The sequence below is a fragment of the Numida meleagris genome, chromosome 2 (assembly GCF_002078875.1).
Source record: "Numida meleagris isolate 19003 breed g44 Domestic line chromosome 2, NumMel1.0, whole genome shotgun sequence".
Classification (NCBI taxonomy): domain Eukaryota; kingdom Metazoa; phylum Chordata; class Aves; order Galliformes; family Numididae; genus Numida; species Numida meleagris.
In genome coordinates this window covers 142,059,481-142,131,569 of record NC_034410.1, presented here as the reverse complement: position 1 = coordinate 142,131,569, position 72,089 = coordinate 142,059,481, and the positions used below count along the sequence as shown (strand labels likewise).

General features: G+C 37.7%; 2 long non-coding RNA genes and 2 other non-coding genes across 4 annotated transcripts; 2 read left to right on the top strand and 2 right to left on the bottom strand.

The window, feature by feature from the left end:
- TRNAF-GAA lies at positions 16,120-16,192 on the bottom strand. Its single transcript has one exon. It is a non-coding gene; the product is annotated as a tRNA-Phe (tRNA).
- Positions 30,909-32,903, top strand: LOC110393354. Its single transcript, XR_002434970.1, has 3 exons — positions 30,909-31,029; positions 32,253-32,440; positions 32,820-32,903. It is a non-coding gene; the product is annotated as an uncharacterized LOC110393354 (long non-coding RNA).
- TRNAF-GAA lies at positions 36,727-36,799 on the bottom strand. Its single transcript has one exon. It is a non-coding gene; the product is annotated as a tRNA-Phe (tRNA).
- LOC110394583 lies at positions 52,170-56,978 on the top strand. The gene is made up of 3 exons (XR_002435723.1): positions 52,170-52,210; positions 54,297-54,371; positions 55,685-56,978. It is a non-coding gene; the product is annotated as an uncharacterized LOC110394583 (long non-coding RNA).

Below are 72,089 nucleotides of genomic sequence, written 5' to 3'. Positions count from 1 at the left end.
GCTTCATTATGGAATGTTTTGTTCTTTGGGTACTCCAAGAAATGAACATCTGGTATTAATAACTTCTCAGCATAAAAAGCTCAACAAAATTACTACCTATTGTAGTTGGCAGATGGGTTGCAAAAAAGAAGGAGAAAAATTCCACAAGACACCAGCTAGATTAATCCACTGCAATACAGATCCTGATTTAATTCAAACAATGCATAATGCATTGACTTCTAACAATAGGTGGCTATTGTGAGTAGTCTTTTTGTATTGAGGCATATTCACTAATGATTATTCATGTAAACAGGCATTTTGTTTAAAATTAAGCACTGAATTGTTTTGACTGGCATGTTGGTTCCAGCTCTGATGAGAGATAGTACATACATACTGTAGAACTGAGTCTCATAAAAGTAGAAAAAAACTCCCCATTCCAGAAAGCTCTTGGCACTAAGTGCTACACACCATTTTGGTAGCAGTAAGTAAGAGACTAAATGATACGTGTTTTCTGCCCTCCACCCCTTCACCTGACACTAGCTGTGAAGAATTAGGGAGGGCTTTGTGTGGGATGACATATAGCACCATTTAGAAAAGCATTTGCTACAATACTGGCTTGAGTTGAAAACATCTGAATGAAGGAAAAATTGCCGTTGACTGTACTGCCACATCTTTCATTTGAAAAAGGGAGATCATGTTGAATAGACACATAAGTTGTCAGCTCTGCTTGATCATTAACGTTTGGCTTCCTATATTTTGCAGAGACTTGAGGGCTGTAGTTTCTAGCAATTTCTTTCTTTTACTTTTCTTTTTTTCCTTTCCCTTCTCTTTTTTTTTCCCCCCTTTTCCTGCTTCTTACAGAGAAGTTTAAGATAATCTGTCCAATTTATTTTTCTTGCTTACAAACCCAGAATGACTGGGTCACAACAAACCCAGTGAAGGAAGTGAAATTGCACCTGATGCTGATTCATATTATAGTAAGTGACAAAATTCTAACAGCAACGTTTTCACCCTGAGCTAAACCTAGGACTGTTCTGACTTCATGTAATGGCCTTGGATGAAGTGGAGCAGGTACCTGTCCCAGAAGGACTGAATTATTCATGAAAGAATACTCTTTTCATTCCTAAGGGGAGAAAATATGTGGAGATGCCTTGCATGCTCCTTTCCTTTGTAGTCATCCAAACAGAGAGAGAGAATGTCCTTTACCAAATCAAAAGAAATCCAGTGTAAAAGACATAGACTACTATAAAAACTGAAGGGAATGAAACCTTAATAAAAGGCAAGGGTAAAAAGATGTAAAATTGGGCAGGTTACATTTATTGGAAAGTTCATTTCTAGTATAGTATTTCTCTTAACATGGTTGCTTAAATAGAAGGTTTTGGTAGTCTAGAATACTGTCATCATTTGATCAGATTGTCACAGAACTGTAGGTGTTGGAAGGGACCTCTGGAGATCATCTAGTCCAAACCCCAACACTAGTGAACACATATGGAATAATGCACAAAAGATAGAGCAAATGTGATGCGATACTCTGTACACCTTCCCAGTCATAATCAGATCAGAGAACACTGAGAAGATGCTTATGTCTAAATAATTTTGTTTAATCTATTTAAATTATACTAGTGGACCATCCTCCATGATTTGGCTCATTCTTTTATAACTCATTTCTATGTTTGGCATTGTTAACTTTTCACAGCAGTGAGCTGCCCAATGTAATTATATCCTATGTGAAATGTTATCTTCTCTGTTTTAATCCTGTTATCTAATAATTTCCCTCAGTGGCTCTTAATTCTTTAATTGTGACACTGAGTAATTTTTGCTTTTTTTTAAATCTTATGTATGCTACTTGTCACCTTATGCACATCTATCATATTCTACTCTGTATTACTTACTACTCAAATTAATAGTTCCTAGTTACAATGTGGATGTCAAAGAACTGTGTGTTAATTCACACGGGAAGGATCCTCAGGAAGTCTCTGACCCAATTTCCTGCTCTGAAGAGGGTCAGCCACGGGCTGAGACCAGGATACTCAAGGCTTTGTCCACTTGGTTCTTAAAAACTACCAAGGATGGGCACCGTTTGCCTCCATGATATTACACATTATTTCCCTCCAAAAGAAGGTGGCTGCATTCAGATCACCCACTAAGAAATGTCTACCGCCAGAACTGCCTCCTGAACCATACTTAGTACTGTTTGGGACAGTGTTGCTGGCCCAACAGCCCATTTCAGCAGTATAAATAATTATTCCAGTGCCTGGAACCATTCCCTGATGCTACTGAATACATTAATGTTAACATCGCCTGAGTGTATGCAGTGTCTCCTGGTACAGAAATCCATAATTCTGGCCGTTCAAATTGCTTTTCTGTAAATCTTTCAATCCAGATGCAATGACTCAGATGGAAAGAACGGCTTGAATTTAGACAAAAAAAAATCCCGTAAATGCATCTGAAATGATTGGGATTAAACTAGGGAAATGGAAACAATGCTTTCAGAGAATCTGGGAATGTGATCCCACGTGTTTAATGCAGCTGGTGAATGGCTGCAGCATGTTCAAAAGCAGTGAACTCCACAAGGACAGTGTTCTGCAGTTGCACTGGCTGAAAGGTTCTTGTCAGCGTCAACAGTACAAAAGAAAATTGAAATTCAGTGCAGTTACAATTAAAAGATGAGAGAGTCATTTTAGTATAAAATTTCTTGGGAAAAAGATAGAACAGAACACAGAGGCACTGTGTTGACACTTTTGTATCCTGCTGGAGTGTTTGCTGTCCTCTTTCAGTGTCTTTGTACTATGTGGATCCACAAAGCTAAAGAGTAAAAAGCCAAGGATTAACCTACAGCTTTAAGCTATAATCTCCTGAACTGGTTATTATCTTTGTAGTTACAGGCATGGCTGTGGCTCATACTGGCAAGGAGTCTCCCACGTAGTACTTGGGCATGGTTTAAAGGTAAGGCAGTACCCATCAGGCAGTATGGAGAAGATCATGTTCATCTCCCTCAATACAAACTAGCTCAGCAGGCTTTCAACATCATTTTGGTATATAATCACACCATATTCTGGAGTGTGAAAAATAATTTTTTGTTATAAAAGCACCGCTGTGTTGGGCTTCAATGCAGACATGGCGTTATTTCACATATCTTTATCTGGGCGCAGAAAAGGGCATAGACACAACTAGCAACAATACTTTCTCAAGGCCGGAAGACGTCTCAAAGAAACGAGAGGTAGCCCAAGGCCCACTGTTACGTGGTACAGAAAGAGTTAGTTCATGAAATTTGGGTACGGGGCCTTGTTTTATTTAGCGATAGAGATCATAGAATCATAGAATCACCAAGGCTGGAAAAGACCTCCAAGATCATCCAGTCCCACTGTCTACCTACCACCAATATTTCCTACTAAACAACATTCCTTAGTAAAACATCTAAACTTTTCTTGAACACCTCCAGGGACAGTAACTCAATCACTTCCCTGAGCAGCCCATTCCAGGTCCTGACCACTCTTTTGGAGGAGAAATTTTTCCTAATATCCAACCTGAACCTCCCATGGAGCAGCTTGAGACCATTACCTCTAGTCCAATTGCTATTTACGTGCGACAAGAGACTGACCCCCATCTCGCCACAACAGCCTTTCAGGTAGTTGTAGAGAGCAATAAGGTCTCCCCTGAGCCTCTTCATCAGACTAAACAATCCCAGTTCTCTCAGCAGGTCCTCATAAGACTTGTGTTCCAGACCCCTCATGAGCTTCGTTGCCCTTCCTTGGACATGCTCCCGGGCCTCACTGTCAAACCCAGCCCCAAACTGAACACAGTACTCAAGATGTGGCCTCATCAGAGGTGAGTAAAGGCGAACAATCACTTCTCTGCTCCTGCTGGCAACACTATTTCTGATACAAGCCAGGATGCCATTGGCCTTCTTGGCTTCCTCTTCCCATTGCTGGCTAATGTTTAGCTGAGTGTCAGCCAACGCTCCTGGACCATTTCTTCGACACAGTCTTCTAGTCACTCTGCCCCAAGCCTGTAGTGTTGCCTGGGGTTGCTGTGGCCAAAGTGCAGGACCCAGTTCTTGGTCTTCTTGAAGTTCATCTGATTGGCCTCAATCCAGTGATCCAGCTTGTCCAGATTCCTCTGTAGGGCCTTCTTACTCTCAGGCAGATTGCTACCTCCTCTCAAATTGGTGTCATCTGCTAACTTACTGAGGGAGCATTCAATCCTCTCATCCAGGTCATTATTAAAGATATTAAGCAGACCCCAATACTTGCCCTTGGAGAACACCACTTGTGAATTGTTGCCAGCTGGATTTAACTCCATGCACCAACATTCTCTGGGCCAAGCCCTCCTGCCAGTTCTTTACTCAGAAAAGAGTGTACCTGTCCAGGCCATGGGTTGCCAGCTTCTCCAGAATACTGAGGGAGATACTGTCAAAGGATTTGCTGAAGTATAGGTAGACTACGTCAACAGCCTTTCCCTCATCCACCAGGCAGGGCACTTGATCTCAGAAGGAGATCAGGTTGGACAAACAGGACCTGCCTTTTGTGAACCTGTGCTTGCTAGGCCTGATCCACCATGAGATCTCACTCAAGATGATCTCTTCCATAACCTTCCCTGGCACCAAGGTCAGGCTGATAGGCCTGAAGTTCCCCAGATCCTCCTTACAGCCCTTCTTCTTGTCACAGTGGCAAGTCTCCAATCCTCCTGAACCTCTCCGGTTTACCAGGAACACTGATAGATGGCAGAAAGCGGCTTGGCCATCAACTCCGCCAGCTCCTTCAGCACCCTCGAGTGGATCCCATCTGGTCCCATAGATTTGTGACAGTCCAGGTGGAGTAGTAGTTCTCTGTTTACAGCTGAATCATGGGGTGTTTATTCTGCTCCCCACCCTAGACTTCTAGGTCAGGGTCTACCGTACTCTGAGGATAACTGGTCTGACTTTTAAAGACAGACGTAAAGACAGCATTGAGAACCTCAGCCTTTTCCTTATCCCCAGTGGTCCCCACTGCATCCAGTAAAGAATTGAGATTCTCCTTAGCCCTTCTCTTACTGTGAATATATTTGTAAAAAATATCTTGTTCTCTTTTACCTCAGCGGCGAGGTTGAGTTGAAGCTGGGCTTCTGCCTTTCTAATTTTCTCCTTGCATATCCTAACAATTTGTTTTCATTCTCCCCAAGTTGTCCACCCATTCTTCCACAGGAGGTATAGGCTGTTTTTCTCCTGGAGCCTCGGGAAAAGCTCCCTGTTCACACTGGTCTTCTTCCCCACCGGTTCATCTTGTGGCACAGGGGGATAGTCTGCTCCTGTGCCTTTACGACTTCCTTCTTGAGAAGTGTCCAGTCTTCCTGGACCCCTTTACCCTTTAGGACTGAATCCCAAGGAACCCTCCCTACCAGTGTCCTGAATAGTTCAAAATCTGCCCTCTAGAAGCCCAAGGTAGCAGTTTTGCTCACCCCACTCCTGACCTCATCAAGAGTTGAGAACTCTACCATTTTGTGGTTGCTCTGCCCAGAAAGCTCTCAGCCTCCACATCTCCCACCAGTCCTTTCCTGTTTGTGAGCAGCAGGTCTAGTGGGGCACCCCCCTGGTAGGCTCTCTTACCAGCCGTGTCAGGAAGTTATAGTCCACACACTCTAGAAACCTCCTAGACTGCTCCTTCTGTGCTGTATTGTACTTCTAGCATACGTTAGGAAAGTTGAAGTTGCCCATGAGAACAAAGGCTGGAGACTGAAACTTCTGCCAGCTGCTCATAGAATGGCTTATCCAATACAGCCATAAAGATCACAATTGGGTTCTTGGCAGGCATTAAGTCAGACTGCATCTTTCCTGGTATCTGAGCAGTGAGGAATTGAGATCTATTTATTCCCTGGGACTCAGTTTTCTCAGTTTTGTAGCTAGTTACTTTGAATTATGTTAACAAAGATATCCTGATTTTGGGTTTCTTGAAAAGCAAAGTATGAAAAGCAGGATAGTTCAGTAATCAAGGTCCTTACCTGGGTTTTCAGATTGTCCTGATAAATGTACATCTCTAGTTACCAAGTTACTATTATCCTTTTCCCTGCCAACCATATTATTGTTTTAATATCTCAGCTGCTTGCACTGTAAAATCCTTCAGGAATTAGGCTGTTTCTTACTACATAGCTCTAATGCATTTGGTTATCAGTTCTAGTTAGTGCCCAGGTATTGTTATATTGAAAATAAAAACAGAGTTAGATGACAACCTCCTGAAGGAAATCTTCATAACAGAACACTGATTCAAGGGCAGTAGCTTCAGCTGGAAGGTACAGATTTATAGTATGGAATATCTTGAAATATAGCTCTTACAAGACTTGAAGCATTTCAGGTTGAAAAAATAGGAAGCTAGAGAAAATAAGAAAAAAAATTAAGTTACAATTTATCCAAACAAAAAGGACTCTTTGTAAGAAATGTAGATGTTTTTGTATGTTTGTTTTGCTTCCTTTCTTTTTTTCATTCTTTATTGTTTTCTTTTGAATGGAAAAAAAAATATTTTGTTCAAAAATGAAAAATCTGTCCCCTGCTTGGACTTAATAAAAAGCATGCAGTTCATCATTTTCTTTTATTATTATCGGCAGACAGCTTGTCAGCACCCAATAAATCTGCAATATTTCTGGGAAATCTTTTTAAGAAATATTAAATATTTAAATCAGGAAGCACCATTTTTTTTTTTACTCCAGAAAGGTAGCTTTCCATGTAGCTGTCATACTTAAAAAATAGCACTCTAAACCTAGGCCTATAATCACCTAACACCACATATACCATATGCAAATATGTAATTCACATGAGATTGGCTCCTGAGGGAATTCCTATTAGAAGCATGATCTGTATTGAGGGTGACAGTCTTTTCAGTGCCATTAAGGTAAATGAGGTGGTAATGGGAAGTGCAGATTATACAAACTTCAATAATTTATTTCATGCCTCCCATCAGGATAGCTTTTATAAACAGCTAGTGTTCTTAATTGAAATGTAAATGAATGATAAATTATGAAAAATGTATTATGAAAAGGAAAACAGTGTAAAATAAAGGGAGTAAAAACAAAATTCTTAAAGCAGAGGAAAAAGATGAGTTTGCATGTTAATTAGATAGCACGAAATGACAGGAAAACAAGAAAGAACATGGATGAATGCCTATGTGAACACAATGAAGCCCACATATCCCCAGCATTAATACAGTGCTGCCTGATTGCACTGAGCATACGTGAAGAGCAGTCCGTGCTCCTCAGTCTGTTTGTCTCTCCTTGAACACATACTGTCTGAGGTACATATTACTGAATGGAAGGTTTGTATTTCATGACATTGCTCTACACCAGGTGTACCTTACATCCTGGCCCTTCTGAATGACCCTGTCAAGGATTTTCAAAGGTAGGCGTTGATTTTCATAGAATCATTAAGATTGGAAAAGGCCACTGAGATCACCTAGTCCAAATATCAGCCCATCACCTCCAATATTGCCCACTGACCATGACCCTCAGTGCCACATCTACATGTTTTTTTGAACAGCACCAGGGACAGTGACTCCACCACCTGTCTGAGCAGCCTGTTCCAATGACTCACCACTCATTCTGAGAAGAAATTTTTCCTAATATACAACCTGAACCTCCCTTGGTGCTACTTAAGGCCATCACCTCTTGTCTTATCACTATTTACCTGGAGAAGAGGCCACTGATTGCTTCAGATCTGCTTTTTTCATCATGTTCATGGTGAGGGTCCTACAAGTCAGGATTCAGGGAATTATGTCAGATTAGGCACACAAATGAGGCTTCCAATATAGTTAGCAATTATGAAAAATCTTAACATCTTCTAGTTAAGATGGCCCTAAATAGCCCCATTCATAATCTCATAGACATGCTTTCTTTTCTTAGACACCTGAAAACAAAAACATTTATCAGGCTGAAAAAAAAAATGGAAATATGGATCATGTTGGCTTGTACAGTTGCAGTTAAATTACAGTATGTTATCACTTTTTGAACTATTTATATGTTGCAGCAATAGAGTCCACAGAATATAATTAAAGTGTTGGAAGATTACTGGGCCTGGCAAGTACTGCATGCTAGAATAAAATACATACGACTCTGCAGTTTCTGGAAATGCTTGCACAGGTCTTTGCAAAGTATCTCATATATTTGAAGCAGCAAGGGTCTTATTAAAGATTAAGAAAGTGTCAGGAATTTCAGAAAACATTCGTTTGATTATGTCTTTCTAAGAAATTGGTGTACTGTGCTTTCTACTCTTTCAATAAGAGATAAGTTTACCGAAATCAGTTTTGAAAATTAAAAAAGTTGAAAGTCAGTAAGTCTTAAAATAAATTATAAGTACATTTGTTCAGAAGGTATACAGTGGGCAGAAAATCCTTACTCAGAGTAAGCTCCAAGTGATTAAATAAAAATACATTTTTCCTTATCAATGCCATAAGACATATCCATGATAAAACTTTGGAAGTGCTCTAAAATATCACTTGCTGAGAAGATGTCACACCATCTTCACCGCAAGGATAACTGGACAGTATTCAGCAAATCCACTGCACAGAAGTCGGTCTTCTTAAAAAACCTTCTGTGACGTCAAGAGCAATGTGTACAGATGAGATTTCTCTATCTCACAGATGGCACAAAAACCAAAAAGAAAATGTGTCCCATTATTAACTGAAGTCTTTATGTTTCCTTTAGAGACAAGCAGCTTACTGACCTACTGGCAGAGGAAATCACCAAGATGATTCTCAAGGGAATATTCTTTACTGAAAGTATTCAGTAGAATATTTTGTTAGAGCCATAGAAAATAAAATTAGTTAGTTAGTGCAAAAGATGCAACATTAGATTTTTTTAAAAAAAGATTTTGGCAAGTAGTTCAGTAGTTCAGTTTCATTAGTGATCAAAAGATAATAGAAACATGGTATAGAGATTGGAACTACTGGATGACCTGTTTAGAGCTGTGAATAAATGACAAACATTTCTACTTATTATGCTGAGATAATTAACCTCTAAATCTGTCAGTCCATGTCATTTCTGTCATAATTCCAACATGTAGGGAGGATAGACAGGTGCATTCAAACAACACTCATTTCCCATCCCATGAGCCACAAGTCATAATAGCAGCTGTCTTTATTTCCAATTTATATCCAGATGTAAGGTCTAACAAGTGTCTCTCCTCTGCTTTTAGGAAGACAGATAATCTCTCAGAGAGGCTGTAAGATGCCTTGGGAATCCCTGTCACCAGGCTGCTTGTGACATCTGGAGTCATGGTCCTTGTAAACATCTGCCTTGAATGGTCTTCAAGGTTTTGACAGATGTCATTGTGCCTGCAGGACAGAAGCAAATGAATGAAGAACAGCTGTTCAGAGGAAAATCTGGGAACCTAGAGGCAAAAGCAGACTGTCAGACAAAATTACTTAGGAAAGGCAGTTGGGTATTTTAACCTACCAGCCAGAGAGGCATCCTAGTCCTTCTCCTATGTAATAGTAACATTAATATGAAACAGGCTCTCTTTTGGCTCAGTGCATAAAAGTGATTTTGTGGTACTCTCACATCTTTCACTAGTCAGAAAGCCTTTCCTCTTGGTCCTGCAAACTGGTATGTTGAACTGGGTTTTAAGAAAGAAGAAACATAGCTATTATTGGACCAAAAAATGTATGATGACATGTGTTTCAAGAAAGTCACTTGTTTTTTTAACAGCATCATGGAATTTCAGAATGGTTAAAGTTGGAAGAGACCTCTGGATGTCATCTGGTCCAATCCCCTGCTCAAGTAGGGACATGTAAAGCATGTAGACAGTGATCATATCCAGATGGATTTCAAGTATCTCCAAGGAGGAGACTCCACGACCTCTCTGGGCAACCCAGTGCCAGTGCTCATCTACCTGCACAACACAGAATTTCTTCCTTATATTCAGAGGGAACCTCCTGCATTTCATTTTGTGCCCACTGCCTCTTGTCCCGATACTGGGCACTGGTGATGAGAGCATGTTCTCTCTGCACCTTTGCCTTCAGATATTTATAAAAAATGGTAAGATTTCCTCATGTTCTCCAGGCTGAACGATCTGAACTCTTTCTCAGCTTTTCCTCAAAGGACTCTTTTGCTCCAGTCCATTGCTCCTCTTTTGTGGCCCATCGTTGAACTCTTTCCAGTAAGTTCATTTCTCTCTTGTAGTAGCTGTAGTGGCAAGGCCAAAATGGAATCCCCAAGTCTTCTGGAAAACACTGCTGAAGCCCAGAATTGAACCAGGGGACCTTCAGGTTGTCAGTCTAATGCTCTCTCAGGTGAACTACTTCAGCCATGTTTGGGCACATGTTATTCCTAGTACTTAGTCATCTGTGGAGTACACACATGCTTCATGATGTTCAGACAAAATCTGCTGTGTTTCACTTTGTAACCAATGCTTCTTGCTCTGTTACTGGGCGCCACTGAAAGAGGCTGGCTCTACCTTCTTCACACCACCCCTTTAGGTATTTATATACTTTAATTACCTCCCCTGAGCATTCTCTTTTTACACAAGAAATCCCTGCTTGAACTGGGAGATCTCTACCTCCAGAGATCTCTCCGAACAACAGTTATTCTGAGATTTTGTGAGCCACCTAACACTGGAAATCCATTGCTAAACCACATCCCTTAGTGCCATATCCATGTCTCTTAAATCCCTCCACGGCTGGAGACTTCACCATTTGCCTGGGCAGGCTATTCCAATGCCTAATCACTCTGTCTGTGAAGAAATTCTTCCTGATATCCAATCTAAATCTCCTCTTGAGGCTGTTGCTTCATATCATATTACCTGTCACCTGAGAAAAGAGATTGACCCCTCCTTGCTGCAACATCCTTTCATGTAGCAGTAGAGAGCAATGAGGTCTCTTCACAGTTTTCTTTTCTCTAGCCTCACTTGCCTCAACCACTCCTCGTAAGTCTTGTTTTCTAATCTCTTCACCAGCTTTGTTGCTGTTCTCTGCACACACTTGAGCAACTCCATAACCTTCTTGTAATGAGGGGCCCAAAACTGAACAGAGTATTCAAGGTACAGTCTCACCATATGCAAGGGTCAATCCCTTCTCTTATCCTGCTGCCACACTGTTTCTGATGCAGGCCAAGATATCCTTGGTCTTCTTGGCCACATGGGCACACTGCTGGCTCCTGTTCAGCCAGTTGGCAACCAGCAAACCTAGATCCTTTTCTTCCAGGCAACTTTACAGCCACTCTTCACTAAGGCTGTGCCACTACATTACACTGATATGACACAAGTGCAGTATTAAATACGAACTTACTTGATTTAGGAACTTCAGCCTGGAACAGAGGTTTTGAGAAGCCATAATTAAATACTAAGTTGTTAAGCTGCTTTCTCCTGTCTTTTGCTTTAATAATGGTCTTCATATTCCACCATTTGTTTCACTTATTATTTCTCAGTGAAAAGAGGAAAAAAAGATCATTTTGTAATGGAATCGCATTGGAGCTTAACTTTCAGCAAACTAAATTATTTGGATGTATCCCTACTCCCAAGACAAATAGAAGAATTCCCCAAATTCTCAAACTATTTTCCAAAAACAGTTTATAGTTTTCATTGCTTCTGCCTTAGGTTCTCAGTTTTAGACCTCTGTAAATGCAGTTACAAGAGAAGGAATAACATCTGAAACCAGGTACTTTAAAGATGACCACCTGGTCATTTGCTTAATTGCAATATTCAGTAATTGACTTGATTGTAGGATAAAACAGAAAATGTCAGGATCTCAGGAAACGATCTCATCAAATGTTGATGTTAGATTTCTCACTTGGGTATTTATGTCCAGCTACAAACATGTAATTCTAGTTATTCCACTTAATTTTATATTTTTTAATAATTGTTTTTGAAGTCTAGTTTGGAAATCTGTTTATAAAAATGCACTTTTTATTTCATTTTCCTTTTTTTAACTTGACAATTGCTCAAATTTGGCAATGATACTTCACTGCTGAGTGGAATGATAGTTTGAGATAAGATGTCAGGAGAGAGACAAGCCACTTCTGTGGATGGATTATTCCATTTGTTACAATGTTTTCCATTAGTCTTCAGTTGCTCCCTTTCCTTATTTTTAGATCTCTCTTTCAGGAGGATATAATTTTATGTATTTCATGTTGATTGCCCAGAAATAAATTCTCAATAGGTAATTTATACATAGGCTGCTCTGAATGCCTCCTATTTACTTCCATGAAAACTACAAAAGATATGAAGAGCACAATAATACTATTTGACAGTGCAAATTTACAGCTACAGAACACTATTTTTCAACATGGTCACCACCATTAACTACGTATTTTTGTCAGTGATTAACAAGAGCCTGCATGCCGTGCTTGTAAATACCTGCATGGCTGTCCAGATTGTTGGTTGTCTTTCATGTCATTGTCACCACTGCTGAAATGCACTACCCACTGCTTCACTATGCTCACATCCACTGTTTGGTCTCCATAAAGATTCAGCAAGCACTGATGAACACCAGTGGGTGCCATTTTTTCCGTGTGAAGGAATTCAATATCATACCTTTGTTTAATATTCACTTCCATGTCGGTTGCCATTTTGTCAGACTGCCCCTCTGCTGTCATCTGTCGCATGACAACAAAATGTAATGGAGTGCTGGTGGGAAGATTCATCTTTTACTGACGTAACATCAACATCCAACACTGATGCCATAATCCAACAAAATAAAATAGGAGGCATTACTTTCAGAGCAGCTCTTGTAAATGGCTTAAGCATATGAATAGGTTATATCTTTTAGTTTGTACAGAGCTACCTATTTTCTGAAACTTTTATGAAGTTTACAGATAAATTAAAGCCTGACGTAAGTATCAGTGAATTAAATGCACTGAGTTTGGCTTTTAAAGTTTAATTAATTAGTGTCCATAAAACATCTTGCAATTCTCAGAATTACGTTCGATAAGAACACGGAACAAAACACAGTTATTATTAATCCTGTATCTCCCTGTGTGTAGGAGTATCAGCAGAACCTCTTAGCACAAGCACTATAAATTACAGAGCCCTAAACTTCCAAAGCTACCTCCCACTGCTGTAACTCCATTATTTTTGCTGCTGTTTTCCTGGAATGGATTTTTTTTTGCTTGCTTGCTTGCTTGTTTGATGAAGAATTAAAATGAAGGACCACACAACCTTTTCTTTAAAGCTGTGTGCTTTGACTCACAGGAGATTCTTCAGCTGCTGCAATGACAGTGTGCCATTCTGATGAAATAATGCTGCAGACACTTAATAACATGGAAGGAATAGATACAACCTAAACATGCAAATATGGTAATTACCAACCTCAAACACAATTATCTTATGTGCTAGTACTCGTAATGGGAACAATATTTCAGAATTGTTTTTTTTTCTGAGTCATTTGCAAAGCACACGCTCTGTTTCTTTCCTTGTGGATATTTGTCTCTCCCACAAAATTTCATTTTCCATAGTGACACAAGAAGCACTGGTTCAGTGACCTTGTCAGCTCCTTCATAGGGTGTATAACTTACGCTGTCTTTCCACCTTTACATGAACTGTGCATTTCAGCTTCACAAGTTGATCAGGGAAATGTGCTTTAGCCCAACATGTACATGGCTGAGGATGCAATTACTGGAACTGGCTTTCCTAGCTGTCTGCTGCAGGAGCGAGAGGTCAGGTTCTCTACGGGTGTAAAAACTGCTCCAAATTCACACTGGCACCGGGATGATTTATGCTAGTAGAGAGTTTGTACCAGCTTTTATGCCCATCTCAAATTTGTTTGTATAATAATACTCCTCTGAGATTTTATTCTTTAAAATAAGTAGAGCTGTTTGCTACCTCTTTTTCTTCAGCAATGGTAATGCACTGGTTTACTAGCCAGAGCTACAGAGGTAAGGGGCTACTGTTCTGTGCACATAGGCATCTGTTGAGTAAAAATGAAAGACTTATTTTATGGATTTGAGAGGGGTGACTGTAATCTTTCCTTCACTTTAGATGCAAAAAAAATGTTAACTTTCTTATAACTTTATAGAAGGTCATATTGGGTGATTCTTGTTATCCAGATCATCCTTGGTATTGAAACATCATTAGAAACATTGCTGTAAAAACATTTGGGATTTACTCTGAAACAGGACAGAACCATAAATCTTCATGAAAGGTTTTTTTTTTGTTTTTTTTTTTTTTTTGTTTGTTTTGTTTTTTTGTTTGTTTGTTTGTTTTGGAGGGGGGGGGTATTTTTGTGAGATTTTCAGCCTGTTTTTTGTAGATTACACGTTGATCAGGGTATTTCAGGCAAGAGTTGGAGTCCTGCAACTTCACATGCATCCATCTTGTACAGCCAGCAGCTCTTTATATACAGATAACTCATTTATTTCTGTACCTCTGAGGCCACAGCTCCAGCTCAGTTTTGTTTTTGTGGTAGTCTTACATTAAGACAGAGCAGCTAGACTGAGCCTAAGAAAGGGATTTTGAAAGTAGTCTTCTCCAGGTACATCAGAAAGTACCAAATTCAGGTCTATAATTGCTCCCTCCATTCTATCTTGTACATTACAGGCAAGAAGATTAATTTGAGTTTCTAGAATGTTTTGGTTTTTTTTTCTTCCAAGTGTCAAGACAGAGCCTGGACACTGGAAGAATAATCCGTTATATAGTGCAATGTACCAACAGAGACAGCAAGATTTTGTCCCTTGAAAGGTAGAGATCAGCTACAAGAACAATGCATATTGTTAAAGAGTCATTTGCCATCTCATCCCTGCCGTACGTGTGCAGTGGTTCTGGTAAACTGTTGATGCCCTCTTACTTCCAGGTCAGGAGCACCAAACCTGTATTCATTAAAGCTCTGTCAAGCTCTCTACTCTCTCCCTGTTCCAGTATTTTCCCCGCTGTCAGTATACTTATCTTGCTGATTTTGCAATTTGATCAAATATTAACATACTTTGTAATTACATTCCAAAAATCACATATAATGTTGTGGATCAGCATTATGGATCACATACATATGATGTTATGGATCATTATATACTTTCAGACACAACCAGAATCTGAACTCCATTTGTATTCCATAATCCATTTGTTTGTGGCACCAAGAATCCACACAGTGCATTTGTAAATAATGAAAACTGAAATAATTACAGATCATTAACAATTATATAGACAACAAAACTCATTAATATAATTATCAGTTGAGATTATCTCATTCCCAGGTACCTGTTGAAGCGTAGATATTCAACTTTCAAGTCCATTCATGCATCTGTACTATAAGAAACCCCAGAATTTTCGCAGCATTTACCTTGTTAAATGTCTGTGGCTCCATTCAGTAAACAGGATGATTGAGGGACTTGCACACATGAAAAGAGATCTTTGCCATCATGAGAGCACAATTCGACTCAATTTGTCGAATAATAACTTTAGAGTAATAAGAATCGTAGCAAGGTTGATTAATGACAAAGCTCTCCCTTGCACTGGTACAAGGGGCAGGAGAGACAACTGGGATATGAAAATGCTGCCAGCAAGTACACCATGCTGTTTCAAAACCAGAGGAGTGTGAAATACCAAAAGTCTGGAGTCTCTGAGCTCTTCTATGCAGTGCAAAGACAAGGTCATCATCTGGAGAAGGCGGAAGTCTGCAGATCTGAGCCAGGATAACATATTATTCGACTCCAGTAGTAGCATAAGGATCAGTGTAGGCAAAACACACTGTAGAGAATCGATATCATTTTTAGCCCATGTTTTGTTACAAAGTCTGACCGAAGCTCTGCAGATGACAGAATCACAGAATGGCTGATGTTAAAAGGTAGCTCTAGAGAAGATCATGTCCAACTCTCCTGCTCAGTTACAGACACCTACAGCAAGTTGACCAGAACTATGTCCACATGGATTTCAAGTATCTCCAAGGAGGACTCCACTGCCTCTCTGGGCAACCTGTGCCAGTGCTCATAGTGCTCCCACACAGAGCTTCCTGATGCCCAGAGGGAGCCACAGTTTGAACCTGCTGCCTGTTGTCCTAACACTGGGAAGCACAGTCAAGGTTCTGTTCTCTCTGCACCCACGCATCAGATATTTATGGACATTGATGAGATCTCCTTCTCTCTGATCTCTCAGCCCTTCCACAAAGGCCCCAGCTCCTCTTATCAGCCAGTATATGTCCATTTCTCTCTTTTAGTGACAAGGCCAGAACTGAAACTCCAAAATCTTCCATAAAACACTGCTGAAGCCCGGGGTTGAACCAGGGACCTTTAGATCTTCAGTCTAACGCTCTCCCAGCTGAGCTACTTCAGCCCTCTCTATGCAAGTTTTTTCTCACAAACTGATGGAACATATGTCTCTTTCAGTGTGTTATCATTCAGACTCATTTTGTGGACATTGGACTCTTTTCCTGTTAGTAGATAGAACACTTCAGGGGGAAGAACGCTGTGCCCCACTGAAATCAGTGATATCAAGTCTACTGCAAGTGGATCTGGTAAAAGTCTGCAGGCACCAACTTGCAGATGATTCTTCAAACATCACCATCAATGTAGTCATGATTCCCAGAGACATCAGCCAAAGACTTAATAGGTTTTAAATTTCTATGGAAAAAGTAGGAAAACTGATATGTTAGCATGGGGCCGTGCTAAAAGTATAAAGAAAACATTTTAAATTTGGAAGAAATTCATTTTAGAAAAAGTTAAATTCTGAATTTGTACATTTTTTTCTATGCATAATTTACCCAAAATAAAACTAGTAAATTACAGGACTCTTCAATTAAGATTAATTTAGCCCTTCATTCTTTCAGGTCAATAGAATTCTAATCTCTGTATTTCAGGTATGTTTGGGGTATCTTTGTTTTCTCTCCTTTTTTTTTCCCTGTGTTTTAAACTCCTCCTTTCAGTTTCTTTTAAAAATGTCTTTCTCCTACCTTCCTTTGACATCTTTTCTTTGGACCTCAGTGCTGGTAGGTTTAGTTCAAATTTATTTTATGTGTAGGACTTTACAAATGATACCACAATGCATCTCACAATACCAGTTTTCATGTTCCACTATATCACTTCAATTCGCCTACAGTGCAGTTCATGTGAATAAATTTTGACATTTCCATCTGGGACACCCTTCTGGTCTACGAAAAGATAAAAAATGATTGTGGGGTCTGAATTTAGACTTCTAAAATAGGTCATGGGAATTGTACTTATTCATTCATGCCTGTTCTCTCAGCTGACTACAAAGACACCTACAGTGACTACCACAGCTGGAGACACCTACACTGAAGATATTTGAAGCTGAAGGAGATGAAGCCCATCCTTGTTCCCTAATAAAGGCAAATTTTCAGCAACAATGGAAAGTGAAATTCTCACTTGTTTGGACCCTTGTTCATCCAATTGAGTCTGTGCAGTCTGATCGTAAATAAATCACCACTGACTTTTATGCTGTTTGGGACAGACCTAGTTACAGCACAGCCTACAATGAAAAAGATTTTTTTCTGACTTGCTTAAGTAAAAGACTGCATTTCTCTCCCTTCATCATAAAAGCCCTATGACTGTTTATCTCGACATGACAACTTAGATATTCTGTGATCCTTTCACTCCAGCTGAGCAACAGACTGGGGACTGGGAGACCCTGATACGGATTTCAGAGGAAACCCAAGAGCTATTTAGAAGCTTCATTTTTATTCCATTTTCTTCTTAAAAAAAAAAAAAAAAAAAAAGAATATGATGAATAATATGATGAATTATTTTGGAGAACTTGGAATCCAAGCAGGACTTGGCCTACTTTGTTATTATTTAACTGTCAGAAGAATTTCCTCTCTTATCTCTTTTTATTATGTTTTTTTAAATGAAACACAAAAAAAATCAAAAAGCAACCTATTTCATGCAGGAAATATTTCCTGCATGGAAAATGAGCCTGTTAGTTTAACTGAAAATTTTAAAACCTGATGTATTATTGTACTTTTTATCTATGTAACTCATGAATAGTCTTTGATACTTAGGGAGGAGGCTGGGCAATCAGACCGGATGAAAGATCATCTGTTGTGCTCAGCTGTTCACAGAGTATTATTATTATTTATTCTTCATTAAGTGAGCTATACCAGTCTTGAATTTTCAGACTATGTGGAGTAGTTCTTCTGAGACCTTACAAATACTAAGTTAAAAATGAGGATGGAAATACCTAAAGTCCTTCTATGCTTGAGTTTTCACCCTTAACTTTACTAGGGGATTATCTTGATGGCTTCTGTGATGCAGACATCTCTGTACTTAAAAGGGAAAGTGCTCTTTGAAACAATTTAGCTTGCAAGTGACTGAGCAGTGATCATATTGACAACAGGAGTTAGCTTCCAACTAGCATCATCCTCCAAAAGAGAAGTTCTAGACTATTTCCTTAAGCCATCTAAGTCTCCTTTGTACAATTTGTACCTTCTATTACAATTCCTTTGTGTCATTTACTTTCCATGGACTATTGTATTCTTTTCAGTTTCTCTCCATTAATAGAAGTATTGGTCATTTTGGGGAGTGGGAGAAGAAAATAAAGGGTTATTGAAGATATGTCACCACTGAGTACACTTCCAAAATAACAAAAACTGCTGTTCCCAAATTTAGTACCATGCACTAGATTGCAAGATAGCAACAGACCATAAATTACTGTATTTATGACATGTAATATAAGATGTGGACCATTTTGCCAAATTTCTGTGACAAGTGCATGAGAATTATTGGAAAAATATAACCCTATTAGGGGCCAGATTCAATGGCAATTTATAGCCACCTTAGTTTCCAGACCTGCAGGAATTATTGCCACAAGCATATTTCCTTTTTCCTTAATCTTGAACCTTTAATGCCTGTACATATAGCATGAAGTTAACATTCATCTATTGGGAGAAGAAGTGTGTGTATGTGTGTGCATATGAGCACACACACCCGCCAAGCAAATTCATTATTTTTTTCCAGCATCGTATGTGCACAGATTTCCCAAGGGACCATACAGATAAACAGTCATTTGTGAAAAGGCATGAGCTGAGAAATAGAAAAGGGGAGCTTCTGCAATTCATGTTAGGAAGCTTCCTATAACACATTAATTGGAACTCAGCATCCTTGTAAACATATGAGAGATTGTTGGTATTTATATCAAAGAAGGCTGATTTTTCCTGTCTGTTTCTACTACCATCTGAAATAACTTGCAAATAATGAATATTGCACAGTAACAGTGTGTCACCTTTGTAAATCAGTTCCTAGATTAGCTAGCAAACAGGAAGAAAAAGACAGTAGCTAATTGGGCAGATAATTATGCTGGACAAGATTCCCAGCTAACGTAAGTTGCTCCTTCTTAGGTGGCTGGTCTGGAACCTGTGAGACTTTTCTTTTAACGTTTAATGCCCTGTTCCTCAAAGATAACTAACACTACATTTTAAAAAGATTACTTTTGGCTGCTGAGTCCACCTGGATGATCCTAAATCCAGCATTAGATCCCCAGAAAACCCTATCTAGCTACTTCTGAAAGACTTCAGTCATTTGAGAATCCTCTGATATACCCAGAAGTCTGTTGCTGCCAGGCATGTTCAGAATTTCTATCAGTCATGGCGCTGCAGAGGGACAGGTAAGGTCTAAGTGCTTTGAAGACCTAGGTATCACATCAAGGATCTTATCAGCAGAGCCCATAGTCAACCCTCATGGGATGAATCTGCTAGTTTAGGTGTTGTGTCTCATATCGCTAAGGAAATACACAATAATTCCTCACCATTTTTACTAATTGCCTCTTTACATTTTTGTTCCCATTTTTCTGTGAATTGGAAAACATACTTCCTGTGTGGATGCTCTAATCACCAAGCTAGGATATTCTGTGTAAGGTTCCCTCAATCCCTGTTGCTGCAGCAGTTCTGTTTTGCACCAGACAATTAACACCAAACTTTGGACTAAATAAAATTTAAATAAAATACAGGGCTGAAGGGGATAGGGCTAACTGAGGGAAATGTGGCCATCTAAACCTATGTGGGGAACTCCATTACAGTGCTGAAACATTTTGGAGTGGATTTAACTCCACTTTCACTTGAAAACCACAGTAGCTGCTAAGTTTTAGTAACTTAGTTTCTCAGTGCTTCTTATAAATAAGGTAATAGTAATTCTTCTGTTGGAAAAGTTACCAAGGTAAATTTATCTAGGTTTGTGAGAAGCTCAGGAACCATTTTGATTGGCCACTTTTGAGAAAAAAAAAAAACAGAAAAACAAAAAAGGGGGAAAAAAAGCCCAACGACACATCTGGAAAATATACATTGTTTGATCAAGCTAACACTGATTCTTATGTATGTGCCTTTGTATGGTTCTACACTGAAAAATGGGTCTGATTATGTCTCATTTTCATTTAAGTAAGCTCTGATTTGCAAGCAGGGATGTGGGAAAGAGGAGATTAATCTCTGTCTTCTCTCAAGGTTATCCAATGACTTTGGACAGAAATTTCTACACCTGTTTCCCAGGTGTCTTTTCTCACATCACATTTTATTATTATTATTATTATTATTATTATTATTATTATTATTTCTAAATATGTAGAATTGGTTTATGCAAAAATAATATTACAAAAGGAACACTTTTTCCCACTGAATGTGAAACCAAGATGTAATATAAAATCATTAACTGATTCCTTATTGTTATGGACCAGTTGACTCATTGTAGTGTGCTTTGTTTTACAAAAAAAATGGTGTGTTGGGGAGTCTGACCTGGATCTTTACAGATGAGCAGACCCAAAAGATGCAGAGAACAAATTTTCAGTGCAGATTTTGTTTTAATAAACTTGTCTCACCCAAGATTTCCCAGTACCCCTTTCAATCCAACTTCAAACATATACAGCCTCAGAATATAAATGATAATTTACCTAATGTAACTTGGAGATTCAGCTCAGACTCAAGACTACTGATTAGTGTTCTCATTTGCAAAAGAGGAAGGATCTGTGCTTGATAAATTTTGAGACATAATTCTTATCTGTCTCTTGTGTCCTAAACTCAGTTTTATTTTTGTCTCTTCCTGCAGTAACTGAATCGACTTGTAAACCTCACAAGGCCTTAATGAATCATCAGAGCTAGGTTTTGTAACAAAAATAAATAAACAAAGGGAAGAAGACTGTTTCTGGCAATGAGACATTGCTGCTGGAAGGTCACAAATAACATCAGACCATCTTCCAAATCCATTTGATAAAGGAAGTTCCCTTAAATACAGAGATTATTTCTCCTCTGTTTGGAGATTACCCTAAATCCAGTATGGATTTCCCTGTCCTCTATCTCCATCTATGCTTCTATACTTACAAAATATGGTTGAGATAATTTAATAGCAAGAATATATCCTTCTGTTAGCAACACATCACACATTATGTACTGTGTGAAACCCAGCTCAGCTCTAAGCCACATGAATTCAGGAAGTCAGCATTTGCCACTCTAAGTAACCTAGGAGCCTCCCTGAAGAAATGCAACAAATTGTCCTTTTTTTTTATTGTTGTTCTCATATCATCTTTAGATTGCATCTATCACATTCTCAAGGAGTAGCTTTTTCAATTATCTATTTTTTTTTCTACACTTTTCTATCAGTGTAAGACTCTTCTGATGTTTTGAGCCCTGTTCTTTATGTAATATCTTCCACAGAAAATAACCATCAAAATATTATCTGGATCCCTGACAGAAAGAGAATTTGTAAAAAAAAAAAAAAGTGTAAAACAAATGTCAGTTTGTTTTTTTTTCTGAATCAGTTTTAACCATGTTGCTAAAATCATGTTATTAGAAAGATGAAAAAGAAGTGGGAATGGAGGGAAAAGCAAAAGCACTTTATAGATAAGTATGAAAGTCACAATGTGAAAGAAAACAAGCAAATAAACAAAACTCCATGGACAAATCCACAAAACCAATAACTTGCTGTAAAAGGTGTTTTTGACCTAGTCATGTTTCATTAAGCAAAATATGTTCACTCAATATTCTTATCCATGAAGATTAATAGTAAGGATTCATTAAAGTACCCATTGAGACCTTTATAGATGATTGTGTGGAGAACAGAGCTGACTGCATAGCTGTACATAATCCTATCTGCTCCAATGATCATCCCTACATTAGTGGGGCTCAAAAGAGCATCACATTAGAGAAAAAAGGTATTACAGAATAATAAATCAAAATGTATTGATTTCAACAACAGAATATTGCATCTTGATATTTCAATGTATAGAATTTTCTATAAAATATTATGGCATTTCCAGGAGAAAGGTTGTGATGTGACTGCAGGATGTGAGCATTAGGAGCTCCTGACAGTGTACTTAGGAAAAAGCTAAATAATCTTCCTAGTTATTTGTGTTATTAAAAATGTTTTATAAATGTTTAATTAATGTGCTGTAGTTCTTGGCAGTGCCATTTCTCCAGTTGCAGTAGAAGCAAAGCAAAGTCCAAAACTGCCTATAACCAGCCACAATCCCATCAAATTGGCTGTTAAATCTGGTATTAGCACATGTATTTACAAGAGTTTTTCATCAATTACAATGTGTTCACCTGGCTTCATTAGTCAGAGAGGCACCTTGGTATTATGGCTAGTTAAGTTCTTCTACCAGGACATCCTGATAGAGGAGGACTTAAGGGCAGGGAAAAGTGTTGTTTCTCCTAGAGGAAATTCATCATTAGGACGTGGAAAGTTGTTATAAGCCCATCCACATTACCTGTACTGGTTGAGTAGGAAGATGATACATTTATCAGTCTCTGCGAGAAAATAATTGTTGTCCTTCCTACCTCAAAGAAGGAATTTGCATCATATTTCTTCAAGTTTGTTTTTCTAGCTGTAATTTACTCCACAAAAATTCAACCTTGAATATAAATAACACTTCAACCAGATAGAACTGAGCTGAGGGATGATTTCAGCACTGCTGAGATCTCTGCGTGGGACTGGACATAATTCCTTAATAATTCTGCATCCCTTTAGATCATCTTTCTTTTCAGCCTCCTTTGAGTGTTCACCTCCATACGTGATGGATTATGGCAGAGGTGATGTGGAGCATAGGCTGCAACTACATAATACCTCCTTTATTTGGAACACTGGTTTTATAAATCTATTAACTTGTTTTCTTTGAACTTTAAGATCTCAGTTGTTCAACTCACTCCTTTATGAAGCTAGCTTTTAAAGTGGTAGAATCTCAGCTTAGAAAAGGCCAAAAAAATAAGCAACCTGAATAATCCAGCAATAAATCCCACTCTCTTGCTCTGTCAGTCTTGTTAATTGCCACTTTATTTAATAACTTCCTCTTCTGCTAAAGGTTATTAAGAAGGATGTTGAAACCAGACGCACTTTCACGCTGTTATTTTATTAGACAGAGTGAGACACTGTGAGATTTCCATCTAGGTTCTCACAATAGGGACTCCCTCTGCTCAGTGCTCCATAATGACTGACCTACATATCTCTGCCAGCCAGGATTTTGCTGGTTGACTGCATTACCCAGCAGAATTTGACTCCCCTCACTGTACTCATTTGTCACAGCAATTAAATCCATGTGTCAATTTATTGAATGCAGGCTTGGTTTAAGATGTAGAAATGCTCATGACTCATTACTTTCTTTTCGGCCATAGTACTACTTCTGTCCAAACTGCATTTGGTTGTCTTTGTGATACTTTTAGCTTGCTTAGAATTACATTTGGCTTCTAAGGACGAATAATGATCATTCATCTCCATCTTGTAATAGCTCTTTATTTCCCTTCTTTCTCCTTGCTTTTTCCTACCTTTATGTTCATTGCCATGTTCTCTCCTGACAGACTGATACGGAAATTATTGCACTTTCTCTCAATCACTCTCTTACACAAATCTGTAGATGCATTGTGTTACTGACTGGAGACCTGAATAGGAAATGAGTATACAAATGAGGAAATGAGTATATCATATGAGGGCCAAATTTCATAAGATATTTGTGCAGAAGTTTGGTGCAAATCATACATTCTGTGTACGTACTGTGAAAAATATTGCTAGAAAGATGTTGGAGAGCAAAACTGTACTGAAACTTTCACCAAAATATTCACTCCTCAATACAGTATTTAAAACAGAGGAATGGTCTGGTGTCATACACTATTTCACACCTACATCCCTCAAGGAAATTCAAACTGCCCTTTCTCAGAAATTGCATGTGAAAAAAGATCTAAAAGATCACTAAGATGTCTGAATTTTCTGATGATTTTCACTTTATTTCAGCCTCCCTCATGGTGTCCAAAATGTTCAGACAATAGACTATTTGATGTTATGATGTACCAAGTAGCAGAATTTTTGCTTCATACAGGGCTTGGCAGGGCAGTGCTAAGCTCACATACTTCAGTGGAAGAGACCAACATTTTCTGTTCCAGAGGCCACTTTTTCTTAAAACTCAGCTCATGAGGAGGCAGAAAGCAGTCCTTCTCCTTGCATCTATCTTTTCTCTTTGTTATACAATAATAGAACATATGGAAACAGCACAAAGTTGTGTCATGGGTTGTTCAGCCTGGATGTTAAGAAACATTTATTTACCTTGAAGGTGGTCAAACATAGGCTTCCTAGAGGGGTACTTGATGCCCCAAGCCTGTGAGTGATCAATAGACATGTATAAAGCCTTCAACAATGCACTTTAACTTTTGTTTAGCCCTGAAATGGTCAGGCAGTTGGACTGTGTGATTTCTGTAGGTCTCTTCCAACTGAACTATTCTATTCCATTCCATTCCATTCCACTCCATTCCATCCCATTCTTCTTCTAAGATAAAACCTACATGTTTGCAGTGGTCCCTAAAGATATAGATACCAACCACTCAATTCCTTCATAAAACTGAAAAGTTTCAATCCTATTGTCTCCCCTCCAGGAGAAAACCTTTACACAAAAGGTGAGCAAGGGGGTAGTATACGAGTGGGTGGGAGAATGCAAGGAGGAATCAAAATGTATGATATTCTAATGTCTTCCCTATTTTTCCAGGTACACCAGAGGACAAAGCCAATGTTCTGTCACAACAAGGTGATTTTCACACTCCTAGTGAATGTTCTTAATATTTTAGTGGTGTATTAAATGCAGGAGAGAGATGGTAAAAAAGATTTGAGGATTAGATGTGTCTATTTTCAAGTCCTTACTTCTGTACTGCTTTGTAAAGATAGGAAATAGATAAGATCCCTTTAGAAACATACTTGGGGCAATGAGTGGAATAGCAGTGATGATTTTAAGGTAGTCTTGGGGAAAAAAATCCCTGTACTGGCAGAAAGAGGGATCTGAATAAACTTTCTTGTCTTTTTTGTCATAATGACACTCAGCAGATCCTACGGTCCTTGAGCCCTCTAAGGAAACTGAGTTATTCCATTCAATGTACAGGGATCCCAGACAGGTTTCACTGCAGGCACTACACCTACAAGCTGGAAAGTGCATCCTCTAGTCCAGTGAAGGGAGATTGAAGTAATTGTTCTTATACCAGCACATGAATTGTTCAGCTTTCAGCTCTTGTCATTTATCTGAACTTTAAAATGGAGAAATAACACACTTTTACCTCTCGGTGCTCTTAATTCACTGATCTTTGCTATATGGTTACTGACGTGTAGGAAGGAGTTTGTTTGAATATATTTAATACACAGACTAGGGTCAAATAGTATGGTTTTCCTGTTATTCCTCATATTACACATCTAGTACTCAGGGATGGCCACAACAGCACAGGACTTGCAAAACATTTAATAGAATGGGAACCTCTCCTTTGTTTCTGATACTGAAGCTCTGAATGTCAGTAAACAATAAATTCACCTCCTCCTTCTCCATCAAGGTGAGACAAGTAAACAGTTACATCAGTTTCCTCTTTAAACTCCTCTCCTTCCAATGTCCTTAAACCTTGCCATGACCTAAAAAAAAAAAAAAAAAAAAAAGTGACATTTGGAATTGAATGTGTATTGAATATACATATATATATAACTGCTTCAAATCACTCCCTGCTCAAGAACAGATTCCCAGTGTCACTTATTCCTGGAGACAGAGGCAGACAAGCAGGATGAAAGGGATAGCAAGGAGAGGTTTCCTTGGCAACATGTGCTTGAAAGGTTTCATGTTTTTACCAAGACATGAAGTTTTTTGCTTTGTTTGAATTTTTGTTTGTTTGTTCAGTTTTTTCCCCTGTTCTCATGTGAAGGGGAGGTAGGACTGTGAACCAAGTCGCTGAACTTGATCACTCCTGGCTGCCAGAATCACATGTGAACATGAGACTCATGGTTTGCACTATGTCTTCTGTCAGGGCTCTGAGGCCACTTTTTATGATGGACTCCAGCACCTCTAGGAAGAGAATCAAACTCTCCTTGATGTGTGCAGAATGAGAACTCCTGTTGGGATTCATTCACCTACAGGCATTTTCACTTTTTCCTTTCATTCCCTTGAGTGTAAGCGAAAGAATGAGGTAGAAAAATTCAATCAAAGAAACAACTTCCTGGATTAAAAGATTTTTTTTTCATATCGCCTAATTTCAGACTCCTAAATGGAAGCAAAGTTGAATCACTTTACATTCCCATTCAGCAGACAAACAAGCAGAATAATTCAGCTCTTTGGAAGATTGTTTTATCTTCTGCAGGCACAGTTAAGTGGAGTTAATTCAGAATGTTAGAATAACTCTGCTCCTGTGTTATGCTACTTACTATATTCCTAAAGTTACACAAGACAAGACCGGGCCTTAGAGACTATTTCCATGCAAAGAGCTAAAATAAAAAAAGAATGCAAGCTGACAACAGTTTACTATCAATCTTGCAGATACAGGACTGATTCTTTCTATTACTTTCTCTGACTTTCAAAATCAAATATTACTTGATGTTTTCAGGGTTATTCAACTCTGTTCACTTCCGCAGTACTACATTAGATTTATACCAGGGAGTTATGGCAAGAGGGCCAATTAGACCTACAGATGTGCAAGATGACATTTTGTCCCTAGTGGAGCCAATGGGAAGTCATCATTTAATTCAGTAGAAAAGTTGTTATCAGTAGTTTTAGTAGGCTTATCTTTAATAAGGAATCTACTCAAAATTTCAGCCCTGGAGTTAATCTGATGTAAATGAGGAAGGCCACACCGATGTTCTTGTATCACTGATGTTCCATTTACTCAATTGTACTCTTAACTCAGCATCAGTTTTCAGTACATATCATTTTCTGGAGTCTGCTAGGAGGACTGTATCCTGTTTAGTCATCTGGAAGAAATTATGAGAAGGCAGTTGAGGACTGATGGCTCTTTCCTATATTGATTCAATAGGATAAGCATGATAGGAGTAGCTAAAGTGTGTTACCTAGGTTTCTGTTTCTTATGAACCTATTCAACAAATATAATAGCATGATTGCTCTCATGTGAAGGAACATTGTGCGTGGATGCAAAGAGACAACTGAAAAAGTTACCGACAATGGTCAAGTAATAACCTGAATGGCTTCTACAGTTTGTCATTAGATAAAAAGAAAAGAAAGAAAAAAAAAAAGACTTGGAAAAGGGCAGATATGAGTTTGGAAGTTTGGGATAATTTAAGAAAAAATTCAGAGAAAGGTGAAAGGCGGAATTAAGTTCAACTTCAGAGTCATGAAGTAAAATTCTATGACCTTTACTACACAAGAAGTCAGGCTGATAGATCAGCAAATCTGCGAAATGAGGAGAAATATGAACTTTCCATGAGGAGCAGATTGGGACATAGAACAAGAGGCTCTATTTACTTTCTTCAAGCTTTGATTTCTTTGAATTTAATATATGGGGTGTCATATAATGCAATATGAAGTTTACACCCTTCTTTAGCTTATTTGGAAAAAGCTTACTTGGTCTTTGGAAGTAATTAGGGTATTTTGGTTTTGCTTTTTCTTAACATCTATTCCACAAATTCATTTGTTTTCATAATTATTCATTTGAACAAGTTCCAAAAATATGTTTTAATACATTTGCAATTCTCAATAGAATAAGGCAAATTGTGTTTTAATATCAGAGGACAAATCAGTGACTCTTCTGGATGCACTGGAATCATGCAAATAACAACCCACTGGGAACCTTGCAAAAGCTTAACTTCTTATTTGTTTAACCATAATTGCATATTTATAAATTACAGAAGACTTTTCTAATTAATTTTGTATCACGCGAATAACATTGCTTTGTAACAACCTGCTATATTACTAAAATCGTTGCCAAGAAAACATAGCAGTCTGGAGTCACATTTAGTTTAAAGGGAAATGAAAGGCAGCCAGAGCAGAGACTAGCTTTTTGTTTCACTCATGAGAGGTAATTATCAGCTCCAAAATACAAGGATAAAAGCCTTTCAATAAACTGACACCCTCTGCACATTAAGTCCCCAGAATGTTTTTAATTTTGTCAAACACAAAGGAAACGTACAAATAAAACTACAATGTCAAGTCAAATCAACCAATGTGATAGTGTTTGGCAAAAAAAATGTGGATATGATGGATTTCTTTCTGTACCTAACCATTCAGAATACGGAAAAATGCAAGGCCCCATCCTAAGTCGTGCAATTCAGTCACTCCAGATACTTAGATCTTTCTGCAATCAAACCTGTGATCTGTATATATTTAGGGGATTCTTTGGATATCAGCTGGTAGGTATGACACACAATTTATGGGAAATCCAGAAACCACAACAGCTGGAAGCTGGGAAGTATGTTTCAAAGGGCATTAAACACTTGTGTTTAGGTAACTGGATCCTTCCCTTGCTCTCTACAAGCCCATAGTACATGGTCTTCATTCTACCTGAACTTAAACAGCTTGCAAATCCCATCTGTTGTTATATGCTTAATCTTGTTACAGACAAAGAAAAGCACATCTGATTGGCAGAAATGAGAATTTCTTGTTAGGATTATTAAAATATTATCTTTCCATGCAAAACCACTACAGTTGTTTTTATCGGGCCAGGTACACCATTATATCTTTATACCACTATGACCGTATTGGACAAACTCATCAAACTCCATAGTTTGATGTATTTCCTGGGTATATTTCAATGTGTTTTCTTAACGCAATGTATAATTTTTGATTGGAAACCAGCTAAAGCTTAAATCTGCATCAACACTTTTCTCAATTTCACTTAACAAGAAGAGATTATGTTTTTTACACGATGACTGTTCATCGTGTAAACATACTACAGTTATACTACAAAAATGTAACTAAACATACTATAGTTGTACTATAAAAACATAACATAAAACATGCTGTTAGAGTTTTCCATATATGACATTCACAGAGATAAACTAAAACAGTTTAGCTAAACTGTTTTAGGCTATGGTCACCCGTCAGCTAGGCAACTGTTACTGAAGGTGAAACAGACTAAAATCAGCTCAGGCGGAGACTAGCCTGGACAATTCCTGATGCCCGCCTGTAGGAGTTATTACAAATGCTGTGATATTTTACTGAGAAGAGCAAAACCCATATTTTCTGCAGCGAGAGTGTCTCCTCTTGATTTTGCAATGGTTCTAAAGATTTGCCTTGAGTATGGTAGCCCACCTTGTAATTTGCAGTCTTGAAATCACAGAATCAAAGAATGTCCTGAATTGGAAGTGACACACAAGAATCATCAGGCCCAACTCCTGCCTCCACACAGGGTCACTCAAAAATCAAATCACATGGCTGAGAATGTTGTCCAAACGCTCCTTGAACTCCAGCAACTTGGAACCCTGACCACTGCCCAGGGACCTCAGCTCACACATCTTGCTCTCTAGGCCCTTCCCTATCCTTAGCTCTCCTTTGGATGCTCTCTAATAGTTTTATGTCCTGCAGAGCAGGACAATCCCTTCCCTTGCCCAGTGGCAGTGCTGGACCTGATAGACCCCAGGTTATGGTTGGCCTTTTTGGCTGCCAGGGCGCACTGCTGACTCACATTCAACTTGCTGTCAACCAGGACCCCAGACGCCTTTCCATGGGGCTGCTCTCCAGCCTCTCATCTCCCAGTCTGTACAAATATCCAGCTTTGCTCTGGTCCAGGTGCAGAATATGGCATTTGCTCTAGCTAAACTGCATTCAGTTGATGATTGCCCAGCCCTCCAATTTGCAAGCATCTCTCTGCAAGGCCTCTCTATCCTCAAGGGATTTGATAGCTTCTCTCATTTCAGTGTCATCCACAAATTTACTTAGCATACCTTCAAGTCCTGCATCCGAGTCATTCATGTGAACATGGAGGAGAACTGGCCCTAAGATGGAGCTCTGCAAAACCTCACAAGTTACTGGAAATGTATCAGTGAGAAAATTAAAATAACTGTTCTGTATTCCCAGGATAATGCAACACTAGTGATGCTTGGACTAAGATTAACAGGAAGGCTACTAACATTGACCTGATTACTCTACCTCACATTTTTTCTTCACAGAAATGTAAAATTCATGAGGGCAATACTAAAATAAATTGAACAAATAAAAAATAGGTCAATTAATTAATAACCTTAAAGGTTTTCATCTCTACCAGATCTACAAAACAGTTTAGGATAGGGCAAAAAATCATGGCAAACCTTTATGTTTCATTCCCCACCTTCAGTGTGGACTTTTAAATTATTTCTAAAAATTCTGTGTCTGCATCACAAAGTTGTGTAAAATATAGGCAAACAAACTCAGTGTTCTCTCTGGAGAGGAGAGAGAATGAATTGCACATGACCAATATAAGGCAGATTATTTGAGTTACTGCTGACAGGCATTCAAACATTACAGTAGGATAATATGGATCGTTAAAACTAATATCTTCTTTGTACATCTCACTTGATTGATCAGTAGCAGATCATTTTAAAGTCTATTTGCACTGCAAATCTTAATTGCAAAAGCTGTTGTAGATAATTTTACTAAAAAATCTAGAACAAAGATACTACTACTGACAATTTCTTGAATCTGACAAAAAAAGATCCCTTGCATTCTCATTCTGTAAACTCTGATCCACAGTTAGTGTTAATCAGTATAGCTTCACTGATGAGCACTGATTACCTCTCAGGAGACACATGCTGGTGTAAACTGAGTAATCACCAGAGTTGTGATGATTTAAACTAGTTGAGAATACGGCTCATTTTGTTCTATTCAGATCCTGTTACTAACAAGCATCATGAGAAAGAGTGCCTGCAGATGAAATATGCTTCTACAGAGCTGTGTGAGCAAAATTACGTGCAAAAAAAACTGGGGAAAAGGCATACCTTGTGCTGCTTGGATTCGGAGGTTTTCTTCTGGTACATTATGACAATTTTTGCATTCAGAATTAGCATTCTCAGTTTTAATATGTTTACTTACATGAAATGTAGATTGTAATTAAATGTCAGGCTGCTTAATAGTGCCTTCATTTGTATAAATTGGAATGTTGCTATAGAAAAAGAAAAGAAATAATATATCTTTCATTTCCATTGCAATATTATATTTGAATTAATAGTTAAATAACGGGAGAAAATATTTTTTAGGAAATCAGTGTTAATTGGTATTTCACAGTCTGAAAGGATATGTTGCCACAGAGCATGTATCACTTGCTTCACAAAGACAAAATGCCTCAATAAAATGTTTTTCTGCCCAGGGACCAAAGAATGAGCACTGTGGTTCAGCAAACCAGAATTCAAAGGCTTTGCTTCATCCTGCTTCTTAATTGTTTGGAGCCAGCTCTTAGAAGGAAAATGGTCTTCTGATATGGGACTTGGGTAGCATTAATGCACTTGAATCCAAAGTGATTAATCCAGAAGATTCTTCTACTTGAGCTTATGGCACCTGAATTAATAGAATTAAGTTCATGTTTTTGTTCCAGTGAGCACACTGGCAGCGTTCAGAGCCCTGACAATATACTGTAGATTGAATTGCCATTTTGTATAACAGCCTGACAATCAAATTGTCTTTCCAGAAGCATGCAGCCTGCCTAAGGTCATTGCTCTCCTCAAAGAAGTGCAAAACTATGTTAAATTCTTTGCAAAGGCACAGCATTGCAGGAAGGGGATGGCTGCTCCATATTTTCTCCCATTAAATATTGCCAGTGGGAAATGTTGACTTCTGGTTCTTGGGCAAGAGACAAGGAAAGAGAAATTAGGGCAATAAATGTAGAGCTTTATAGGCAGGTGACTCAGTTGGTCCTGATGATGCTTTTATTAATTCTCTTGCACTTTTTAAATGGGAAAATAGTTGCCTAATGTACATGAGCAACCTTGGTGGCAGGGATCAGATTTTGACCTTCAGGGCATTAGACCTGGACGGTTTTGTGTACAGTGGCAAATTTGCTAAGGAATGGGTGGGAATGATGCCTTCAACCTGTTGGGTCTTTCTCCCCAAATTAAGGTATATTGTTACAAACTTTCTTGATGCTGAAAGAGCAAAATAATTATTTCTCTTGCTGGGTAGGATATAAATATTCGCTCATTATTCCCTCAGCCCTAGCTGAGATAACTTTTAATTATTTGTTTGTTATTGTCTCTGTGAGAATTCTAGATATTGCAACTATCCTCATAAATCACAAGTCACTTATTAAGCCAACAAGCATGTTTTCAGAGGACCAGCTGCCAGCAAATGAGAATTGTTGAGGTCTACAGCAGATTATTCTTTCCTTGCACTGGGGTCTGAAATGAAAGCAGCATTCATGTTAGCCATGACAGAAGGCACTACGGACAGGTGAGTCTGTTTGCAAAGAAAGCATCAAGCTAGCAGGACAGAAGAGCCTCACAGCAGTAAGAAATGACTGGATTCTTGTCCCCGTAAAAACAGCAAGCAGATGCCACTCTGTGCTGCCAAGCTTGTCCCATGAATAAGATGTTGCAAGAACAGGGATTTTGCTGCGAACAAAGGAACACATGCAGAGGAGTGCAGGCACTCCCAGGACCAGTATCTGTAGGGTTTCACAAACTTATCTCATTATAGTGAAATCTAATGGACACACTCCATGGCAAACAAGAACTACACAAAGAGATAGTTAATTATTTTAGGTGCAGAGTAAATAAGAACTGCATCTTTCAATGTTTCTCTTGTATTAACACTGACTTATCTTTAACAGGGTAGGTCTCATTCTGCACTGTACAAGACTAGTATTTCTCCAGGATGAGCTTCAGTAAAGCTTATACGCCTATGGCAGTTTCACAACAGTAAGTAGTACTGGCAGAAAGTCACCTACATCTTATTATGGTCTCCTTTCCCTCTGGAAAGGTGACTACATGCAAAACACATTGGAAAGGGTTCCCAAGATGTACTACACACTGTACCATGCATTAGATTTGCATGGGAAAATGTCAGCTGGCCCAGCCACAAGCTAAGCCAGGGATTAATAAGGAGCATCCCTAAGGGACATCGTTTATCTCTATTTAAACAGGATTTGATACGAGAACTGAGTTGTATTCCTGTGCTCAGTGGCAGAAATCAGAAGAAGTTATTATTCAGAGAATAATAGAATCATAGAATTATAAAATCACAGAATGGCTTGAGTTGGAAGGGACCTTAAAGATAATCAGGTTCCAACTGCCTGCCATGGGCAGGGTTGCCAACAAGCAGATCATGCTGCCCAGGCACCCCTCCAAGGAAGGAGACTCCACAACATTTCTTCTGGTGCTCAGTCACTTGCACAGTAAATAATTACTTCCTGATTTTCAAATGGAACATATTGTGTTCCAGTTTGTGTGCCCTCAATTGCTTTCTGGGATAAGCCATAGTCTCATCCTAAATTTGGAAGTGTAATTTAATTTCTCCAAGTCACTGTTTTTCCACTTTAAGGATTTTTTTAGCAGTTTTATTATTTTTATTCATACTATCCTGTCCAAAATCATTTGTGCTTTACTGATACAATCTGCTCTTTTACTATGGCAATTCTTATTATCAAGCAATATACAGCTATGATTAATTTTATTATATATTTAATAACCTATTATATTTATTCATATTATGGTTGTACTCCAAAACTTCAGTAAAGGGAATTACTGCATTGTGCAAAATGATATGCAAGCCATTGATAGGTATTTCTTGCATAATCTTTAGGGAGATTAGCAAATTAACGTTTTAGGAATAATAACAGGTTTACTGAAATGAATGTATTTATTCATTTATTTCAATTTTGGAAGCAAAAAACCACTGTGACCACAGCAAGAGTTAGAATTGAACAATAGTTCAATTCAGTACACTCGATCCTGGAAACTTTCAGATACTGGTCAAATTTATCTTTCATCCATCAATTGAAACGTTCCTAATCAAACTGTTCAGAGTCTTTTTAAGGCTGTTTGACTCATCATTATTCATGAAGGTGAAATCATATCTCATGAAAAATTAGAATGACCGTCTTGATAAGTCTGTGATAAAAATGTAGCTGACTACAGCAGCCAGGCAGCATTTGCACGTGAGAGATGGAAAGAGGCATTTCCTTTCCACTGATTTGGAAGGTCAAGGAGAATAGATAGAATCTGAGTTTTATACACATTTCTATAGAATGAAAATACGTTTCTTGTCTTGTTGAACACTAATATAGTCTTGCAAACATAAATAGGAAAAATAGTCACAAATGGATTAGCAAATTTATACACACCATGTTTCAGATCAGACAAAATACTACAGCTAGTCAAAATATCCTATTTAATATCTTGATTGGTTGGTTGGTTGGTTTCTTTGTTTGTAGTCAAAATTAAAATTACTTCAAGGAATATCAAATTTCCATTCATTCCTGTTAGTCTAGGTCTTTTTTTTTTTTTTTTTCTTGAAGGGGTGCAATGTACTTTCAAGAAAAATGCTGTTAAAAATTGGAAGTAATTTTTCTCAAAGAAGAATTTTTCCTCCTGGGAACAAATATTTTTCCCGCTTTGTAAATGTCAGCTTCTAATAACATATATTATATTACGCATATTCTAATGCTCATATTGCCAAGCATATTTAATCTCACTCTAGAAATATTCTGAACCTACCGAAATCCATGTAGCCACATAGCCATGGCAAAGGAAAAGAAATTACCTCTGAGAGAGGCAATGTCCATCCCTGTCTCCCAAAGATTTTTCAAAGTGGTTTGTGTACTAAGATTTATTGGCTGAGGGGTAGCACATTCATTTCATGCTAATGTGTTCAAACAAGTCCTGGATCCAAATTATCTCTAGCTTATTTAGTTATATTTTGAATCTGTCATGGATTTAAAACGTCGTTCCTGATCTCCTAATTCCTACTTTAAAACCTTGACTGAGAGACCAATTTTACACAGGTTGACCTTTACCTCAAAAATAAAAAACAAAGGCATTTTCATCTGTGGACTCTATCTGAGTTATAAAAGCTTTTTAACTCCTGGATTATATATATTTCCCATAGCCAGTTATCTTCAATGCGTAACCTTACCAAGAGCCTTTTGAAATTCAAAGTTGATGGCAGCCCCTGTGGTTTGCACATTTCACCATGGCAGGAATAATTTCAGCAATCTATTTCTTTGTTCTGCAGATTCCACCCTGATGCACCTGAAAATATGGTCACTATAACTGATAGCTTTTTATCTTCCTCTATTATAATAGAAACAAAAGGAACAATCTGGGCTTTAAAAACAAGTGCCAATATCTTAACCCCTGTTTCTGCCTCACCCTAGCTTCTTTGTTGGTCTGAACTTGTGGTGGTTTGTTTCATCTTCTGTCCTCCACAATTATTCTGGGAAAAGCACCTGTGGTTGCTTATCTAAACAGAAATCAAAGCCTGCAGTGTAATTCAGTGATCAGTAAGAAGCAGGTGCAAAAATGGAAAGTGCTGCACTGGACAAAAATTGAAAAAAGAGGAACAAGAACAAGAATAAAAGAGAAAATGATAAGTATTAGAGAAATAATTTAACCCACTGTATAACTTATTTTTTATATAGATTTCAGTTTATTTTTTAATTATTTATTCTATCAGCGGTCATATTTCAGTCTGAACAATATTTCTGTGCTACAGTGCTAATTTAGCAAGTAGCAATTTTTTTTTCCTTCTTTCCATCCCTAACTCCATAATCAGGTGCCCTCTTATCCACCTGCATATATTTGTACCTTATTGTTTCTCTTCTCTACTGTTGCCATTCTATAAATTCATGGTGATCTTGACTGTCTCTATTGTATTTTATTGGAATAGTTTAAATTTTTAGTTGTACCTTCACCTGCAGCTTTTTCTGCTTTTGAGTATTTGATTTGTTACCATCTTCGATAAAAGGTGAATCAAATATTCGATCATTATATCTGAGGGGCTGTATTGATATAGTATTTATCCTAAACTTCTGACAATGAAAGCATTTGTCTTCCCTCTCATGTTTGTTTGTTTGTTAATCAAGCTGAGGCATTTGGAGAGTATTACAACTTCAGTATATTTATTCTAAAAGGTAATAGCTAGTTATAAATATTGATTTGAGCTAAATAAACTGTAGCTCCTAGTCATCCTTCTTGGGCAAATAATTTGCACATCTTTCTAACACACATATGATTTACGTAGGTTTCACAGAATCACTGAATGGTTGAGGTTAAAAGGGAGCTCTGGAAGCCTTTGGTTCAATCTACTAGAGTATGAACACCTAGAGCTCTCTGTCCAGGACCATGTTCAGATGGATTTTAGGCATGTCCAAGGAATGAGGGCTCCACAACATCTCTGGACAATCTGCGCCAGCGCTCAGTCAATGCAAAGTACAGAGGTACTACTAATTGATATTTGGAACCTCCTGTGTTTCATTTTGTTTAATTGCTTCTTGTCCTGGCACTGGGTGTACTACTATTAAGAGAGTGGTTCTGTCCTCTCTGCACCCTCACTTCAGACTCTTATAGACACTGATAGGGTACCCCTAAATCTTCCATTTCTCTAGACTGGAAGGAGAGTTGTTTCTATCCCTTGATCCTCCTCTCATGGTAGCCCTACCTTTTGTGTCTTTCCTGAATGTCAATGCCTCTTTTAGTGGCAAGGCCAGAACTGAAACTCCAAAATCTTCCATAAAACATTGCTGAAGCCCGGGGTTGAACCAGGGACCTTTAGATCTTCAGTCTAACTCTCTCCCAGCTGAGCTACTTCAGCCCTCTCTATGCAAGTTTTTTCTCACAAACTGATGGAACATATGTCTCTTTCAGTGTGTTATCATTCAGACTCATTTTGTGGACATTGGACTCTTTTCCTGTTAGTAGATAGAACACTTCAGGGGGAAGAACGCTGTGCCCCACTGGAATCAGTGATATCAAGTCTACTGCAAGTGGATCTGGTAAAAGTCTGCAGGCACCAACTTGCAGATGATTCTTCAAACATCACCATCAATGTAGTCATGATTCCCAGAGACACCAGCCAAAGACTTAAAATTGACAGGATTTAATTTCCTTTCAGAAAAAAAAAAAATAGGAGAACTGATAAGAAAGAAAACGTTTTATATTTGGAGGAAATTTACCTGGAAGAGGTTCTTCTCAATGGTTTGGGATAAGGAAGAAGTTTTCCACCAATTTAAAAGAGACTTTAAACACTGATGGTGTCCTACTTTTTTTTTTCCAGCTTCCAGCAGTATACACTATTTTGTATGGACCTGTGATCTTTTCCAATAATGGTGTAAAGATTTTTGTACTATGTGTTTAAACTAAGAAATTTTTGAGGATATTCCATCAAACAAGTAGAATTTTTGCCAGTGATCTTGAACCATATAATTGTCCCGTATTCCTCTAGTTACTAACTTGCTAATTCTGCCATTCATAACAGAGTATGTGAACAGTATGAATGACACATGAGAAAGAGAGAAAAAAAAAGGGGGGGGGAAAGAAAACAGGAAAAAGAAATGGGAGAAGGAGAGACAGGAAGAGAGAGGGAGATGAAGAGGGAAAGGAAAAGGGGGAGTGAGAAAGATGGAAGGGGAGAGAGGGAAATGCAAAAAATCACTGGTAGAATCAGTGTAAGCTTACATGAGAGAGAATAGCTCTATTTGCTGAACTTACAGGATTGTAATATTGAACATGTCCTTTTCATGCTTATGTTTGTCCTAGATGCCCCTTTGACAATGAAAAGGAGTTGACTGCATTGGTAGGTCAGAAGTCTTGGTTGAAGATCATAATATAACTGTTTATTTTTTTAATCAAAACTATTATTTAGTCACTGATTTCATATCCAGGAGCCTCAGTTCCAAGAAGGTCCTGACTGCAAATCGACAATTATTATTAGTGTCAGTGTGAAAGGACCCTCCCCTTCCCACTTCTGCTAGCTTGGAATGGGCTCTGATTTTAATCAAAGTGACCTTCTGAGGAGGAATTTGTTCCTGGATAGCTTCAACCTTGGAGAATTTCAACTAAAATCCTGGAAACACAGACAAGAGTGAGAATTTTGCCAGTAAATGGGCTGGTGCCTTCATTTCATCCACCTACACTCTCACTACACTATCTTAGCTATAAGTCCCACGTTACCTCTTCAGTTTAAATGTTTTGAAAGATCTAGTTCATCAACCCAAAAGGTAATCAGCTCAGCAAAGTGAACACAATAGAAATCCACACCAGCTGCCATGCAAGGAAGAAACACTGAGATTGATTCATTAGTCTGCCTTCCTTTTGCTAACCTGCTCAAACAGAAACCACATCCTGTTGAAAGTTTAAAGGAATTCCTGATAACTTAAGAAAAATATGGCAGTAGTTCCTTTCTGACAGCAGATTTAACACTGCAGTTTCACTTTTGCTTCAAGTTCCCTGGGTAAAAAATCACCCCTTCAAACTCCTCTTGTGTTGGAAGCACAGGGTCTTAAGACATGAAATCACTTACAGCTGGCCTGAAATAATGTTTAAGATTGCTTTCTTTCAGGGAAAACAAACAAACAAATAAACCAACAAAACGGGGGAAAAAAAAGCAAACCAGTGAGATTAATTCTCCTGCAGGCTATTTAGCATTAATGGGCATCAAAGGTGCAGCCTAGGGGCACCATGCATCATAATATATCATGACCAAGACAATTTATATCCAGATTTCCTGCACTGCAGGAGATCAAACTGCAGAGAGAAATTTCAAGTTGCTGTTTCTAGTACCCTCAGTAAAAGTCCATGTGCTTATTTACAAACCTTAGAATTCTTTTAGGAGCTAGGCATTTACCTAAGTGTATAACCTCAGAAGAGTCTGCCGAGTTAATGAACTGTGAATAGGTTTTGCTGACGAGCATGAAGCTTTTCAGATTCAAATTCACTGTGAATAAAACACTCTGGTTCTGATAAATGGACATTCTAAATTAAAGATGCAGCTACTGTGTTGGATCATCAAGCCCACTTCCTTCCAACTCAGAAAAAAAAAACTATTTCCAGAAGGTTTTTTTAAAGGATTAAAACTGTCTATTTTAATGCATGAACTGGTTCTTGAGAATCTCACTGACTCACTGAAGAGCCTATTCCATAGTGCATCAGTTCAGGATTTGTCTGTAGCTCGGTGAGAGTAGCAGTGCAATTACTGTGAGTTACTTACACTTGTAGCACGAAATACAAATTCTCTTGTTTATCTCACTCAACCCTCCCGGGCTGTGCAAATAGTACAATTCTCTTAACTGCATTAATCAGACTTCAAATGTCTGAGTCATGTCTTAAGTCTGTATTAATAATGTAATACTGACAGTAGCTGATAATTTTATTTCCTTCAGGTTCCCTATAAGCAGTGTATTGGATTTTCTTGCTTATGTATAATAGATTATTTTTAAAATTTTTATAATGTAATCTGTGATCTTTGTATGATATTTCCTTCTGAGGCTTCATCCTACAGGCATTACCCATTAAGCACACTCAATATTTAGCTCAGATTTGAGGTACTTCTATACAGGGTTCCGTATGTAGAAGTGTACTTACAAATGAGATATCCAAATTCTCATTACAGTGTGTAAAGTTCAGTGCAACTGATTAACGATGGTGGTCTTTTTTTTTCTCTAAAGCACAAACAGTGCTTTATGATTTCCTATTTGCTAATTTGCTAGTGTTTGTGAGATATCCAAAACATCCACTTAGCTGTCAGATATGAACAAGTGTACTATGACACTGGAAGTATATGGAAGCCAGCAGTTATGCTGTATCCTTAGGAATCTCAAGCTTTTCTATTTAACGTATATTACAGTGAATTTCCATCAGAACATGCAGGCAGATATTTACATTTAAACATCTTTAACTATAGTTGAATTCCATCTTTCCTCTACAGTAAAAGCAATCCTGTCTGAGGATATGTTGTTACATATGCATCTCAGCATGTGTAATTCAAGTAGAATCAGGTTAAGTGTTTTCTTGCAAGCAAGATGAGGTTTCAGAACTATACCTGTAATGGTAATGTGCAACTGCTTTACAATTATACACAGACTTCCTTAAGAAGACAGGAAAGATTTGCCCATGTCTGTTATGGTTAAAGAGGTGAAAGGAAATTCATTTCTAGATTCTCTGAAAACAGTGATATGTTGAAGTCAGTGACATTCACTTCTTTGGATTACAGGAGTTCTCTTATATAGTCTTTCTAGAGCCTATGTCCCCCAAATTCTCTTTATGAACCTGTTTGGCAAGCTGAACAAACAACAAGAAAGAAGAACAGATGAAAAAGCAAGATGTAGATTTTAGTAATTTAAGTCTCGTTCATCTTCAAGCATGCTATACTACAATCTAGCCATTTACATTCAGATCTGCCATGAAAACAAAATCAGGCGCAGAATGGACTAAATTATACTTTCACAAATAAGAGCATTACCAGTAGCAGAAGGGGGCACTAGTAACCAGCTGATATGTTTCAGAATCGGAATTTATACATTTATAATATGTATTGAAAATAAACATGCACACACATAGTCTCACTACTTACAAGCTAGTTGTCCTTCTGACCTTTCTCAAGATCTAGTAGATGTTCTGTGATATGAATTCTGTCTTCAGCCTTTACATTTCATGACCGGTATCCTTTACCTGCTCTATTGTTGCATAAGAGATAGCCACTTCAGAAAGCCCAGTAGGGCTAATAGTACCCTACAGCAATTTCCTTTTATGAAAATGTGATAGCAAAAGCAGTTTTTACGTTGCCATGAGAGTGATGAGGCACTGGAACAGGTTTCCCAGGTTTCCCAGAGAGTTGTGGATGCCTCATCCCTGAAAATGTTTGAAGCTAGGTTGGATGGGGCCTTGATCTAGTGAGTGGCAATCCTGCCCATGGCAGGGAGGTTGGAACTAGATGTTTAATGTTCCTTCCAACTCAAACCATTCTATCATTCTATCAATCAAAGCAAAGGGATGACTAACAAAAGGTCTGAAAATAAAGGCATAATTTACACCTTGTTGGAAGAGCATCCAGAACGGTCTTGGGAAGAAAGAAGGATTATGTATTCCGCTTGGCATCTCTTTTTCTTTCCCATGATATCTACACCTTCAACTGTCATACCAATTGCATTCAACCATTTTCAATGAAGATCTCTAATTTTTTTCCTATCAACTTGAAGATTTTATGTTTTCTTTCACTACAGGTATGATATTAGGAAAAGAAAGCTGTTCAAAACAAGAGTGATTGGGACAGCAGTGATAGCATATTACATTAACCAATTTAAACATCAGGATGCAAACTATTTCTTTTGTTCATTATTTCATTTTCTTTGATTTCACTCATCTTTGTCTTCTGTGATTCATCACCTTTCAAAAACAAGAACAGGCAACTGTTCTTAGAATTACAGTAAGCTGTATAACCTGAAGAGCTTCTCTGTGCAATGTATCTTCCAGATTTTTTCTTTTCTAATTTTAACTGACGCAGGATTATGTCTCTTCCTTTGAGAAGCCAAAGACTTTTCCATGGGTCAGTAGGTTTTAAAAACAGAGATGTTTTCTTCTTAATTTCTTTAATATCATTGGCCAGGTTTTTGTTGCAGGGGTTGAAGGCTGCAAGGGTGGCCATACCAGATACTTCGAGATGGGTACAGAGCAGACTAACTGCAGGCCTGAGCTAAACCCATGAGTGATGCTGGTGTCACCTCTGCATTAGCATATTTAAGAAAATGTAAAAAATGCCTCTCAGGAATGGAGGGAGAGAGAAGTGAGTAAAATGTGAGAGAAATGGCCCTGCAGATAGCAAGGTCAATGCAGAAGGAGGGCAGGAGGTGCCCCAGGCATGGAGCAGAAGTTCCCTGCAGCTGAAGAGAGGCCCATGGTGGAGCAGGCTGTTGGACGCCATGTGGAGCAGATCTCCATGTGCAGTCATGAAGGAACCCATAGTGCAGAGTGGATGTGGTGAGCCCACACAAGAACAGGCCCTTGGATGAAGCTAATGGCATGGAGAGGAGTCCACAACGGGGCAGGAGGGCTGGGGGAGCTGCTGCATGTGGGGATCAATTCCCATTCCATGGGAGGGACCCAACACTGGAGCAGAGGAAAAGCCTGAGGATGAAGAGTGGCAGAAACAAAGTCAAGAGGTAGGGAAGTCAGGACTAAAGGAGTGAAGTTGAGCCTGGGAAGAAAGGAGAGAGGGAAGGTGTTTTTAATTTTGTTTTTATTAGTCACTATCTTACTCTATTTTTAATTGACAATAAATTCAATTCATCTTCTCTGAGTTAAGTCTGATTTAGTAATTGGTGAGCAATATCACTGTCCCTATGTTGACCCACAAGCTTGTCCACTGTATTTTCTCCCTGTCCTGCTGAGGAGAAATGACAGAGAAGGTTTTCAGGTGCCTGGCATCCAATCAAGGCTAACACACTACAGAAGGGAACAGATAAGCTAAATTTCTTCTTTTCAAATTTTATCCAGCTCAAATTTCATGTTATCCAATCTCAAGCTATTGTGCACTTCTATTGAGAAGGCCTACAGAAATCTTTCATCTCCCAAGTGTCCTGAAATGTAATAAGAAAGGAGAGGAAACGTGCTTTAAAAATTTATATTGAGGGGTTATAGTGGATGACACTGCAATTAGAGGTTAAGGAAATGCTAAAGGCATGTTGTCCTTTTAATGGAAGTTCCAATTCAGATCTTTTTTCTCCCTGGGTAGAAGCAGGTACATAGGGACTCTGAAATGGATGCATTCAGAACCTGCTAAATGTGTTTCTAATTGTCTGAGTTTAATAATTGATAATATAGACATAGCTTGCAAATTTTTCTTTCACATAAAAGATAATTGTGCCTGAGTATAGCATAGTCTGAAATTAAATGTGTTAAGTGCTCCAGGGACTAGTATGTACGTGCTATGAAAGATCATTTCTCTTGATCAGAGTAAGCCAGAATCTGTAACAACTTTTATTTATTTGCCTTGTAGTAGCATTCAAAGAGCTAAGGCAGGGCTGATGATGCTTGATAACAGGTGCTTTCTATTCTCTTCCTTTCCCATAAGGAGTCAATATAAGCTGTTGCTTGCTTTCACTTGTCTCTTTTTCTTCCCCATTTGAGAGCACAAAACAAGACCTTTGGCCTTCTTTGCTTCTCCTTATTTGAGTGGTCTTTCTCTCCTTCATTTCTCATTTTCATCCCCTTTCTTACAGTCTCTTGCACCTTAGGGAAGTGAGGCAAAAAAACTGCTTCAGGTTGCCTCTAATTTCTCCTCCAATACTGTTTGGAGGAAGAGGACAGATTTTTTTAAGGTTTGAGAAGAGCAAAGTGCACAGGGCACATGAGGGATGTCTGAGAAAGATGTAAGATCCTAGAAGTTTGGGGAAAAAAGGAGGTTATGAGAACACTGCAAGTGACGTGAGGTGAAAGGATCTAATTGGAGGAAATTTTCCAGGAAGCAAAGAGAGGTCAGAGTGCGTGAGAAGGAAAGACAGAAAAGTATCCTGAAATACGATAGATGAGTAAGGTGAGAAGTGGGCAAGAGAGACAGGGGAAACAAGAAGGGAGACAGTGATTAGGTAAGATTTTTGTCTGTATTTTTGACTGTCTTACATGATCAAGGTAACATGTATGTCACATTCTTTATATATTTATACAAAAATAGATGAAACTTATGGGCTAGAAAGGTAATCTGCAAAAAGGGTAGAAGAGTAAAAGGATTGTGAGATATTGAGGTGAGGTATTTTTTTTCTATATTTCAAGAAGAGGGCATAAGCATGCAACAGAAATGCTAAACAGGCATTTAAGATCTTAACAACAAGGGCCTGTTTTTACAGAAATAATATTAGACTTGAACAGAAACAATTAGAAAAACCTATTAAAATCTAAAGGATTTCAGTTTCTAAAAGCTTTGGATTAAGGCTCAGTGGATTCCATCTGTTGAGATGCGGTGATAAACAGGTAGGCGTACTCTGTCGTTCCTATACGGCATTTGTCATCGTTATAGATCATTCTGTATAAAGGTTTGTTGGACATTTACTATTATGCAGTAAGTTTAACAAAAGAAACATATCCCAGTCTCAGGGAGGGACAGGTTGCCAGCTGGATTTAACTCCATTCACCACCACTGTCTGGGCCTGGCCCTCCAGCCAGCAGAGTGTACCTGTTCAAACCATGGGCTGCCAGCTTCTCCAGGAGAACACTGTGGGAGACAGTGTTATTGCAAAGGCATAGTCTTTGTAAAGACTATGTTCTTGAATCACCACATAAACAGACAACAAAGGGCACTGGCTGGATTTTCCTGGCTTTATTTTGTTTTGTAAGGATGCTCTTATGTACTATCCTAAACAGCAAAAATAACTCTGCTGACAAAACTTCTGTGACTTTCTTCAGTGTGCCCACATCAAATGCTTGTATGTGTTTGAAATCATAAGCCTTCATCTCCCATTTTAAGACACCATAGTCTCTGATGTGTGTGGTCAGATGTCTGCAATTGCTTTCTTTCAATATAGAGTCGGCACTCCAGAAAATTGGACATGAAGTCTATGTACAAGTAATACTCTGGATAGAAATGACTCTTCTGTTACATTTCTGAACTAAAACTGGCTTAGTGTAGAGAGCTTTCTCATCACTCATGCTCTCTTCCATACAAATCAAAGAAATTCTGTGAAGCAGAGCAAGCAGTATACTGAAAAATAGTAATAAATAATACAAATAAGAATAATCGGTAATTTTAAATCTTTGGTAAAAGATAATCATGAAAATAAAAAATTAGAATGAAACACACAATGATTAATTTAAAAGCAAAAAGTACTCAAGAAAAGCACTTTTCTAGTGATGAGCAAGTCCAAGTGCAATTATAGTAATGTAATAAAGGACACTGCTGACTGCATAGATTTTGATAGTGAAGATAAATGACAGTTATGCACACAATCCTAAAAGCTGGATAAAAATGACTACCATATTACTGCAGAAATAGATGGTTTTTGATATGATTCACTGATGACAAAGTAATGCAGTTATTAAAGAAAATCTAGAAAAAAAGCAATGCTAGAAATATGTTTGCCTTATATTAAAGATATGCTCAAAGTTTGTGAACGCTTAGTAATTGGTTAATCAATTCCTGTCTAAGAGGTCTGTAACTTTGTGATAAATCTTATTTATACTCATGTATATGTTCTTTAATGGATCGGGATCAGTACATATGTTGTTGATATATATTAAAGGAGTGACTGTTATTAATCCTTTTTATATTAGCTACTTATGTCTGCTTCATAGAGTAAGGAACATTGGTGTGAAGTGGAAGCAAAAATACATTTAGAAATGTTCTCAGTGATAAATGAAAACAGAATTAACAAGACACTTGAGAATGTGAAAAAAATACCCAAACACTTTGCAGTTGCCTAAATTTTGACACTGATGAACATTAATGTTAATCGTGGCTAGTCTGCTCACAGCTGTCATCTTTCCTGCGTAACTGAGGATGAGCACGTATTCTTTTGGAGAATGGGAAAAGGCAAATGCTTTTAAGATCCCACTTCTCGCACGGGTGTTGTGGCCTCAATAGACCATTATAATCTTTAGATCAAAAAAACCTTTATATCACTGTGTGTCCAAGAAATTATTTTGCTTCTTTTTTGAGATAGTAACATTTTTTTCCCTTCTTGAATTAGTCTTAAAGGCAGACAGTCTTTCAAAGTTCAGTACAGATAACTGTTGCATTGATTCAGTGTCATACACTCTTTAAATTATTTCCCTATAGTTTCAATTCCATTGAAATCAAGTCCCACTGCGGGAGGTCCTGTTTATATGAGTAAGTGTGTAGAGTGAACTCATGGGTGAAGTGCTGAACATAGGTAATAAGGTTGTAAATATTCAATAGAAACTCTTCCTACAGGCATGGTCATGCAGAACAGTCTTTTTAATGTAGTTAAGACATTCAAGAGAGTTTTTTGTATGTACCTGAGGTGAATAAACAGCACTGAGGTTTTATATGCTAGAGTGGTCATGCAGAAGCCTGGCCATTTAGATCCTTCCCTAGGGGACAGGCTGAGAGAGTTTGGGCTGTTCAGCCTGAAGAAGAGAAGGCTCTGGGGGGACCTTATAGCGGCCTTCCAGTACCTGAAGGGGGCCTACAGGAAAGCTGGGGAGGGACTTTTATAAGGGCAGGTAGCAAGAGGATGAGGGGAAAATGACTTTAAATTGGAAAAGGATAGATTTAGACTAGGTGTTAGGAAGAAATTCTTCACTGTGAGGGTGGTGAGACACTGGAACAAGTTACCCAGTGAGGTTGTGAATGTCCCCTCCCTGGAAGCATTCAAGGCCAGGCTGGGTGGGGCTGTGAGCAACCTGGTCTAGAGGGAGGTGTCCCTGCCTATAGCAGGGGGGTTGGAACTAGTTGATCTTAAAGGTCCCTTCCAATCCAAACTATTCTATGATTCTATGTAACGCCTTATGCAGAATTATCCTCTTCCGGAATCCCTATGTTATTTTCTTTTTCTTTTAAAAGTCTCTGTGTGTGTACCACAGCTCTGTTCGTTCATGTGTAAGTGAAAATAACAAAGAACAAAAAATAACAGACTAGAATACCTGTTGAGACAAGTGATTTTACACAGGAAGTGAAAAACAGTTATGAGAATGTAGTGGAAGAGCCTGGCTTATTTAGCATAGTAAAACAAAGACTGTCAAGGAGCATAATTGTGATCTATAAATATGCCAGGCGAGTAAATATTAGTAAGAGACAAGAGCCTTTAAAGGGCAAAATCTTTATGTAGCTACTACAAAGTGGCTATTTATAGACAGATATTGAAAGCTGGATGTCACTTCCCTTTAAAGAACTGAGATTTAAAATTAGAGTAAGAGTAATATGGGTAAAAAAGCTATAACGTTTTACACTGAAACTATTAGATTTATGAAAGAGATCATAAGATGCATGTCTAGAACTGCAAAACAATGGACTTAGTGGCCCAGGAATTCCTTTCCTTTCAAAATATTTCATGGTTCCTTTCAAATTATTATAGCATACAACGTTTTTAATTGCTGTATAGTCTATTTTACCTACCAGATTGAGAACTCTACTGATGGGTACCACCACTACTGCAGCTTGTGATTTCCAGCTTAAAACATAGGTCTTTGGAGCTTTTGTAGTTTGAATAAATATGTTTTGAGGCACCTTTCTGTGCTAGCCATGTTTCTGTATCTCCTGAGTTCACATATTGAGCAAAATAAGATGTTCTCAAAATCATTTAAAAGTTGAAGAAGATTATGTTTTGGCTTGAATCCAGTCTGGGAACCAAAGCCTGCATAGCCTTGACTGACAACATTACGTACTCTGAAGCGTCAACAAGCAAAGATATTACTGATCTCTAGTAGAGGGTGCTATACTCACCATGTGTGGGTGATTATGATTAATGGTGTTTTCAATTAATTTTTAACCCACACCAGTTTGATAATAAAATTCTCCATGCTCTGGATGCACCTGATAACCTGTCTCCTGGACAGGGCCACTAAAGCACAATTAAGCTACCTTGCTGTCTGGAGCACTGAAGGCAGATTTCTATGACAAAAGAAAACAATCTGAATGGACAGAGAAATATAGGGATCTACAGGTTCTCCCTGGGTGTTTTAATAACACCCTTCTTTGGGTAGGTGGAATCCTAATGCCATCTTACACCCGGATGTATAGGAGGCTGCGTAACGTACTGTCCTCTCTTTTACAAGACTCTTCAAAGTAAGAAAATTTAATTTCTGAATCTCATCATTAAAGCAAGACCCTCAGGCAGCAGAGAAAAAATATTTACAAATGAAAATGAAATAAACCAAGAGCTGAAAATAATCACAAGTCATGTTCAATCAGCTCACTTCCTTTTCAGATATGATATTTAATAATCATATTTTTTTCTGAATTCACTCATATTTCAGCAAGCACTCATGAGCAGCGTAGGAATCATTAAAAGTGATCGCTAGCTTTTTGCTCATTTCTCTGAACTCTCTTCAGTGTGTTTCAGTTCAGTCCAAATAATCAGTGCAATTTAGTTTGTTCAAAGCACATCACTGGGTTGTAATTGAGTCCAGTTAGGCACAAATCAATAAAAGTCAATTCAAACTAATTATCTTCTATACAAATCAATACGATTCAATTAAAATCGATGAAAGCCCTATCTACCCTAATGACTGACCTGTTTCCCTTTCAGTTGTTATTAAAGGACTTTACACTTTGTTCAGTGTGCTGGCTTTTGGCAAGTCTTTCTTCATTTGTAAGGGAATAATAATCAATAGAGGAAGTATGGAGAAAAACATATGTAACTGGGTTATCTTTGTCCTATTTCTTACTCTTCTACATTGAATGTTCCGCAGTAAAGTCTCTTGTTTCAGATTATTCAGGTGGTTGAATATTTGTGCAACTTTAGCAATACTTCCAAACTGAGATCTGCAGTCACAGAAATTAAAAAATGATGAATGTATTTATTCTCTTTTACACTGCTTATTTTTACCCTAGAAATCCTATTTTTTCAAATGTGATTAAGCTTAGAAAAATTGACCTGAAGTCTATTGTTAGCTATGCTTAGCTTAACTGATGGCAGCTTCTTGTTGGTGTTAATCCATAGAGTGAGAAGTGTTTCAGGAAAGATCTTAAAACATGCTTTTATAATATGTACTACAAAGAAAGTATCACGTATAAGTAGGGAAGAAAGAGTATGTGCTACAATAATTGTTGAGTCACAAAATTATTGGTATTGAAAGGGACTTCTTGAGATCATCATGTTGCCTGAGACTGCATCAGATTGGGTTTTGAAAATCCCTGCTGGCTATAGACACAATGTTAGAGGCTTGGGTAGGATATACCTCAGGGAAAGTATATGAGAGCTGCTCCAAAAGTAATGCATACTATTTTATTATCTTGTCCCATGACATCAGAGGCAGATATTGATGGTATGAAGAGGTTGAACCTTCCCACCAATATTCCATTACTTTTTGTCGCTGTGAGAGAGATGGCAGCAGAGGGGCAGTCTCACAAAATGGTGTATGACATGGAAGTGCCTATGAAGCAAAGGGGTGTCACTGAATTCGTAAATGCAGAAAAAAAACTGCACCCATTGACATTCATGGATACTTGCGCAGTGTTTATGGTGACCAAAAACTGGATATGAGCACAGTGAGGCGGTGGATAGTGCGTTTCATCAGTGGCGACAGTGATATGAAAGACAAGCTGTGTTCTGGACGGCCATACCCAGCTGTTACACCATGAAATAAAGAGTGCCTTGATCAGCTCATTTGCATGAATTGGCTAATGGTGGTGACTATGTTTAAAAATAGCGTTTTGTAGCTGAGAATTTGCTCTATTGAATAGTGTTATTATGCCCTTTGTATCTGTGGTAGTTTCCACAGAAATAAAGAGGAAGCATTACTTTCAGAGCAACCTAGGTAGTTACTGAATCCCTCAGGCAAGTATAAATCTCTTGCCATCCTCATGATTCTTTCTCATCTCTGCTCACTGAGGAAATGTAAAGATTTCCTCTGAATTCATCAAATATTCAATGACCCTTTTATGAAAGGTGGACCTCATGGGAAGGCAGAGAGTAGACCATGTGAGACTGAAACCACTAATGAGAGCAGAGAACTACCCACATCTCTCACAAGAAAGAAAAGTACCCAATAATGAGAAACGAACTAAAGAAACAAATAGCCCAACACTGAGAATTTAGAAAACTGGACATCTAGCAATACTCCCATGTTGAAAATAAGTTCCTTCTAGCAAAGCAATATCAATATTCTTTTCAAATGAGGGAAATAAAATGCTCCCTTTTGCAACCAAAAGCATGATGAGATCAGTGGGAAGTTTAAAAGATACAATGCAACATTATCTTTCCAATAATTTTCCAAGTTCACTAATGTTTGCAGTTTCTATCATCCCTGTAGCAGCTTTTCAAAAGCTGCCAAACAGTTACTTCCAATGAAGGATCTTTCATAAAGAGAATTACATTTCTAGACTATTATTAAAATCTGCGTAGATACAGAAATTCTATGATGAATGGTAATTTAGAAAAGATTTCTTGAACAATTTTAAAGTTGCAGGGAAATAGTTCAGCTCTCATAAAACCACTTATATGCTTTTGATAGCTATTCAGAAACATAACAGGATAAATCACTTCTGGATTACAAAACAGCTAATTATTAAGAAATTATACCTTGTTTCTACTAAGAAACCAAATTTAATATATTCAACATCTTAAAATATAATGTGTTGGTCCCCTGTGTTAGAGTATATCTGCTCTGGGCAATTTTTGATGTAAAGACTATTGTGTAATGTATGACTTTCTAAAATCCTGATAGGCACAATTATTTATAACTAGACGGTATTATGCCCTTCTCTATCAACTAGTTTAAAAATAAAATTTCAGGTAGAGTGCATCAAACTCAGAACATGGAATAAAGAATCAGAGATCCTATCTTGGTTTCAGATTTAGGAAGTCTGCTACATTTATTTTTAATACATTGTTTAATATTCATTTTGAATGCCTAAAACATCTGCAATATTGAAGGAAAAAAAATCGTATTTCTTTAGTTTTATGAGTGGTAAAGCTGTATGTCCTTTGTAGTGTTCAAAGCTTGGAAACAGATTCTGTACGTAGACTTCAATATTTACAGATCAGATGGCAGATTGATTCAGTTTGGTGAACTTAACCGAAAGTCTACTTTCTTTCTTTTTTCTTTACCTTGGGTATTACTTGCAACCAACATTAAAAATATCACAGATGTCAGTTAGATGTTTGACATATATTAATTCTATCAGTGTTATTCATAAAGAGTGAAGATGTGCTGACATGGCATAGAAATGAAATATGGCCCAAATACAGACTTCATGAGACTTCATACCATAATTTATTTATTTTAAAATTTTTAACAATGAAATCTCAACCAATCATTTTCTAGGGCAAATGGTTGTAGGATTGGGAAGATTTGTTGGCTGGCTCATTATACAGCACCAAGAAAAAGACAAGAATTTAAAACCTTCCAGATAAGCTTTCATTGTCAGTTAAGCTTTCCTAGTACAATTTGAAAAATTGAATTGATGATGCAACATTAGATTTATGAAGTGATTGTAGTATGGAGTCAGTGTGTAGCATGGGATCAAACTCCTTAAGATAATGCATTAGAGAATAGTTTGTTAAAAGTTGAACCATTATTTCAATGGCTCCCAAGCTTGAAATAAATTATAATTTTTGTTTACTGTAAGTGGACTCACAAACAGAAGTTATGCCACTTCCAGTAAGGTCGTGGAAATTTCTGCCCCAAGGCCTCATTAAGAACAATAAAACTCTTTTTCTCCAATCCATATCCATCCATAGATGGCCAATTTCAAATACAGTAGTTTATTTTCGTTTGCATAAATCACTATATTGTACCAGATAGTTCTTGCTCATGCTGAGTGCTATTTAAATGTCTCTGCTGATGTCAGTAGCTGTATTTGAGATAGCATCTGACTTCCTGCAGGGATTGTGCTGTGACCTAAGTATGTGCATTTAAAAATAGCATTAAAATTATTACAATTCCAAAATTTTTTTGGAAAAAAAAAATAAAATTAGAAGTTCTGTTATTATTCATTGCTTTTTTTTTCCCCCTACTGTGGAGACATTTATTAAGAAGGGGAAGAACTGACAATGAACATGCAAAAACATTGCAATAGGTATTGCTGATATTAAATTTCATCAATGTTCCACCCTCTCAAGTGTAGTTGTGGTTTATAAGAGCCTATTATCAATTTGGAGTGCTTCTTTTGAAGTGAAAGGCCAAATGCTAAAATGATGAAAAGGCAGTGTTGTTCCTAAATATTGCTTGAACTTATAGACAGGCTGAGGTTGGGGTCAGGGAAAGAAAAAAATATATTGTACATGACTATATAATTCCAAGAATACACATATATTTGCAAGTAAGAGCTGAAGGAACAGCATAACAAAATTAAATCAATGTTTTATTGAAATGCCATGAAAATTTATCAAATACATAATGTATGGGAACTGCTGAGTCATGGCCTGAACCACTGATTGAGCACCTGGAGGGAAGACCTGAAGGCAATTCACCTGTGCAACCAGAAGGGGTGGAGCCAGGCTTCACCCCTCTTAGGCCTCATTTAAGGGCTGACTGCCCCTGAGGAAGAATCTCCAAGAAGAGATCCTTCCTTGGTGGGAGCCTTTTCCTGCGAGCTCAAAATCTTCTGATCTGGGTGAGTGCTGTATTTTCCTTCCACCTTTTGTAATGCTATTTCCATCGCGTTAGTCCTTCTGGTTGCTACGCTGTCACGTTAGTCCTTCTGATTGCTAGACATAATAATGAGTTGTATACTATATACAAAAAATTCTAAAAAGAGGAAAGCACATTCTCTATAAGAGAAGGTCAATCTGTTTACTGTTGGGATGACATTTTTGTAGTGCCAAAATACATAATAACATATAGGTACAGAAAGATCAGACCAGAGACTTGCACATGTTAGTACGTTGTATATAGAAAGATCTCACCATATGACATACTGTGAACCCTCTCCTGGTCTCCAGTTCTTTGCTGCTGAGGAACATCCTGAGTAAGAATTTGGTACCCAGGTGCTTCATTGATCTGATGGATTTCTTCTGTGTGACTTTGACCAGTAGTTTGTAGTCTATGGTTAAACAGATTTTTTTTTTTTCAGATTCTGCAAGAAAACAGTATGTTCTTGCTCCAATTAATTCAATTACTTCTGAGTTTCCATAGCGCAGGCCTATCAATATATGTGTGAGGTGGTCTACTGCTTTCTGCACATCCCTATAGTGAGCTTTCCCATTCCTGTGTGGTTATCTTGCCACGCCATTGCTCAATTCCTCTACTTCTTACTAAGCTTTCAAAATACTCCTTATACTCCCCAACACACTTTCTTCTGCTATTTTTCTTGCTTCTGATCAGTCTTCCATATCATATAACACATTTTTATTCCTCATGATTATCCTTTTGACCTCTTTGTTATTTGACATTCTTAGATGCTTCATTAGTGTATTGAGATAGTATTTGGGAGAACAAATGTTATGGCTGGAAATATTAAAGTGAACGACTATACAAAAGCTGTCCAAGATTTCTCAATTTGAATAAAGCAGAGTGGATTTCACTGTCTTCCTCTCGAAAAAGTTATGACAATGATAACACGTCTGATGAAACTAACAACAAAACTTTATTTTTGAGATTGATTCCATTTACTCCTGTACAACTTTTGTCATTGTTACTCGTGTGGCCATAAACTTGTCTTTAAGTTTAGAGGATGTGTGCAGGCAATGTAAGTAGGCTGGAAGGGATGATTCAAAAGAAGGGAGGGAGAAACAAACTTTTCCAATTTTGTTCTTCCAGAGCAACATGTTTAATGATACCACCAAGCACCATATAAAGATTTCTGTTATTTCTTTCTAAAATGTTTCAGTTGTTTAAGTCTTCCAGTCTAATTCCTTTGGGGTCTACTGGAAGTTTGGATTTGAAGGGTCTGAAGTACATGATAGTAGGTCTAAATCATTTCTTCAGAAGATTTGTAGCTGAGATGTGGGTGTAGAAGTTGGCATTTATTCTTACAAAGTGTTTTCCCTCTGCTGGCTATTTCATGAAGAAAAGGAAAGTCTCAGGGCACAAGGTCCTGAAGTGAGGCATGAAAGTAACTTACTGAAAACCATGGAACACTGCAGTACTTAAAATCTGTAGAGGAATTGGAAAGTTGTGGGCTTTGAACTGAAGGAAAAAATCAAATTTCACCAATGACTAAACCCAAGGACTATGGAAAATTTGGTTGAGGTATGCGGAAATATTTTTCTAAACCTCAGAGATAAGATTCACTTAACGTGTAACACTGAAAACATAGCACCCTGAACTCACCTTATGCCTAGGTCCTTGTCTGCTATAGATCTCATACAAACAGTCCCATTTTCCATCTCATCCTGTGTCGGTGCTCAGGGGTACAAGGGATGAAAAGAAAGCATAAAACCTGAATCTCTATAGTTAGCTCATTTGGCTTTTCCCCAACATTTTTTGAATTTTCACTGGAACAAATGGGATGTTCTGGACTGTTCAGCCTCTAGAAGATTTCCAGGCATTTGTCTGAATTCCCATTTTGGCAAACTTTGCTATGAATGTGGCTTGGGGATATAAACACTGTCTGGTAATACCAGCTGTATTTTCCTAGGGTCACCTCCAGTGGTGGCAATTGAGCCAGCTCCATTTAATAGCTGCTAATTCTCTTCCCCTTCAGTGTCACATTGAATCAAAAGTTCTCATTTTTATTTTCTTTATGCTTTGTTTCAAAGCTAAATGGGCTGTACATATTACTGGCCTTAATCCTTCATGGAACCAGCACAAATTGACATCTGACACATCTCTGGGTAAGACAAAGATTAATTAAAAGCCTCATGCTGTCTTATTATCCTCCCTCTTCATTTCATTTTTAATTCCAATGAGTTTCCGACTGGTTTTAAAATGATTCCTTTTCCAAATATGAATAAATTCCAGCATCAAACTCTCAAGCAAAAAATCTGAGGAGATAACCATCAATACATCGATAATATGCTAGCTCAAGTGACTATAGGAAATTTCCTGAAACTGCCAGCTCTCTAGCAAATCCCAAGCCACTTTTGCAGTTTAGATAAATAAAGATGAATGACCAAACTTCCAACTGTAGTGAAAGCTGAACAGGAAATTGCTCTTCAAACTCACAGAATTCAGTACACGACATTCACATCTTACACAGAAAGATGCATTATATTTTTTTTCTTTTCTGTGTATGTGTGCTTTTGTGTAACTCTTCTATCATTATTAACTAAACTATAATAAACAGATCCAATACAAGCAGTTAATTTGGCGTGAGAGTTTGCATAATAAAGGCCGTCTTCATTTTGGAGAATTGAAAAGCTAGAAAAGGATGACAAGTTCAGATTGTACTGTTTTGGACTTTATTTCTATCAGTATTTGCCATAATTCTGGGAATGTTTGTATTGATATTTGTTATTATTAAAATCTCAGAAAAATAGGTAGGCATCTCAGAACAGAAGATTCTAAAGAACAGGAAAAAAAAAGATTTATTTACACAGTGTATTATGGAAATCATAGAATCATAGAATGATTTGGGTTAGAAAGGACATTAAAAAACATCAAGTCCCAACTCCCTTACTGTGGACAGGGTTGTCATCCACTAGATCAAGTTGCCGAGGGCTCCATCCAACTGGCCAGGGATGGGGCACCCACAGCCTCTCTGGGCAACCCATAATAATGCCTTACCACAATCTGAGTAAAAAATTTCCTCCTAATATTTAATTTAGACCTCTCCTCATTCAGTTTAAAGCCTTTACCCCTTGTCCTATCACTATCAGATTGTGTAAAAAGTTGGTCTCCCTCATGCTTTTAAACTCCCGTTAAGTACTGGAAAGCAGCATTGAGGTCTCCCTGGAGCCTTCACTTCACTACATTCTCTTAATAGTGCTCCTCCTATTCTTTCTTATAGGCCCCAGTCTCTTCTCTGTGCTGAACAACTCTAAAAATCTCCCAGCCTGCCACTTGCCCATAATATTTTGAAGGCTGAATTGAAAATATATTCAATTTGGAATTGCTAGATGTTTAAGAAATTACACAGAAAATGTCCTTATCCTTTACTTCAAACATCTGACTGGTTTACACAAACCTTTTCTTTTTCCATTTATAGTATTTGCTATGTGTGCAGGTAGCAACCAGTGGCACCATCCAGTCATCTCCCATATCCCATCAGATAGGATCCCTACCAGAGATATGGCAGTGTCTCCATTCTCAACTACTGCTCAGTCCAGCAAGTCTGGAGGAGGACTCAGGATGTCACCTCCATTTCTTCTCTAGTTGTTGAATGACTGTAGAAAATACGTGAATGAATATAGAAAATACGTGAGAGGGCACAGTGCTGGTGGTGGTGTCAGAGGGCTTTTGCAAGGGCATGGCTTCTCTATCGCAAGACGTGAGGAGGTATGTGGTGCTCATGACCGACCACTTCTGAGAAGCTGAAAAGGCTTTAATTTTCTCCACCATTCTTTTTTTCTTTTTCTTCTGCTCCCATTGCTCTTGTAATTTGTCTCACTGATGTACACATTCACAGTGCTTTGTTTTCTCTCTGGATCCACATTGCAAAGGAGGAACTGAGAAAAGCATCTTTCCTTCTATCTAGAAAGAAAGAGTGCAGGAGAATATTCACCCCTTTAATCTGACACAGAACTGGAGGTCAGACTCCTCTGCACTCATCTTATGCAGGAAGTATTTACAGTCTTATTCATCTGCATGTAAAATTCAGCACACAAATATAGAATGACAGAAGTAGGTGCTATTTTTTCGATTATTCTTATTTTTTTGTAAAAAGTTTTATTTATTCACGGAATTGTACCTTCCCATAATTCTTATTGTTCTATGACACTAGTCTTTTCCTTGTATGAATTGTCATCTAGCAGCATTAATGCATTATGCTGTTATTAAAAGCTATTACAATTAGTTTAGAACAGAGAATAGAAGATGCAATTCTGATCGTGCTCACGTTCTGTCTGTTGTAAAATTATGTGCTGAACTGGATTGAATAATGTAATTATACAAGACTTGCTGCCATGTAATTATACTCTCTTGACAAAAGTCAATTTATACATCAATTTGTAGTGTTTGAATAACAGTTTCAAAATAAATTATTCTATTAAAAAGCCTCTATAATCAGAAAGTCGGGAGTAGGAAAAAATTAAATAAAATATTTTTGTACACTTTTAAATATATTTGCTGTTCCTTTCTGTTGTGTATGGTATTTGCTTATTATGTTGATTTGTCAATAGCTAGAGAACACTGTTTGCTCCAGCTCATAGGGCCAGCAAAAGCTCTATGTATCATTTCTTATTCCTGTTCTGATTCTATTTTACTTTTTACACCAATCATTACTACAGCAATGGGGTCTTTTGAAATTCATGAAGCAGATTCATTAGTGTTCCCAATGCAGAAATCTCCTCCACTGTTTTCCTGATTTCTTACTTCTCCCTAAAAAAGCATTAAGTGTTTAAATAAATAAACAAATACATAACATTGTATCAATACTGTCTGTTTTTATTATGCAAAATATATTCCAGTCATCTCTTTTCCATCCAAAATGGAAAACTGAAATTTTTCAAGTAGTCTCAAAGCTCTCCTGGTGGACCTTGGGAAACTGGTTTGAAACCCTTGTCCTGAAAACCTCAGCACTGAATTCCACCCATGTGCACTGCAGGACATGAAGCTGTAGGTGCATATGGGGATTACAGATCTTTTTTTTTTTTTTTTTTTAATTCATGGACATATTCTTTCTTTAAGAATTTACTTGGGAAGTAGATACTGCTGGGAATCTTAATGTTCTGACATGTCTTGGAATATGTGTGCCTCAGGGAAAAGAGGTGGAATTGTATGAATAAAACAAAACTTCAAGTAGCTGGAGAAGGAAAGGAAAGAAGAAATGAAAGAGGAAAGGCAAGGCTGTTCTCCTTTTGTACAGAAATTCCAACTCCTCAATTTTAAAATCTTTTAATTTTAAAATCTATTTAATGCCTTTCCAGATAATATTATAAAGGAAATAAACTTACTTCTCTGTATTAAATTTTAGAACAGACTATGAAAAATAGAGGAGCAATGTCACTGGGTTGATGCTGCTTTGAATAAAAATGGGTTGGCAAAGAACAACATCGGTAAAATTAAAAGCGCTGCTATTAATCAGCTGACCTGCCAGTTATTAACTCCAAGTCACTTGTGAACTGTATAATCTAAGCAATTATTTAAGCATGAATGTGAATTTAGCTAATGCCCTCATCCTCCACATCATTATCTTAGGCATAATCACCCTTTGGTCCTTGAATGTCTGTTTCATCTGAGTGCTGAAAATCTTAGCATGCTGTTTTCCTTAATGACTGCAAGACAAGGAAAAATTCCTAGATAATATGGATCTCATATTTTCCAGTATTCCTCTTGACTATTTGGAAATTTGTTACATCACGCTGAAGATATATAAAGAACTCATTTTAAAATCACAATATTGTACTATTTGTAAGTGCCTTATATACACTGAGCGAGAAGATGCCTCTGCAAAGATAGATTTATTAGATCAAGCTTTTTTGGTAAAATGCCCTCTTCCAGTGCCCACCTTTCTTGTCTGACTGTAGAAAAAGCCTCCATAAGTAACTCATTCTCCCTTGTGTTGGCTGTTGAATCCCATCTTGACTTGCAGGGTAGATTGACTGAAGCGGCAAAATTCATGCTCTCATTCCTCACAGTAATCTATTACCCAACCTGAACAAGGCACTGTTTGCTGTCCTCTCTTCTATATCCCTTGGACCTTAGTTTCTGAGTTTCTTTATGGTTGTGACTCTTCACTTGTGTGTGAGTTGCTTTTTATCAATATAAGAAGAATACTTATTTAAGATTTCAGGCTATTCCACCCTCCAGTAGCATCCTTTTTTAATTTGCTTTAAAAGTTACAGTATTTAATTCTAGACTCAATCAAGTTTTGTCATATCCTACAGGATAAGATAAAAAAGGAGCTGCTACAAACTGCATATACACAAGTAGCACCTTGTAATTAATTTTTTTAATTATGTATGTATGCATACATAAATATAATGGGTACCTCTGTGTGTATTACACTACCCCACCCATGCAGTGATTCTGATCTTACACCTAGTGCATAACAACTTATGTGTCCGCAGGCTGCTCTAAAAGTTAATGACAATATAACAACAATTGTATGAGGCAAAATATAACATCAATTATGCTGTCTTCACAATCTGTTCTATTCAAATGTAAATAAAGCATCTCAAACTGACTGCTAAATTTTTACTCAGAAATAAAATATGATCAAAGCAGATACTGCTTCCTTATGTCTGATGTCGTTTGACTTGGTCTCCAGCTCTTGCTCTGATAGTACATAGGTCTTTTCTACGTCAGATTTTGTATCTACGTGTTTTGTACTTACTCATTCGTATCTACCAGTTCAGCTTATCTCAGACATTTGAGGTGGCTTTTGATGCCTGTATTGATGACTGCTGAGCTGAACCTCTGATGAGGGATGTTTTGCTGCTTACTGAAAATTGCTACATTTCTTGTTTATTTCCATCTGTCTTCATGGTTGTTTTCAGTACTGATATTCATCTAATTGAACACAAATGTCTACATTATTGTAGCCTACCTAAGCAAGAGCTAATGGAGAGCAATTCTGGAGTCTGAGGAATTATGTCATTGATCAAGTATAGGTTCTTGTGCTTTTTGAGATTAAAGTATGGCATGTTACAAAGAGGTGCCGTGTGGAAATAGCTGATGTCTCTTACCCTGGTACCCTAATGTGTCTTGCATATCAATAGACACCTATCTGTGGGAGAACAGATTAAGTTCTTAATATCTGCTATATAGATTTGTTGTTTTCTTTGCAATGTGAACTAACCATCTTTTATAATCTATGGCAAATAGGCATTGTTAGTGTATAGTATAGCTGACCAACTTAGGCTGACCGTGGAGTATGTATTTCAATCTGTTGCCTGTCAAAGAAACATGCATAACTCACAAGCAAAAACATCTGACAGAATGAAATTTGCACTAAGGTGAACGTATGTGCTGTTTTCCTTGGTGAAGAAAAAGCTATTTTGGTTCCAGGTCTCCTTTATGCTTGTCATCTTGATTCAAGAGTGTAAGCATCTAGAATTGCTTCAGATGTTTCTGATATCCAGCTAATGAAATTTGGTTTTATAAAGTTATTCTCTTCATACTAAATTTACAAATAGTGCAGAAAGTCTGACACCAGGTTATCATGCTCTATGGCTTTATTATCAATAGAAATCATATCATTTCTGATTTCTTTTTTTTGACTGTAATGTCATTTTATTATTTATATGGCATAATCTAATTTCACCTAAAACTTGACTCCAAGGAAATTGTAATCAGTATTGTCAATGAGGTACCTTTGTTAAAAAGAGAAGTCAAATATTAAAATTAGGTCAGAACAGGTACATTTTGAGTTGTAAATTTTCTTTGGGTTTACTGACTTCTGCTGAACTATTATAATTTCACAGGAGAGGAAATATATGTTCCAGACACTTAACCATGGTTTGGAAGTTCTTGCTACTTATATAGGGCAGAGATTTAAAAAAACAAAAGCTGCTGGAACAAAAAACAGGGGCCCAAAAAAGCTCCCTAACAATCTATGTTAAACTGTAGAGCTCTTATTTTACCCCATCTGCACCATTTGCTGGCACAAAATGTATAGATGTAACTGAGCTAACACAGATTTACTGCCTGTGGTGCAAGTATATGGTCATGTGTGTTGAAATGCTTGTAGTGAAAACTGTTATTCAACAAGAAGAAAGGACCTGTGTTAATGAAGTCCTCTCCTTCGGAAATGTGACAGCATTTTCTGTTTTTAGACAATACTATTTGTGCCTCAATGCCATTAACACTTTATACATTACAGTTGTCTGAGCCTCATAGGGTGGAGATTTTAAAAGATCTGTGTCCAATCAGTCCTCAAGGATAGCCATTTGTGGTAGTATTTTCTTGTGCCATTAATCTTTCTAACAGTATTCTCTGTGGTTAATCACCATTCAGGCTTACCATCATCCAATTGTGTTTTGGGGCTGGGATTTAAAGAGCTACCTGAGCTCTAATTTTGCCTTATTTGATACTAGCGCAATCAGGTCCTGGTGAGCCAGTTGCATTTTAACTGATGAGCATTATTAATAATAATAATAGTTTTATGCAATTGTAAAGATCCAATTTGACTTTAAATGAGTCACAAATCAAGCAGTTTGTCTGTGAAATATAGCCTCTGATCCCTGGATAGCTGCATTTCATTTCAAAGTTATGGAGAAGAAAAATATTAGGTGCTTCTCTAATAAGCTGCTGCTATTTATTCCCAAACAATTTTGTTCATTTTCTAGGAGAAAAACACATTTTAGGTTTCATCACTTCTATCATTATGATAAAAGCCTAATATTATTGTCATATTGCTTAAAAAACATAATGCCTATTTACTTCAAGCTGATAATATATTCTTGAACTATTCATTTCAGTATAGGTTCATAGTAGCAACAATAACTAACTAGAGAACAAACAGAAATTCATCACCTGATTGGATGTCCATAGAGGAAGTAAAAAAATCTGAAGCAATTATTTTTCTAAAAATTTATGATATCTGACATTTACTTTCACTAAGAAATGTTTAAAAATATCTATGTGATGTGCAATTAAAAATATTTTAAATTGCACATCTATGTGATGTGCAATTAAAACATATTATCACGGAAAATAAGTCTGAAAGAGATACTGAGTATTCATGTAGTCAATTGCAAGGGAATAGAGTATTCCCCTGCACTCAGGAGGATCAGTGCTACTTAAACCATTCCATTTGAAGTTTAATTTAACTTTTAATTCATGCTTGATTTTGCACATAGACACATACTTTAATGAAGAGAAGGTTTGAGATAATCCCACTCCAATTTAAAAAAAAAAAATCTTCCCAATAAAATTATATTCTTTCAGACAAGCGAATGTCATTCATCCTCTGTTATTCTTTTTAATATAAAAACCTGAAATCTTACCATGTTTTGTACATGTCTTTGAGAAGATTGCATGTTGCTATAGCTACATTATTTGACGGGGAAAATAAGTCCCAAGATGTTGTCTATGGAATTTTATTTATTGGCTTTAATTATCTGCATGTTTATGGCAGGGATGCTTTCATCTTTCTCTAATAGTTATTTAAAAAAAAAAAAAAGAGGTGAATTTTGCATGGCCATTGCCACTGCCACCACCTTCCACTGGCCATCTGAGCGCTGCAGCACTGCTGGTTCAGAAAGCCTGGGAAGATGGTGGGTTGGTTTGGTATTACCTCAGATCCATTTGTTGGCCTTCTTTTTTGAGGGATGCTACAGATGTTTAAGTCTATGAAAATGACTCTGGAACCCAGAGTGTTCTTTTACCAGGTATTCTCAGGTATTAAAACAACTATTTTCTTCAGTTAATGTATAAAACCAAAGGTTACACCCTTAGGTGTATTTCTTGTTAGGCATGTATCATGTCAAATGAGCAGAGATAAGTTGGAAATTAGAAGAAGTTAAACATAAAATTAACATTTCCATGTGCAAATGTGCAGAGCAATCCCTCTGTGATGCTTCAGCTAAGCCTTTAACTCCAAGCTGTATTAAGAGTTAAGCAACAGAACCATATAAACAGAGTAATGTTAAACCTTTCTCAAACAAGCTGTTGGAAACACAAACTGCTTGAAATAAACTAAGTATGGGAAATGACTGCTGAAAGAGTTATGTTTTCCCTGGGCTGTTGGTGTTCTGGATGAAGATGGCCAAATCAATTTTGAGCCCCGTCCTTTCTCCAGGAACATGACATCCACCATATGTCTGAGCAACCTGTTCCAGTGCTTCACTACTCTTATTGTAAAAAAAACTTTACCTCCAGTCTAAATCTCTCTTATTTTGAAACTATTTTGCCTTGTCCTATCACAACAGACCCTGCTAAACAGTCTGTCTCCTTCTTTAGATTTTGAAAGGCCGCTCTCAGGTCTCCCCTGAGCTTTCTTTTCTCCAGGCTGAACAGCCCCAGCTCTCTCAGCCTGTCCTCGCAGGAGAGGTTTTCCATCCTTTGGATCATTTTTGTGGCCCTCCTCTGGACGTGCTCTAACAGGCTCATGTCTCTCTTAATGTTGATTGACTGAGCAATAGAAGATATGACTTAGGAATACAGTTTAGGAAGGAAAAATATTTCTGATTTACAATTAACATGGAACAATTGATTAATATTTCAAATTGTGTTGATTTCTTCTATCTAGAGTAATGTTAAAGCTTACACTCCCAAGCCTCTTCCTTTTTTTTTTTCAAAAAAAAAAAAGCCTCAATTTTGTGCTTTGTGATTTGCTGAAAGACTATACCGTTTGCTGTTGCTAATAAAATAGGTTTGTTTGGTTTTTCGCATGTGCATAATTGATTGATCTAGGACAGCTCAGCAGAGATGCAGCATCTGGTTGCTCAATGAAGTCTTGCATTTCGCCCAATTTTCAACCTGGGTTGACTAGAAAATATAAATCTTAACTTGATAAATACCAACCACTGTTCCTCTGTCTGAAAAATTAATTTCCAAACTTCATCATAAAATTGTACAGCAATCAAAAGCATACACAAACAACAAAAATAATACTGGTTCAGTGCTTTATACTGGCAGCAACAACACTCACTCCTAACCGTTCTGCCTCAGATTTCATTTGAGAAATAAGCAAATACACAGTTGTTATAGGAACTGATTACAGAAATATAGAATCAGTAGGGGTGTTAGCCCTGTTGCCCTGGCTAAGCTCCAGTTCAGGTAGTTACATTCCACCTTCCTAAATTCTCCTTTGTTTTATTTCTTCACTTTCACTCAAACTACAGAGTAAGATTCTTCACAGATATTTGTTCAGCTTCTAAACAATGTGGTTTTGTGAGTATTTCAGCTTCTGGTTGTTTCCTTTCTGTAAATAACAGCATGCATTGAGTTTTACCTACATAAATACCTAAACTTATAAAGTAAAAAAATCCTGGTGTTTCCACTTGTAGCGACTCAAAGATCACATTGATCATAAAGCAAGAAAAGACTGCAGTTTGAGTGTTCCAGGAAAATTCATAATTCCTTCTCACCCATGTCCAAATTCGGGGAACTTTTTATTTTTGTGTGAGTACCCAGGTACAAGGAAGTCATAATACCTACACTAACTACCTGGGAATACTAGTACTTGGTAGGAGGTATTGCATCTACGAACAGAAGTTGTATATAGTTGCATGTCTCCATTTACAAAATGGCTTCGTTGAATGAATCCTTGTAAACGAAGGTGAACTTACACAATGGCAACAAAGTGCCTTTTGATTCCTTGGGTATCGTGGAAGAGCTTTCAAAAGTGCCAAAGAAATTGGAATTTAAAAAGTAATTTTGGGGTCTACAACTGATTTAGGAAATTTGGGGTGTTTAGAACGCAGTGGTAATCTCTTCTGGACCCTGTTTGACATTCACATTTCTACCTGTAGCAATGCTCGGAGCTACTCCTGCCTATTTCAGATATGTTTTGTGTTTCCAAAGGCATGAAAAATATCTTTAAGTGTACTAGACTCCCTGGCTTGTAAAGTAAACCACATGCTGTGTTCCTTGCAGATTTAGAGTCCATTATGAACCAATATGTAATGTGTAATTGTACTAACAGCAGTTTTATTTTGTCTTTGCAAATAATGCTACTGTCACGTGTTATTGTTTAGAAATACTTCTGAATATTTGGGTAATTGTATGAACTTTCTTTCCATTTCAATAATCTTCATGTTGTATTTCATGCTTCTTTATTTATGCCACAGAGACACGTCAAAGTACAGTAAAATGAGTTTTGTGGTTTTGAGGTTGAGCAAGTTTGCAATAAAACCTATTTCCTGTGGCTTCATTTTTATTTATAAGGGTAATCATATTTCTTATTGCTAATAGATATTTTACAGTTGACATACTTAATCTCTAGACCTCCTAATTTCAACAAAATCAACTTTTAACAATAAAGTATAGATTTGCAATAAATATGAGAACTAATTGGCTTGAAAGAATGCATTAAGAATATACTATTGGATCATTAATCGGTGTCTGAGTTTCTGGAAATTAAAAAAAAAAAACAACAGTCTGCTGACTTGTAAACCACATATGAATAATAAATAGAATGAAGACTAGACTGCTTAAATAAAACTATCGTGTACTTGCCAACCTGACATTTAAAGAATATATCAACAATATAAAAGCTACCCATATACTGATGAGATATTTATTCTATCAGGGTTATATTAGAATCTCAGATTGCTGACACTTTTCTGACTGCTAGTCTTTTGCAGAATAGAGCTTCCTGTTCATTATTATAATTACTTTAGAGAAAAATAAGCCTATTCTTTGCATTGAACAATGATCTTGCATTTTATTAGTGGATAATTTTTTTCCTTCCAGATTTGTACTAGATGTTTCCTGGATTTTTGGTAATCTTTATTTTGTGTCCCAGAAGAAATTAACATATGAAATAGGATTAAGAATTTTTTTTATTTTGGACTTTTTTTTTTGAAATTTCTTCTGCTTGAATTACTAGTCAAGCATAAATGGACTGATAAACTCACCTAATATGGAGATATGTAATTTTTTATTATTTTGCTGTATAATATCTAAGTTAAGTAATTTATTTTAGTCTTATTCTCTCCCTAAACTATGTGCAGTCAAAAATTAATAACATATTGCATTTTTAGGAGAAGTTAATTTGTATGATAAAAAAAAAATGTGGAGTGGCAGTGTTCAAGCTACTTTAACATTCTTTTCTTCTTAATGTCCTCATCACCATTCTTTCACATTTTTCCTTCACAAATAACTCTATCAAAATATTTTTTTTCCTAATGAATTTGGACTCTTTTTGTGTGTAATAAATGTAAACTGGACTTTATTATGTGTTTTATTAGCTTCCAGTATGTTCTAGTGTTCTCACAGGACATTGCAATTTGAATGATAATTCTACTGGTCTCTACTAAAGTTAAGGTTTCATCGTGCTTTTTGTTAGTTTCAATCCTTGAGCTTGAAAGTTCCAATGTAAATGGTGGAAGTAACCAGGAAAAGATAAAAAAGGGTTGAAATGAGATTAATAAGGCTAAAAAACCGCTCTGTGAGTCTACAAGGATTGTCATAAAACACTTTGCAGATGAGGACGCTGATACCTTATGCCACGTACTCGGATACTTTAAACTAGGATTGGTGAGGGACAGGGATACCATTAGGAACACTGAGTTAAAGCCAAGAAAATAAATGGTGAAAGGGATGGAAGACGTCCTCTGAGGACAGGCGGAGTTTGCTTGAGTCATCTATTTTGGAGAAAAGGAGGTTGAGAGATGACCTTACAGTTCTCTGAAACTTCTAGAGGAAGGGAAGCGGCAAGGAAGGTGCTGGGCCTTGCTGCCTTAACTGGTGACAAGATACATGAGAATGACACAAAGTTGCACCAGGGGGGGTTTAAACTGAAGGTTGGAAAATAATCAAACACTGAAACATGTTTCTTAAGAGAGGTAAGTTGATGGCCCACACCTGTCAGTGTTCAAGAGGCATTTGGGTAATACCAGTAATAGTATGCTTTAACTTTTGGTTAGTTGTGAAGTGGACATGCAGTTGGGTTTGATGATCTTCGCAGGTCCCTTTCAAGTGAACTATTCTGCCTAGATGATTTCAGGTTCCTGTATTGGGGCAGCAGACACAAACGCTGGTTGTGTACCACCCCCCCTGCTTCCTGTCTTCTACAGAAATATAGCCACTTACTTGTTGGTAAGAGTGATGAGATTAAAAAAAAAATCTGGCAGATGCCCAGATGGGGAAAAACAGTGGTAGGATGCTGGGAATTGCTCTAACTTAAAGGCACAAATGTGACTTGGGAGAGTAAGGAAGATAAATTAGATACCACAGCTGATTCCCAGAAGTCTAGGTCCTCGGGGAAATATCTGGTCTTTTTTTCAGCCTCTGAACAAGTTGATGAAATAGTTGTGATGCATCACAAATAGTTGCTTTATAGATAATAATTCATATATATATATGAATTGAAATCAGAATGGCTTGTTAAAAAATGATGTTAATGACTGTTAAAAACCAACACGTTTCCCTGGCATAACCACACTAAAGCAATCACTGTTACTGTGTTCTACTGTGAGACCACAACAATACAATAGCAACTGGCACAGCACATAAGACACAGACTGAGAGCTTAGTCAAAGGTCTGGAAAGTGTCAAGGTTTTAAGAGAAAACATACTCCTAGTTCTCTTGTGAAATGCGTATTTGTTGTCATTGCTGATTTTCTATCCACCACTACTACTTGGTAGTGGGGTTTTGTTCACTAACTTTGTGAATTAGATGGATTTTCTGTTGTTAGGTTTGGCTCAGATTCTCGACAACAAGATTGAGCTTTGTAAGTTAAAGAACTGTAAAGATTTGCAAAAGATCCAAGGAATGAAAACAAGATATTGTATTGTACATGCCAAAATTGTCTGGAGTTATTAAAAAGAAAAGAAAAAAGAATAGAACTTCAATGTGCATAACAAAGTGATATTTATTTATTCCCAAACCACATTCATTTTAGAAGATGATGAAGATATTTATAGCACTTTGGCAGTAATCAACCTCTTCTGCACTTGAGCTGCCAACATGACATAGCCTACAGGTAATCAAATCTGCAGATTAAAATGAGAACAAAGAATATAAACAAGAAAATGTGCTAAATCATTTGAAAATCATGTAGATTGTTATAGAACTACAAGGGCTGACATTTTGTTAACAGCCATTGGTAGCTCTTTGTTGAGACAGTATTACTCCATTTTTTATTGGAATATCAAAGTGACTCACCTCATACTTTAAGAGAGACAAATCAAGTAAAAACATGTAATTCTTTTTTCATTTTTAATCCCAGAAGTTTGTGACCCTGAACTACATTCAACTGGGAAACCTGGCTTTAGAGGAGAAAGGCACATATTCAAAGATTTGAATCTGTATGCCTTGCATGTGCCTGAGCTTCTAAGCAGGGATCAGGGGAGCAAAATCTCTCCCAGTATAAGAGTAGAGCAAGTCTGAGACCACCTCATGAGACTGAATATGTATAAATCTGTGGGGCCAGATGACATGCATCCCAGTGTTTTGAAGGAACTGGCTGATGCGTTGCCAAACTGTTCTCTCTCATATCTGAATTATCATGGCTGTCATGCAAAATCCATAGTGACTGCAAGAGAGAAACATCACTCCCATATTCAAGAAAGAGAGAAAGGAAGATACAGGGAACTGCAGGTCAGTGAGCTGCTATGTCTATGCCTGGAAAGATCATGGAGACGATCCTCCTAGAAGAGATGTTAAGGCACATGCAAGATGTGGAGAAGATCCAAGACAGCTAGCACAGCTTCACCAAGGGCAGATTGTGCCTGATCAATCTGGTGGCCTTCTATGTTGGAGTGATGGCATCAGTGGACAAAGAGAAGGCTGATGTCATCTGCCTGGACTTGTACAAGGCCTTTGACATGGTCCTGCATCACATCCTTATCTCTAAATTGGAGAGAGATTGATTTGAAGGCTGGACTATTAAATGGATAAAGATCAGGTTGGATGGTCACAGCCAGAGGGTTATTGTCAACAGCTCTATGTCCATGTGGAGACCGGTCATGAGTGGTGTCTCCCAGCGATCCTTTCTGGGACCAGTGCTCTTCAACAACTTTATCAGTTACACAGGCAGTGAGATTGAGTGTACCCTCAGCAAGTCTAATGATGACACCAAGCTGAGTGGTGCAGTTAACACAATAGAAGGGAGGAACACCATCCAGAGGGACCTGGACACACTTGAAAACTGGGCACATGAGAATCTAATGATGTTTAACAAGGCCAAGTGCAACACCTTGCACTTGGGTTGAGGCAATCCCAGATATGAGTACAGACTGGGAGAACTCTTAGAGAGTGGAGATGGACGTGGGATCATGATGAATGAAAAGCTGGAAATAAGCCAGCAGTTTGCACTCGCAGCCCAGAAGGACAACGTCCTGAGCTGCATCAACACAGAAGGGTCCAGCAGGGAGAGGGAGGGGATTGTCCTCCTCTACTCTGCCCTCTTGAGACCTCATCTGGAGTACTGTGTCCGTGCCTGGGAACCCAGCACAGGAAGGATGCAGAGCTGCTGGATTGGTTCCAGAGGAGGGCCATGAAGATGATCAGATGGCTGGAGCACTGCTCCTATGAAGAAAGGTTGAGAGAATTGGGCTTGTTTAGCTTGGAGAAGAGAAGATTCGGGGGAGACCTCATTGCGGCCTTCCAGTACTTGAAGGGTGCTTACAAGCAGGAGGGGGACCAACTTTTTAGACAGTCTGATAGTGATAGGACAAGGAGAAATGGCTTTAAACTAAAAGAGAGATTTAGGCTAGATGTTAGGAAGAAGTTTTTTACTCAGAGGATGGTGAGGCGCAGGCTGTGCAGAGAGGTTGTGCATGCCCCATCCCTGGATGTGTTCAAGGCCAGGTTGGATGGGTTCCTGAGCAGCCTGATCTGATCTAGTGGTTGATAATCCTGCCCATGGCAGGGGCTTGGAACAAGGTGATCTTTAAGGTCCCCTCCAACCTAAGCCATTCTCTGATCCTATGATTCTTTCTTAGAAGAAACTCTTCTAGTTCTCTTCACATCTTTTTTTTTTTTTTTTTTTTTTTTTGTAAAAACACCCTATCTCCAAAAAGGACAGAAGAATTACACTTCTGCTGCACTAAATGAGAGAAGAGTTCATCTCTGATAGCTGGCTTTGTAAAGCATGTAAGAAATAGACAAGAACAGAAGTATAAAGCAAAAATATTAGTAGTGTAATGGATGGTCTACATTAAGCTCAGGAGTTCTTTTTCTTAAACCTGAATCTATTTTTCAGCCTCAGAATTCTGTAAAGGGAGGCAGGTCATCCATCACTGAAGCACTCGTCAGACTTTAAGCAATTAGAGAGAGACTGTTGTCCTGAAATAATGAAGGACTGATTGTATGCATCTGTAGCTGAACAATGAAAAATAAAAAAAAGAAGAGGTATTGGAAAAGAAAAGTGGATAAGGAAACAAAAAAGGTTTAATAGTACAGCTCAAAGATAGATTTTGGTTTGTGAGCAGCTACTGTTTGAAAGCAAAAAGAGAACTGGAGGCTGGTGTCATCTTGCTTTCTTGACCTCCATATTAGGGAGGTGTAATTTTGCTTCTTGGAAAGCAATTTTTATTATTGGCACTGTAGATTCATTCTGCACTGTGAATCTGTGGTGACAACTGCCCGTGCAATTTGGGTGTAAGCATATGAATACATAGATGCATGCAGATTCTCAAATACAGCCAGAGTTCTGGAAATGCAATTTATCCAAGTCCTCTTTAAACTCCTCTTTCGAACAGTGCTTTGCTGTGACACATAAAAAAACCCTAACATCTTAATGGTGGTATACCTGCTGAGCTCAAAACAGTATTTGTGATAGTGACCAGAACTGCCTTGTTGTTTCTTAAATCTCCTCCACTGCCTGTCTTCTTCTGCTTATATCTACTGGCAGAAATGGGCACAAAACCAAACAAACAAACAGACAGACAAACAAACAAAAACTATTATGAAGATACAGTAAGGATGACTGCTAAGCTATCATTCAAAATGACTGATTAGGGGTAAAAATGTCAGACTGGCTAAGTTCAGTGGAGGAGTGATGCAAGTTCCACTGATTTCAGTTTAAGATATTCTGCCATACGAACAAGTTTATATCTGTATTGCTTGTAGTTTCCAATATAAGATGTTGAGGCTTAATTATTTATAAATAAAGATATAAAAATGTCAATGGTTTACAGGCAGGTTTGGCCTGGTTCCGTGATGAATGGGGCGGGGGACCCACGGGCCCACACTCCGGGAAAGGGAAAAGGGAAGAAGGGTAGGGAGATGGGCCTAAAAACAAAGCAGCAGCAACGATCTGAGGAGAAACAAACTAATTTACTAAATAAGATATCAGAATGCAAAATAACACACTGTAATACAATTTAAGCTAATAAATCCAATGCAATGAGAGAGAGTGTCCAATGTTAAGGTAGGCCTTACTCTATTGCTGACGGTGAGACAGCTGGGGAGCGAGATGCTGCTGGGACAAGAGATGGGACGAGAAGAAGGCAGGTCTCGTGATATGTGAGTTTTTATCTTTCCCTCTGACCGGAAAACAGTAACAGGGCAGCAAAGTCCTCTGGGGAATGTAGTAGTTCTTCTCTTCTGATAACCAGTTACATACATTACATGATGTTATGATGGGGAATACCAAAAACCAAAAATCATAAAACCATGACAAAAAATAATACAATTTTGCTCATGATTAAAATAAATCAGACTGGAAACAAATGTCCCTACCTTTCTATGACGCATGGTGTCATGAAGAGTCATTGAATGATTCTTCTTGCATGAGAATATGTTCTGGAAAACCTTTTGTTTGTGATTTCAGTACAGAAAGGGTGACATTCTCTTACCTGGGAATAACCATATTAAATTAAACCTGCAGCATTGTAAACAGATGTTTCAATATTTGAATTTTCATTAGGTTTTTCCACATGATGGTGTCCAGCCTCCAGCAGATCTGGATTTGAGTCCCTCCAGTTTCCAATACACTTTGGGAGCATCTGTTATCTCCATAAAACAAAAGAAAGCGATTAAGGCAGTTTAGGATTATGCCACTTTCTATCAGAGATGAAGAATTTTGAATATAAGGTCTGGCTTTCCCGCTGACCAGTTATATCAGTTATTTGTAATTCATTTCATCTGCCGTAGAAATGAGGTTGTTAACACTGTCATATCTCAAAGAGACAATGATATGACATGTCATTCATTCATATAAAGGAAGGATGATATGAATGCTGGCTTGATTATTCCTATCTTAATGTTCTGTGGGAAAGGAGGAATATTCTGTTCACTAGAACTGCTTATAAGGACTCTAAGAGATGAAATAAATGTCTTGTAACTATAGTGATCTGAAACTTGTCAAAAAGTGAAGAAAGTGGGTCTTATTAAAGCATTATCTTGTTCTTTGCATATTTCATTTGGGGAAAAAGGTGCAAATGGAAAAATTGCACAGGCACTACTGTCTATTACTGCCAGAAGCCTGGAGGTACCACACAACATATCCAACCGTCATTTGCAAAATACTGATTTAAGAGCAATCTTAACCTCTGTGCAAAACCATTAACCATCCTCTGAATGCACTAGATTGGAACCATAATCCAGGACTCAAATTTCCCTGCAGTAAATATGCCTATGAGTTAAGACCTTCTGTCACTCTTCACTGGGAAACAATCAGAAACATCACCAAGTGGAAAGGCTAATTTGTCTTTTCCTCTTGTCCTATCATATTGTTTGCTTGTTTGCTTGCTTTTCATCCTGCAGGTCTGGAAAAATACTCAGTTCAGGGCAAAAAAATCTTAAATGGAAAACCTATCAGTACCTTAGTAGAAATATACATACTTCCAAACTGAATGTATCTTAAAAGCAATTTATGTAGATGAAATTTATG